The sequence below is a fragment of the Microcebus murinus genome, chromosome 4 (assembly GCF_040939455.1).
Source record: "Microcebus murinus isolate Inina chromosome 4, M.murinus_Inina_mat1.0, whole genome shotgun sequence".
Taxonomy (NCBI): Eukaryota; Metazoa; Chordata; class Mammalia; order Primates; family Cheirogaleidae; genus Microcebus; species Microcebus murinus.
The window spans coordinates 8904543-8971965 of NC_134107.1; the positions used below are offsets into that span (position 1 = coordinate 8904543).

Consider the following 67423-nt stretch of genomic DNA (forward strand, 5'->3'; position numbering starts at 1 on the left):
GCAAGGATTTTAGTGACCTTTATGGAATAGCATCATGACAGGTGTGCACGGCCAAATGGGTGAGCCACCTCGCTCATCAGAATCAAGCCTGGAAGCTTTGCATTAATACCTGCTGGATATTAGCTGTGTGTGGTCATTCAGGTCTCAGCTCAAACCCATTCTAAACCAGCCTCCCTCTCGCGCCAGCTACCACCCCCTTCCCAATGGTCCTCTGATTTGCCTTGGAACACCTAAGATCTTGCAATGGGTCAGCTTGGTTCTCTCCTTCCTCAAGCTCCCCGAGCCAGAACCCGGTGGGGTCACTGCTGTATTCCCAGTGCCTAGAACTAGGGCTTAAGAAATCAGCTGATCTCCCTGTCTTGTGTGGAAGAAAGTTAAAATGAAAAAAGAATTAGTAAATTTAATAAATTTATACAAAAAAAGCTGAAAAAATGGAATTTATACAATTATTTAACAGATGTTTGCTAAGTACCTACTATGTGTCAGGCACTGTTCTGGGCACTGGGGCTACTCAGCTTTTCTTGCCAGTCCAGTGCAGGGACCTCATGACACCCACTCTACTACCTGCCCCAAGGCCTTTTTTTTGCATCTCTCTCACTTTTGTCCCAAGTGCCCGAGCTTGGTTCCTGATGTATAATCCCCTTTATTAATGTAACAAAAGAGACAGAAGCAAATACTGTAGTAGACTGGGATTAATGTTTTATTAAATGATAACCTACATTCATACTGTGCGTTTCTAAGATTTACATCCAAAGAGCATATTGTATTTACATGCAATGGACAGTCCAAGATAACAAAGTCAAACCATGGCTGTGGTAAGACCATGGTTTGTTCCACATTAAATTAAATACATAATACTCTTACCTCCCCCTTTCAACATGTACAATAAAAACTCACTCTTCCTCCTTTTAAGGAATATAAAATTGCATTGATAACTGCACTGATTAGCAACAACTACACTTGAAACATTTAAAACCTGAGAGATAAACCCATACATGCTGAAGCGCTAACACGTCTACAGTGAATTCCTGCGTGAACACCACGCTAACACAGACTGCTCGCTGGTCGACAGCGCGTGGTCCCGGTGGCTCTGACAGAGACTGCCGCCGCTGTCGGCTTGTGACTGGAAGCTGCCCTTGCCTTGGGCAGAGGGGCTATTTCCCCCCAAACCCGTGTGGGTTGCATACCACAGATGATCGGGCGTTTTGTTACTATTGGGTTTTTTTTTTGCTTTTTTTTGTTTGTTTGTTTGTCTTTTGTTTTCATTTCTTCTTGCTTTTAAGAGAAAACAAAAATCTTTGGCCCATTGAAATGGAATCGTTTACGTTACAAAATATACACACAGAAAACACACACGTGCCCTTCAGCAAGCGTGTTCCATCTATCCAGCAGGTCAGCCCTCGACTTTGTAGATCGCAGCGGCGCAGGACTCTGGAGGAGGCAGGCCCAGGCATGGAACGAAGTGGTCGGAAAATAAACACATGATTCAAACAGCAGCTAAGCTCGCCGGGACGGCCGGAGGCAGTGGGAATCTCATTCGGTGACGCTCCACTCTCACATGAAATACTGACGGCGACTCAGCGCGGACTGCCTTGTGGTCAACCGGACGCTTTCGGCAAAGGCACTCCTATCTTCAGTATAGGTTGTCAACCGAGCGCCGTCACTGGCGACACTGGTCACCAGGGCGACCCGGCACACTGTTCCCATCTCCCTCCAGCTCCTCTGGAGACGGGGAGGGGGGTCTTCTCTCTCACCGCCGGTGTCGGTGTCGGGGAGCTGAGCCCTCCTGGCCGAGGCGGGGCTGCCCTTCCCCTCCCCAAGAACCGCTCCGCTTCCTGCCAGCTGGGCCGAGCAGTAACCCCGAGGCACGTATTGCGTGGTATTCTTGGGTGAATTCTCCAGACACGTGAACGTCGAACCATCCTACCCCTCGCTCCCCTCTTCGGAAACACGCTTGTTCTTTCTTTTGTTGCTTAACGATGACAAGAAGGCAGTGCAATGAGAAGAGTCCTGCACAGCTGCCCTCCAGGGGCCCTGCCTAGCCGGGGGAGGGAGGGGACGGTGGCCGGTGCTTGTTTAAGGGCCACCCATTCAGTAAGTTGAGAAGGGAACAGTACACCCACATTCCACCCAAAGACTCCACAGCATGAATCTTTCACTGGTCTCCCTTGCATTTATGTAGGGCCCGCCACGTTTAAGGCACTGGGTTCTGAAGACATGCAAGGTCAGTAAAACTAAAGACGTGGCATCCTGCTCGCTCTAGACAAGGAGAGGCAAGTCCAGACAGACTACCAGACCTGATGGTGACAGCGTTACCCACGGGGACAGAAACCTGTTTCCAAAAGCACAGCATTTTCAGTTAGTGCATTACAAGTGTGTTAGCTACAACTGCGGACACCGAAAACTTGAGCAACGCTTTCTTCTTTTAACAAAACAATGTGGATACTGCTCTGATGACACTGAATGCCCTTAAGTGCCAGGTATTTGGTCACCACTGAGGTGCCACTTCCATTTCCAATGTGTGTGAAGTCACAACCCTACTAATTCCTTAACTGGTTCATTATGTTAACCCCTTAATAAATACAAGCTGATGCAAAGACTTCAGAGGGACTTTAGCAAATGTCCCCGAAGTGAGGACAAGCCTGGAAGTGGTAGGGTTACGCTTCACATGATGGGACTATGCTGTTCGCTGACTGATCTTGGAGAACAAAGACACCACCTTCTTCTGGAATGAAAACTTCTGAGTTTTTTAAGAGCAATTTTTCATCCCGGAACCACTACCGGGATGAATACCTATTTTTCATTTGGTTTGCGTCAGAAGAGTTCAGTTTCCTTGCCAGCACCTCTAAGGGAATTATTTTTTCATGTTGGGCTTGAGCGTGAACAAAGTGACGATGTCATTCATCGCTTGTTTCACATGCTTCCCAAAACGGTGAGAATCCTTTAATTGAAAAACAAAAAACACATTAAAACGTGGCGATATCCCTGTTTCCAGCCTTCTCATTTGTAACCCAGCTCAAAGCTTATTTCAGACTTCTTTCTGCCAGTTCTCTAAGATTTGACCTCATGGCTTAACGATGAACGTACCCAATCTGGAGAAATGCTGAGAGGCCCTGAGATGACAGGTGATGTGTCCGTGTGGGCGTGTTTTTGACCTGAGGGTGTCCCTAAGGTCAATGGATTACATAAAACACAGTGAGCAAATGAATGCCAACTTTCTGTTAGCAGTGGGCTCGGCATTGCTTGTCCGGTTATGTACAACGTGGAAAGGAGAATATAAATCAGAAGGAGTAAACCACGCCAGCACGGAGGTCATGTGTTCCCGCCGAGAGGAGGGCATGGGGCCCCAGCTCCACCGTGAATGTTTATTTCTTAGCGTGTGCACACTATTCTTTGTCCATCTTCCAAGTGTTAAATAAAGTTATAGAAACACCTTTAACACTAAGCTTCAAAACCACTGCTGCCCACAAAGGCAAACGTGTTACACCAAATAAGATGTATTTCTTTAGGCCGGGCGGGGTGGCTCGCGCCTGTAATCCTGGCACTCTGGGAGGCCGAGGCGGGAAGACTGAGCTCAGGATTTTGAGACCAGCTTGAGCAAGGGGAGACCCCATCTCTACTAAAAATAGAAAGAAATTAATTGGCCAACTAAAAATATACAGAAAAAATTAGCCAGGCATGGTGGCGCATACCTGTAGTCCCAGCCACTCGGGAGGCTGAGGCAGGAGGATCACCTGAGCCCAGGAGTCTGAGGTTGCTGTGAGCTAGGCTGACGCCACGGCACTCTAGCCCAGGCAACACAGTGAGACTCTGTCTCAAAAAAAAAAAAAAAAATACCCCTCTCACCTAAGAAAAGGAACTTGTTTTCATACTTACTGTCTCGGGGCAAGAGAACTTGGAAGAGACATGGAAGTTGATGAGGTTGTCCCCTACGAGGATGTAGGACACACCGTAGCCATCATCGGCGACCTGGGGGACACAGCGGTCTCAGTGCATCGCCGGGAGGTTGACACCCGGTGTGCAAATGGGACTTTCCAACACTCCAGACCCGGCCCGCCACGCGCCTCCGCACACAGCACTCACCGGTCCGAAGCCCCCTCCGCTGGACACGTACTCCGGGTTCCGGTCCAGGTCAAACAGCTCCACCTGCTGCTGTGGGGTCTGGCTTGTCGATAATCTCCAAGGCTCAGATAAAACCTGTTGAGCGAAAGAAGAAAAAGTCCAAACACCGCTTTTCCTGATCCTATTTTTGTCCGTCCCTGGGGAAGAGAAGAAAGGGTTTGCTGCAGACACCAGCGGTCTACAGTGTCCTCGGTGTCCTACGGAGTCCTCGCCGGCTCGTACCTCTGCAGGGAGGACGCAGAGTGGGCGAGGGCTCCTAGACCGGGAGCCGATACCTGTGACAGCGGCGCAGATACTCGAGCAGGCACAGATACGCCAAGTGGCGCAGCACGGAGGCAGCGGTGCCCGACTTGCACCATGTCTCTGAGCCAACTGCTGAACTTGCAGGGTTTTTTTTCAAGCTGGCTGTTAAATGCAGCTGCTATTGAAACTTAAATTTTAGCCAGGCACAGTGGCATGCACCTGTAACCCCAGCGACTTGGGAGGACTGCTTGAGGCCAGGAGTTTGAGACCAGCCTGGACAACATAGTGAGACCCCCTCATCTCAGAAAGAGAAATTAAATTTTATAAACTTACAGTAAAATAAACTATATTCCAAACAAAGGTAATGAGCACTCAGAGCTCATCACTTCCTAATGACTTTAATCATCTAAGCTCTTGAGGTCACTTATGTCTATGAAGTCAGGAGGCTGAATCTGACAGCATTAAGGAAGAAACGTAGAACTAAAACCGCAGCTCAAACGTTCTGTCCCGGGACGCCCACAGACCCGTTTGCATGGCGCCCGTTCTGCTCTGCAAAGCGGACCTATGGACCTATCTCGGCGGGCTGAGCTGTGGTCCAGCCAGCGCGGCGGAGAGCGCCGCCAGGGAAGAGGTGGCTTACCTCCTTAAGGAAAGGGGAGTCCATACCGAGGTATTTGGAGACGACGTAGAGGCAGAAGAGGTGCCGGTCGATGCCCGCGCCAGTCATGGCGAGGCGGTACATGAGCTGGTGCTTCTCGGACGCGATCTTGAACAGCCTGAGCCGCTGCTCCGCCTGCACGGCAGAGGGTGGGAAGGACAAGCGTTGCCCGGCGGGCCGTGCGGTTCGGACCCCAGTTTCAGACTCAAAGGCAATGGGGAACTCCCCCACCCGGGGGTGCTACCAGAAGCACCAGCCACCGAATGCCTCCGCAGAGCCACGCCCCACAAGGGGAGCTCCAAGGCTGCAGCCACATCGGGAATCACTTTCGGGGTCCTCTGTGCAACCCGCCCGCCTGGCGTCACTGCACGTTTTGCACAATCGAGATCGCCAAGCAGGCAGGGAAGCTGAGGCTGCCAGCTCTGTCTGTCTGGAACTTAAGTTCTGTCCCCCTCCGTTCACCGCCACGTCACTGTGGGCCACAAACAACCCTCCAGCAGCTCTGCTAGAACAGCACTCGTGAGGCCTTTAAATCTGACCCCCAAAGGCTGCTTTGCTTCGGGCTCTTCTGGGCTCTGTCACCTACATCCCGGGGTCAGGGCACCCTGCCCGTATGGCACCTGGACTTCAAGGCTGTTTTGAAGGTATCGAATGACAGATTAGAGCCCATATAGCACCTAGACTTCCAGGCTCTTGGTTTTGAAGGCATCGAATGACAGATTAGAGCCACCTGTCATGACACCAACTGATTTCTTTCCATATACTTGAGCCTTCCCAGAAGAATGTAAGTTTTCTGCAGAAAAGAAAGCCCCGGTCCACGTCTCCTCCCCGGTCAGTGAGCAGCTCTGCGCTGGGCTCAGGTGCACCTGGGCAGAGACCTCGCCTCAGCCACTTCCTCGCCACACAGCCCGGCACTTGGCTGCGTCCATCTGGGCCTCTGTTTCTTTATCTATGGAAATGAGCCGGTAACACTGCATGGGGCTACTGCCAGTTTTAAAAGGCAGCATGCAGAGAACTGCTAGGCCCAGCATGGCAACGGCTTTGTTAACTCCAAGCGGGAGGTCCCCGTGTAACGGTCACAGCCTCTCACCCTGACACCAGCCACCTGCACTGTCCTGTGGCATCTACCTGCTATTCCTGCCCCCGTCTGTTCCCGTCTCCTGGACAGTCTCTCAGGAAGCAGAATCCGATCTGTAGAAGCACAGCGTGCAACGTGGATCTCTGTGCACGTCCCTACCGTCCCCTTTTAATACCGCCCGAGCCCTTGCGAGGAGCGGGAGGAAACAGCTGCACGTGGCGTCACTGGAGCGGAGATCAGAGAGGCTGGCGTGTCAGCCTCCAGACTCCCTCTGTGAGAGTGGGAAGGCGCTTGGCGTCCTCGACCCGATGGCACATTACCGTCTGGGCCGGGTCCACCATGGCCAGCACGAAGTCGCAGGACTCGGCAGTGCAGGAGCGCACGGTTTCCGTCCTCCCCTCTCGGAACAGCCGGGTCATGGAGGCCTCGTACGTGAGGCAGAATTTGCCCATGTCCTGGGAAGGGAGAAGTAGTTTAGTGCAAGGAGGAGCGCGGCGACGTCTAAAGCGTAAGGGGTACTGGGCGGGGCCAGCAAGGAGCGGCGGCTTCGCCAGCTGCCCCTTCCGCGCGTGGTTGGTTGCCCCGCGGCAGGCAGAGGCGCCTTTGCTTTGGGAAGGGCAGGGGTGGAGGTGAGGAGCTGGTTTGGCCTCTGGGCCACAGTCTGAACTCCTGGCCACAGGCGATCCTCCTGCCTGGGATTAGAGTGCCAGGATTACAGGCGTGAGCCACCACACCCAGCCCCCAAAACACCGTCTTTTAGAATTGCTTCAGATTTTTACAGTGTGCACACGTAAACACATTTTTTGTGTGCCGTCCCTTCTTATGGATACAATTCTCAGAGCGGAATCTGCCCCGTCGACGGTTACTCTTTCCTGCCGCGGGTTTCCGGCTGTCTGGCACTGAATTCCCAGCTGTGAGTCCACGCGTCCCCTTCTCAGCCACCCTTGCCAGCATGGAATAATAATAATAAAAAAAAAACGTTGCAAATCCCATAGGCAAAAATTGTCTTGTTTAAGTTGCACTTTTTACATTCCTGGTGAGATTAAGCTTATTGTGTACAGTCACTGACTTATCTGTATTTTTCTTCCCTAGTGAACCACAATTTCTGCTCTGATTCTGTTTTCCTTTTAAGCTGTTTACCCTTTTCCAAAGGGAACCACTTGGCCAGACTTCCCAACTCCACTTACTCACCAAATTCACCCTCACCCCACGTCCCCACCACATGCCCTTCACGGGCCTGCTTTGTGCCGGGACCACACCGTTTGGATCGCTGCAACCTTCTCACCTCGAGGCTCTGCGTTTCAGACTTTGAAAGAGCAAGTGTCCACCTCCCTCTGCTCCTGTCCCTGTCTCTACCCAATTCCTTTTATTTTCTGGAATGTTGCTGGTTATTCTCGGGTGTCAGCCTTTCCAGACAAGCTTCCAGATCCACTGCTCAAGCCCCTCTCCTAAAACCTCTGCGGGACCTTTGACCGTGTTCACTCTCATATAAATGTGTGAACTGGGAATGTTCACTCCTCCACGGTGCTGAATCTTTATCCAAAATCACGGCCTTTTCTCCCTTTCCTTGGGGGGGGGGCTTCTTGGCCTTTCTTCACAGAGTCCCGTCTGCTTTATAAACCTGTACCCAGGGGTCCTGGGTTTGTGTTGCTCGATTCCATTATATTTTCTGCTTGGCTGTCATCGTTACACCAGAAAGATATTGGTTGTTGTATGATTCCACACCGGGCCTCCTTACTGAGTGTAATTCTTCATCACGAAGGTTTTGGACTGGGGGCATGGTGGCTCACACCTATAATCCTAGCACTCTGGGAGGCTAAGGCGGGAGGATTCTTTGAGCTCAGGAGTTCCAGACCAGCCTGCGCAAGAGCAAGACCCCCATTTCTACTACAAACAAAGAAAAAGTGGCCAGGCATGGTGGCGCATGCCTGTAGTCCCAGCTACTGGGGAGGCTGAGGATCGCAGGAGGATCGCTTGAGCCCAGGAGTTCAAGGCTACCATGAGCTATGACAACGCCACAGCACGCATTCAATTTACTAACACTAAACCATCCTCCCGTCACTGGTATATGCTGTTCTTGGTGTGATTATTCTTTTCTTTTACTGGTAGATTCTACTCGCTGACATTTTACTTAGGGTCTCTACATTTGCATTCCTAGTCAAATCGGTCCATGCTCTCTTTTCTGTGCCTGCCAGGGTCGGCTGTAGCGCAGTGGTAACAGACGTGGGTTCCGGGGCCAGCCGACCTCGTCCCAATCTCAGCCTTTCCGCTGACGAGCTGCAGATCTCAGACAAGCGCTTTCCCTCGTTGGGTACAAAGCAGAGAAGAGGAAGTCCCCTTCCCAGCTCTTCCGTGAGGTTCACCTGGCTCCTGCCCAGCCCTGGCACGGTGGCTGGTGCTCCACCGCCATTCCGGGCGACGCTGGTTTGGGGACATCACCAGGGCAGGTTCCTTCCTTCCTCCAGTCTCTTCAAAGCCACAGAGTGGCTCTCCCACAACTTGTCACTTGCATCCATGGACACAGATCTTTTCAGGTTTTCTGCTTTGTCTTAAGTTAGTTTCACTACTTTGGCTGCCCCAGAAAACAATGTTACCGAATGTCAAATGAAAGGTGGTGTTCTCTTACTGAAATCCGCTCTGTGGCTGAGGGACACCCCCTCGTGCGGTCCTCACGCTGCATGTTTATGGGCAAGGATTGCTTATCAACTCTGAGAACCCAGCGTGTTGGGTCTAAGACCCGACACCCCCGCTCCTTGTATCTTGTAGTCACAGGGCACGGAGCTAAGTTACCGTCCCCCACGTCTCCTGTGCTCCACCCTGTGCAAGCCGCTCTGGTTCTCGCATCGCAGCATGCGTGTCATTTGGGAAAACAAAGCTTCGTGATTGTTGTGACCTTTATTAAGAACCGTATCATCACCAATATCATCAATTTTAAGTGCAATTTTAGCCCATTTGCTCTAGTTTATCGGATGTCAACACTGTCTCTTATTTTTCTGCATTTGTTTATTTTCTTAACTTCAGCTGGAGAGGACGTGGGGCCTGCAGGTGGGGACTCAGGAGCCGCTGGCCGCCTCCACCCCTGCCAGAGAGTCTAACGTCGCCTTGCCGAGCGGCCGCACCTCTCTGCACCTCAGTCTCCTCACCTGCAACCAGGGCTAACAAGGGCGCCTTCCCGGGGACAGACCAGGAGGCGCGATGAACGTGCAGCACCGAGACCACTGCCGGCCCCAAGCAACGCTCAACCGCAGCACAGCTGTCACCGCGGGGACGCCACGTGCTGCAAACGCGCACAGCATCCAAGTCGGAAAACAGCTTTCCCATTCAAAACAGCCAATGCCACGATGACTCCTGCTGCCCCGGAAACCAAGGCCCTCCCTGGGTGCAGGCTCCCTCCGACGGGCAGGAAGTCCCACTCGCAACCTCCCCCGGCGCAGGCTGCTCTCCCACAGGGCCGCCAAGTGCAAGCCAAGCGTGACTGGGTGCCCAGAGCGCGGACACGGAGGTACCCCGTCCTTCCGCACGTGTACAGGGGCTGCGTCCAGCCCCTGGCATCTCCAAGGAGCTGGTGGCTTCCCCTTTTACAGAAGGGGACGTCAATGGCCAGAGACAGTCAGTAATCTGCCGTGAGTACGTCCGCGTCACCCAATTCTAGGATTCGGGGCTTACTGTAAGGTTTAACTCTCCCCTCTGTAGAGCGATGCGACCCCACTCCGCGTCCATCTCCCAGGCGCTCCCCCTCCTGTGTAGACAGGAGCCTGCCCCTCCCCCCCCCAGGGGGACCATGCGAGCCGCACCCCTGCTGCACGGGGACGCAGTCCACACTGCCACGCCCACGGAGACCCGGGGGCCTGCGCTTCTGTCACCAGCAGCCGCGTCCCCTCCCCTCCCCTCTCCTCCCCACCGGGCGAGCGGTCTGGGCGTGCGCAGGACCGCAGAGCCGGGGCTGACCTTGTAGTGCGCCAGCTGGAGCGCGAGCTGCACGAACGCGTCGGGGCTCGTGCGGCACCTCTTGATCAGCGCCTTGCCGAAGCTGTCGAACGGGAAGGAGTGGAAGTCCACGTCGTTGGCCAGAAGGCTCGCGGTGTTCAGGGAGGTCTCTATGATCTCCTGGCACTTGAGAGAGAGGAGGAGGAGGATGCACTTAGCAGGGGGAGAGGTCCTGCCGCAGACCCCCAGGGAAGCGTCACCGGGGAAGACGGTTTCCAGTGCGGCCACCAAGGTGACGCCTGGAAATACACGGACCGCGTTTTCTTTCTGGTTCTTTCTGCAAAGGTGACCCGGAAGCCCCGGTAAGTTCAGCATGGCGTCGTCCCTGCTCCCAGGGGCGGTGGGAACGTGCTTGGGGACTGGGGGTCCTGGCGTCCAGGGAGTCCCAAAGGGCATTTCGAATAGTCATGGGTTTTGTTTTATGAAGCCCATTGCTGCTAAATTTTTAAAATAAAATTTAAAGAATAAATGGACAACTATACAATGAAATGTTATTATTTAGCCCTAAGAAAAAATGAGCTGTCAAGTAGGCAAAGACATGGAGGAAACTGAAATGCTTATCACCAAGTGAAAGCAGCCAACTGAAAAGGCCACATGCTGTGTGATCCAACCACACTGGTCCCTCCTTATCCGAGGGGTACATCCCAAGACCCCCAGAGGATGCCTGGACCCCCCGGGTGGTGCCAAACCCTACGCATGCTAGACTTCCTCAGTCTGATAACTGAGATGGCCACCAACAGACTAACCGGCGGGCAGCATCTATGGCGCGGACACGCTGGACAAAGGGATGACTCACGCCCCGGCAGGACGGTGCTGGGATCATCACGCTACTTACAATGGTGCATAGTTGAAAACGTATGAATTGCTTATTTCTAGAATTTTCCATTTAGTAATTTTGGACTGAGCGGTAACTGAAACTGCGGAAAGGGAAACTTTAGGTAACGGGGGACGACTGTATATGACATTCTGGAAAAGGTCACAAACTATGGACACAGGATTTTTAGGGCAGTGGAACTATTTTGTATGATACCGTCATGGTGGGTGCCTGTCACTGCCCATTTATTTGTCAAAACCCACGGAACGCACGCACGACACCAAGAGCGAACCCTCACGTAAGCCACAGACTTCGGGTGACAGTGACGAGTCAGTGCAGGTTTACCGGTCGTAACAGATGTGTTGCTCTGTGAGACGCTGACAGCGGGGAGGCTGTGCGTGGGGACGGGGTGGGTGGGGACTCTCCGCACTGTCCTCTCAACTCGGCTGTGAACATAAAACTGATCTAAAAAAATAAAGTCTGTTAAAAAGCTGTTTTAATAAATGGTAAGTGACTTGGTCAGCTACGAGGACTCTGAGCCCAAGCACTTTGCAGAGGTTACAGCTCCCCGCAGGACACACGGCAGCCCCGGGCGGCAGGACGTGTGGGTGCCATGGGGTAAGTCTACGGCACGGCACATGGTACTTCGTTACATGGAAATTATTTCTTGGACTGGGTATGGTGGCTCACACACCTGTAATCCTAGCACTCTGGGTGACCGAGGCGGGAGGACTGCTTGAGCTCAGGAGTTTGAGACTAGCCTGAGCAAGAGCGAGACCCCGTCTCTACTAAAATAGAAAAATTAGCCGGGCATGGTGGCATGTGTCTGTAGTCCCAGCTACTCGGGAGGCTGAGGCAGGAGGATCGCTTGAGCCCAGGAGTGTGAGGTTGCTGTGAGCTAGGCTGACACCATGGCACTCTAGCCCAGGCAACAGAGTAAGATTCTTGTTTTTCAGAAAAAAAGAAAGGAAAAGAAAAGAAAATTATTTCTTGGGCCCCAGAAATTCCTGCTTGGATTATATGAGTTAGGATTTGGTATTTTCAAGCCCCAAATTCCTTCCTGAACGTGCTCCTATTGAGTGGGCTGAATCTGAGGATATTTAAAAAGAACAAAAATGAAGTTTTTGAAAATTACAAATGAGCAATTTAGAGTATCTAAAATCTAAGCGATGCGATTTTGTTTTTTACTTTTTCACCGTGAGCATTTTATAGATTTCTAGCTAAGTTCGAGCCAGAAACCGCACTGTCGAGCTCAGCCAAGAGCTTTTTCCATGGAAGAAGAAATATTTGCTGAGGCTTCCGAGGCATCAGGAGCTATGACGGACAGCCCCACGGCCCGGGGTGAGTCCCCACCCACCCCGTCCCCGCACCCACAGCCTCCCCACTGTCAGTATCTCACAGAGCAGCACGTCTGTTACGACCGGTAAACCTGCACTGACTCGTCACTGTCACCCGAAGTCTGTGGCTTACATGAGGGTTCGCTCTTGGTGTCGTGCGTGCGTTCCGTGGGTTTTGACAAATGGGCAGTGACAGGCACCCACCATGACAGTATCAAGAGACACAACTTTCGGTCTTAGTGGTCTTCAACTGAGCTTGTGAACACTCAGGAATTACAGCTGGAAACTCGGCTGGAAGAGTTTAAATTTGTCTCCCTCCCTCGGTGACCAGACTCACTTCCTCGGGGATGTCCCACTGCAGCCTGGTGGGGTGCGGGATGCTCGGATTGGTGTCCCCTTTGCAGTGCCCGTCCTCCGCGTAGCCCAGCTGAAAGCTGTCCGTGGCCATGACGTACTGCCAAAACAGAAAGGGCACAAGCAAACTCAGACGCGATCATAACTGACGGAGTGACAGAACGCGTGTTTCATCTGCGGGTGGACAGACCCTTGCTCCTTACAGAGACGTGCAAAGATTTACCCATGCTGCTAACTTGTGCGCTTACAGTGTGCTCAGCCCCTCACGCTCTGCCCGGCCCCTAACCAGGTAGGCCTTATCCCCATTTTAGAGGGGCCATCAGCGTCTGCAGCGCCTGGGCTCCCATCCGGCGGTCCCTGGGGTCACAGGCCACTGTCAGCTGGGCAGGAACAGTGAAATGCCGCCACTTCTAGTCGGCCACCCTGGTCAAGAGTAAATCCCTGGCCGGGCGCAGTGGCTCACACCTGTAATCCTAGCACTCTGGGAGGCCGAGGTGGGCGGATTGCTGGAGGTCAGGAGTTCAAAACCAGCCTGAGCAAGAGTGAGACCCCGTCTCTACTAAAAATAGAAAGAAATTAATTGGCCAACTAAAAATACATGGAAAAAATTAGCTGGGCACGGTGGTGCATGCCTGTAGTCCCAGCTACTTGGGAGGCTGAGGCAGGAGGATTGTTTGAGCCCAGGAGTTTGAGGTTGCTGTGAGCTACCACGGCACTCTAGCTGGGGCAACAGAATAAGACTCTGTCTCAAAAAAAAAAATAAATAAATAAATTCCTTTACCCTCACCTTAACCAGAATACTTTAAAAAATAAGCCTGGGCGTAGTGCGGCAACTCACACTCATAATCTCAGCATTTTGGGAGACTGAGGCAGGAGGATTGCTTGAGGCCAGGAGTTCGAGACTAGCCTGGACAATAGCAAGACCCCGTCTCTACAAAAAATAAAAACAATTAGCCAGGTGTGGTGTGCACCTGTGGTCCCAGCTACTCGGGAGGCTGAGGCAGGAGGATCTCGTGAGCCCAGGAGTTTGAGGTGGCAGTGAGCTATGATGACGCCATTGCACTCCAAGCCAGGAAAATGGAGTGAGACTCTGTCTCAAAAAAAAAAGATGTTTCAGGTAAAAGGCACGCTGCATTTTCATAAATGAAGACTTTAACATGCTTGCTTCTATTTGGCCTAAAACGTGGTAGGTGAGAAAACCAGCAAATCCAGCAAAAAAGGGACAGTTTATCTCAGAATAAACCTGAACTTCACATCTGCCCCGAAGTCACTGCGTGAGAGCCAACTGCCATTTCATTACTTCGGTCCCCTAAGGAGACGGCATTAGATAGATGTGCCGCTACTGAAGGAGCCTGAGTTATAGGAATGAAGACAAGAATGCCTTTAGCTTAGTGATTTCACCCTCCACGCAGTGCCAGGACGCGCTGAGAATTCAGATCACACGATCAGACATGTCACAAAACTAAATGCCGTCTAGGGCCTGGATTTTCCGAAGCAGCTTCCACGTCCTCCGAGTCCAAGCTGCAGAAACCCACCTCCCAGAGATGGCCGATGATGGGCGCGTCCGCCCAGGAGTGCTCCGCGTTCATGCCCATCTTCCCGTTCTTAAAGACGATGAACGTGAACGACTTGTCGAACCACCTACGCGAAACAAATGTGTTGATGGAACTTCAATTTTCAAAAGAAATCTCGCCTGTAATCCTAGCGCTCTGGGAGGTCGAGGCGGGCAGATCGCTCAAGGTCAGGAGTTTGAAACCAGCCTGAGCAAGAGCAAGACCCCATCTCTACTAAAAATAGAAATTAATTGGCCAATTAATATATATATAGAAAAAATTAGCCAGGCGTGGTGGCGCATGCCTGTAGTCCCAGCTACTCGAGAGGCTGAGGCAGGAGGATCACTTGAGCCCAGGAGTCTGAGGTTGCTGTGAGCTAGGCAGACGCCACAGCACTCACTCTAGCCTGGGCAACAAAGCGAGACTCTCGCAAAAAAAAAAAAAATTTTTTTTCAAAAGAAAATAAAAATTACCAAAAACTGCAAAACTGTTTCCTCCCAGATGGGCGAGTTTACTCTGCACCTGCCTCTAACAGTGAAGCAGGTGCTCCCAGGTCTCCCCAGAGAGAAGAAGGTACGAACAGGGCATGCTGCTACAAGGCCACAGGAGAGGGGCCGAGCCTCTCCCTGCGGGCACACGGACCCCTCCTCAGCCCACCTGTGCCCCTAACCCACGGGCAGGCAGGCTCCCACTTTGCAGATAAAGAACGGGGGTCCCAGAGGGGCTCGGCTTCCTAATAGTCACCAGCCGACACCCAGGTCTAACCCCACGCCCAGCCCCGGCCACTGCCGTCTCCCCCAGCCCACGTCTCTGAGAATCTCCATGGCTGCTCACACTGCGTGTGCGACGGCCCTGGCCAAGGGGCGAACGTTAGAGGCGGTGCTTTTATACCAGCACGTTCCCTAGCAGGATCTACCTGAGGCTGGGCGCCAGCCACACGGGGTATCTCCTCCAAGCTCACGGGCCAGCTACCTTCTCTCAGGAAGCAGGGCCGTACCTGTCAAAGCACCTGCCGTGCAGCAGGGACTTGGCGTAGCTGTCCATCGACGTGTCTGGGTCTTCCTTCTGGTACCCCTGTTCGCTCTCATCTAGCGTCACGAAGAACGCGGCCTTTTCCACGGCGTCGAGAGACTGCTTATTCTTCCCACGCCCGAAATAGGCCTGGCGGCACCTGGCCCAGGGAACTCTGCAAAGATGAGAGCCATTTAAGTACAGTGGAACCTGCAGTCACCTCGCCTGGTGACAGCTCCTGGCACGTGACACAATGACAGCTCTGCAGTTTCAAAGGATTTTCTTAAAGGAAAACTACACGTTTACGGTTTTCTCCGCCTGAGGCTGCCTGCCTGCCGTCCCGTGTCCCTGCGCCGTGTGCGGGAAGGGACCCCATCTTCTCACGGCTCCAGACCAGAGCACAGACCGTGGTGTGTGATTTTTTGTTTTAAATTCTTTAATTCTTATTTATTTACTTATGAGACAGGGTCTCATTCTGTCGCTCAGGCTGGAGTGCAGTGGCCCAGTCAAAGCTCACAGAGCTCACTGCAGACTCCTGGGTTCAAGCGATGGTTCCACCTCAGCTATGAGCTATGACTACAGGTGTGCACCACCGCACCTGACTCATTTTATAATTTTCTGTAGAGACGGGGTCTCAAGACCGGGCCGGTCTTGAATTCCCGAAGTCCTGTGATCCTCCCACCTGGGCCTCCCAAAGTGCTGGGATTACAGGCAGGAGCCACCATACCTGGCCGGTGTGTGATTTTTGTTCAGTAAATGTTGAATGAACAGGCAAGCAGAACGCAGACCAGGTGTGTGAGGGAAGGTACCAGGAGCGGCGGGCTACCAGTGATGTACTCACCTACACACCATCCCGGGAACCACCCTAAATCACAGTGAGGCTGTATGAGCCTTTCCCTCACGCCACCTCACTGATCTCAGCACTACGTGCCCATCTTTCAGATGAGGAAACTGAGGAACACAGAGATTAGGTCACAGCTGTTTTGAGAAAAGGATTTAAATAAACCCAGGCTGTCAGCCCCCAAGTCCATGCCACGAATGACCTGTGATGAGGTCCCGGTGCCCACTCTGTTTGGGACAAGCAGAGCTGACATGACGCCCACTGGCTTCTTGAAAGACACGCTGGCTGGGGCTTCCTCTAACCCTCTGGGTCCCTCTCACTCCCTCCCCTGGGCTCCCGCCCACCCTTCCAGACCCAGGTCGTCTGGGCTTCTTCCCTTCCTGCCCTCTCCTGCCCAGTGCTTGGCTGTGACAACCCCTGGTCCCAAAGAGCCCAATGCGTGCCCCAGCCAGCCGGTGACAGCGATGAAGGCTGTTGCGTACTCAGCCCCTCGAGTGAGGGGCTCACAGGGTAAGATGCTGGCACGGTCCCCAACCAGGGAAGGGCTGGGGCCATGGGCACTCACAGAGGGGGGTGAGCCTGGTCCCCGGCTGGCTCCCGGCTCCCCGGCTCCCCGGGTCCCCGGCTCCCCTGCTGGGTGAGTCCAGACAGGCAGGGGCACCCGGCAGGGAGCCCACCCTCGCCTGAGACACTCTCCCCCGAGGCAGCTCCTTCCAGCCTCACCACCCCACGGCGCATGCTGCCCAACGCCGGCTCCCTCCGACAGCCGTCCTCAGTCCCGCTCACGCACCCCTTTCAGGGCCTCGCTGCTTGGCCACCGAAAGCCGGCTGCCTCCTGGGGTTCCCTCCTCCACGTCCCACCAGAGCAATCTCTCTCGTCGTCCACCTACTCGTGTGGCTCTCAGCCTGAATCGGTCCCCGGTCACAGAGTCAGGGCCCTCCCAGCCTGGCACGTGGCCCAGCTGCCTGGCCCACTCCGGGGCTCCTCCTGCTCCGCTGCCTTGGGGCTCCTGGACGCCCCCACCCTCTGCAAGACACGGCCAGCCCGCGGGTGGTTGCTCCACCCGGTGCGAGCCCTTCCCGGCCTTCGCAGAGGGCGCCCGTCACTGCCCTCCCGCCCTGCTCCCAGCGCAAGCGCGGCAGCCACACCCTGGGACGCGGCGGCGCTCAGCCAGGGGCACCGGGCGGTGTCTGAAGGCGCTTTTGGTGGTCACAACTAGGCTGTTGCCGGCACCCAGCGGGTAGAGGCCAGGGGGCTGCTCCCCATCCCACACCACGCAGGACAAAAACCAACCAGCCCCGATTACCCCGGCTCCACACCCCAGCGTGCACAGAGCCAAGGGCGAGGAGCCCTGCGACCTCCGTGCCAGTCCTGAGAAAGCGAGCCTTGGCTGGTTCTCTTTCAGCGAGGCAAGGAAATTCAATGCCAACGCAGGGGCCTTGGCTTAAATTTGCTCTGTGTCCTAAGTCCATCAATGCGCCCACACCCCGTGAAAAGGCCTCACCCCTCACTTCTCTGTCGTGGGCCCTGCTGTCTCTCCGCACACACAGCTGCCAGCCACACGCACATGGCCCAGGGACCCCACCGCAACCTACCTGCTCTTTGACCCCCTGGACCGGGAGCGGGGCCTGTCCCAGAACGCGCCAGGGCCCCTGCAGGGTCGCCGCAGGCCAGGCAGGGCCGGCCCCCAGGTAGGAAAGAGCACGGCACCATAGGTGCCACCACCACCTCTAGAGAGGGGACGGGGCGGGGGCTGCTCACCTGTCCCCCGCGGTGAGGGCCGCCAGCTTCGCCTCCCCAGGCTGAGGCTCCGACCGGTCGTCCAGAATCCTCTGAACCTGCTGCTCGATCTCCCGGGGCTTCAGCAGCCTCCCGTCGTGGTAGAGCCAGACCTTGAAGTAGCGTCCCTGGTGGTACACGACGATGTGCTTGCTGTCCTTGAGGTGCTGGATGGTGTCTGGGCCGGCGCGGGCGTGGGAGACAAAAGATCCAGAGTCACGGGTCAGGGCAACCCTGAGCTGCTTGCATCTCACTTTTTATGTATTTATTTACTTAATTTTTTTAGATTCGGGGTCTCACTCTGTGTCCCAGGCTGGAGTGCAGTGGCGTCGTCACAGCTCACTGCAGCCTCAAACCCCTCGGCTCAAATGATCCTCCTGCCTCAGGCTCCAAAGTAGCTGGGACTACAGACATGAGCCACCATGCCTAATTTTTTCTATTATTATTATTATTATTTTTGTAGAGATGGGATCTCGCTATGTTGCACAGGATGATCTCAAACTCCTGGCCTCACGAGATCCTCCCATTTCGGCCTCCCAAAGTGCTGGGATGACAGGTATGAGCCACGCTGCCCAGCAACCCTGACCTATTAAACGGCACTCCACCCACGCCTTACTTTGTGTTCCTCGTTGAGTTTAATGAGCCTGTCTCAAAGAGCTGTCAAACAAGTAAGTGCAGAATAGAGTTGAGAGTCTGGGCATCAGACAGGCCTCACTTCTAAGCTCACCTCCGCCACTCGTGGGATATGTGTTCTTGAGCAAATTACTCAACCCTCCCAAGCCTCGGTTTCCTCGTCTATAAGACGGAGATAATACTCACGCCCCTCCCACGGTTGTAGGAGCATTAAGAGACAATATCCATAACACTCACACACAGTAGGCATTCAAATAGCGTAGTCATTTTACTAATGACAACAGGGCAACTCAGAAAATGTTCTGAGAGACCGGGCGCAGTGGCTCACGCCTATTATCCTAGCACTCCGCGAGGCTGAGGCAGCTGGATTGTTTGAGCTCAGGAGTTCGAGACCAGCTTGAGCTAGAGCTAAACCCCATCTCTGCTAAAAATAGAAAGAAATTAGCTGGACAACTAAAAATATACATAGCAAAAATTAGCAGGGCATGGTGGTACATGCCTGTGGTCCCAGATACCCAGGAGGCTGAGGTGGGAGGATCATTGGAGCTCTCGGAGTTGGAGGCTGCAGTGAGCTATGATTGTGCCATTGCATTCTAGCTTGGACCATAGATCAAGAGACCGTCTTTTAAAATAACAACAGTAATAATAATAATAAGAGTATTTAAGCAGACCTAGCTGGAAAAAATACACTACGATATAGCCTTCAGCGAAAAAGAAATTAAAATCTGGAAATAAGTCAACTGTCCAGGCCTAATAAAGGCAAAGTGAAGTCAACAGAAGGAGTGCTCTGACAGTGCTTTGACACTTCCCTGACATCCCTAACTCCGAGCAGAAGACGGAAGGTGCTCATTTCCAAAGGGAGCCCTGAGGAAGCCGCACTCACCTGTCTCCTCTCCTGGGATCCGAGAAGTGTTGAACATGCGTTCCCACTGAGCAGAGCAGAGTGGAATTGTGGATCCCAAAAGACGGATCTGTAACAAAATGTATTATTTCAAACAAACTCAAATTCCACAGGGGAAATGAAAGGAGCAATTTAAGACCACACATTTAAATTCTAGATTTCTCTGCAATTGTTGCCTGGTTTGACTTAAATCTTTTCCAGTTGTTCCCGGGATGGTTCATAGGGGGACTTACTGAACCACCCACCCAGCCTACAAATTCCTGCACCGCTAAATCCCAAATGACACGTGCAAACCGATTATTTATAACTAGCACTTAAACCAAAGGGATAGTTAAGGAAGAAATATCTTCTGTCTCATGAGAAGCTCACCAGCAGTATTAATTTCCTTCAAAAACAAGGGTTTCTTTTCAAAGGGTAAATTAGAGAACTAAAGTACAACATATATATTATCTATTTAGGATACACAAGAGAATTAATCTCATAATAATCATGTTGGATGGAAGAAACTAGACCCCAAAAAAAAAAAAGTGCATCATGTATTATTCTACTTAAAGTTTTGGAAATTGCAAACTAACCTGGGGTGACAGAGCAGATGGGGGGAGGGGAGTGAGAGAGAGAGGTCACATGGGGCAGAGGGAACTTTCGGGGTGGCGGATGCATTCTTGCCCGACAGTGGTGATGATGGTTTCACAGGTGGATTGCTAGAGATTCGTCAGAGGTTAGCAAACTGCGCTCTTCTGGATCAATTACACCTCAACGAAGCTGTTTCAGAATTTGCTTAAAAAGCAATCTGGGCCAGGTGCGGTGGCTCACGCCTGTAATCCTAGCACTCTGGGAGGCCGAAGCGGGCGGATTCCTCAAGGTCAGGAGTTCAAAACCAGCCTGAGCAAGAGCAAGACCCCGTCTCTACTATAAATAGAAAGAAATTAATTGGCCAACTAATATATATACAAAAAATTAGCCGGGCATGGTGGCGCATGCCTGTAGTCTCAGCTACTCGGGAGGCTGAGGCAGGAGGATTGCTTGAGCCCAGGAGTTAGAGGCTGCTGTGAGCTAGGCTGATGCCACGGCACTCACTCTAGCCTGGGCAAGAGTAAGACTCTGTCTTAAAAAAAAAAAGCAATCTGACGCGTACTGGTTTGAGCTCCTCCCGGTCCAGCTGGCGCCTGTAGAGCAGGATGGCGTGGATGGCGTTGCCCGCCCTGGCCGCCTGAATCCGCGTCGGCAGAACGTACAGCAGATCCTGGAAAAGGAAAAGAGTGACAGTGCAGGGAATGCTCCCAGGAAGAGGTGAGCTCATTTAAACACATCCGAGAGCATCCCCACACTGCGCACCGATTCGAGGCGTGTTCACTTACGTCTGCTGTGCTACGAAATACACTGCCGCTTAACGCGCCCACTCTTGCCAGTTTTACTTTGTTCGTGCTTTATAAGAATGCAAGTCCCCAAGTATTCTGGGGCTGTTAAAGATCTTGCCCCAAACATCCTCATACAAGACACGGAAAGGAAAGCAGAAATAAAAGTCAGCAGCAGTTAGAGAATGAAGAAGATTTCTGAATGAGAAGTAAACAAAGGCTAAAACAATCACGTACGTAGCACTGTGCCGGCACTTCTCTGAATTCTGAGACACAGTTCTGAGTGTTGCCATTTTCTACAACTTGAAGAAAAAAAGGCCAAGGAACACAGGTCTAAACCACATTTTTTAAAGAGTCTATGTTCAAAGTGTGTCCGTGATTATAAAGGAAAGTGCCCCTGTTTGCAGGAAGCGGACACACGAGTGCCCAGCAGGGGACAGGCACCAGTGGCCGGCTTACTCCGAAGCAGTGAGGGAAAGTAAAGGCTGTCTGTGCTACACGGACAATCCTTCTCTCAGTCGGACACTGTTTCAGATAAGATTAAAAACATTAAGAGCTGGCCGGGCGCGGTGGCTCATGCCTGTAATCCTAGCACTCTGGGAGGTCGAGGCAGGTGGATCAATCAAGGTTAGGAGTTCACAACCAGCCTGAGCAAGACCCTGTCTCTACTAAAATAATAAAGAAATTAATTGGCCAACTAAAAATATATAGAAAAAATTAGGGGAGAGAGGAGGCATGGGCAATATACATAACCTTAACATTTGTACCCCTATAATACGCTAAAATAAAATTAAAATTAAAAATATATAGGAAAAATTAGCCGGGCATGGTGGCGCATGCCTGTAGTCCCTGCTACTTGGGAGGCTGAGGCAGGAGGATGGCTTGAGCCCAGGAGTTTGAGGTTGCTGTGAGCTAGGTTGATGCCATGGCACTCTAGCCCGGGCAACAGGGTGAGACTCTGACTCAAAAAAAAAAAAAAAACATAAAGAGCTGGGACTGCAAACTAGTATAACCTCTGCAGAAAGTAGTATGGAGATACCTCAAAGAGATACAAGTAGAACTACCATTTGATCCAGCAATCTCATTACTGGGCATCTACCCAAAGGAAAAAAAGACACTTTATAAAAAAGACATCTGCACTAGAATGTTTATAACAACACAATTCACAAGTCAAAGATGTGGAAACAACCCAAGTGCCCATCAATACATCAGTGGATTAATAAAACGTGGTGTATGAATACCATGGAGTACTACTCAGCTACAAAAAACAATGGTGATCTAGCACCTCTTGTATTATCTTGGATAGAACTGGAACCCATTCTACTAAGTGAACATATCACAAGAATGGAAAAACAAGCACCACATGTGCTCACCATCAAATTGGTATTAACTGATCAACACTTACGCGCACATATAGTAATAACATTCATCGGTTGTCGGGCAGATGGGAAGGGGCAGGGGATGGGTATATTCACACCTAATGGGTGCGGTGCACACCGTCTGGGGGATGGACACACTTGAGGCTCTGACTCGGGTGGGGAAAAGGCAATACATGTAACCTAAACATCTGTCCCCCCGTAATATGCTGAATTTGAAAAAAGAAAAATTAAAGAAAAGCAGAATGAAAAAGCAAATGGTAAAGAGAAATAAGGAAGAGGCCGGGCGCGGTGGCTCACGCCTGTAATCCTAGCACTCTGGGAGGCCGAGGCAGGCAGATTCCTCAAGGTCAGGAGTTCAAAATCAGCCTGAGCAAGAGCAAGACCCTGTCTCTACTATAAATAGAAAGAAATTAATTGGCCAACTAATATATATAGAAAAAATTAGCCAGGCATGGTGGCACATGCCTGTAGTCACAGCTACTCCGGAGGCTGAGGCAGGAGGATCACTTGAGCCCAGGAGATTGAGGTTGCTGTGAGCTAGGCTGACGCCACGGCACTCACTCTAGCCTGGGCAACAAAGTGAGACTCTGTCTCAAAAAAAAAAAAAAGAGAGAAATAAGGAAGAGAGGAAAAATACAAGTGAAGACCAGAAAGACGCAGAAAGAAGGAGAATGCTATTTGCCGGCTACTAAACAGTGGCCGAGAACCCAGATCGAGGGGTCTTCTAACAACCCTGTTTTGAAAGACAAAGAAAGACCAAGACACACGGAGCTACCCTCAATGCACGACCCTCTGGCGGCTCAGCACACAGGAGGCTGCAGCGCCGCATGTCGGGGCGAACCGTCTCTGAGCTCTGGGGGGTGTCGCAGACGCGAACCCTCTAGGCTACCGTGACAGGTTCCGGTGCCAACTCGAGTCAGGAAAACAGCAGTGCAGGTACACGGACGGCTAGGAATTCCTGTGTGCCATGAACATACTTTTGCAATCCAAACTTCTCCGCAGCAGCTCAGTGCCCTTGGGGCGCCCTTGAGCACAAAGACAGAAGGGCGTTCACAGGGTTCCCTAGCCCGGAAGCGAACAAGTTGAGCCCCCCGAGCTTCCCCAGGCAGCCAGAGGGCTGGTGCAGATGCCACTCCTGCAGGACAGACACGCCGCCCCCTGCACCCATCAGACGTGGGGCGGGCTGGAGGACTCACCATGGCGTAGTAGTTGCTGTTCACCATCAGCGGCCCGCGTCCTCGGAGGTAGACGTACTCCTCCCACCAGTCGCTCACCTGGCGGGGCAAACACGAGACAACCCGGCAAGCTCAGCAGGAGCAAAGCCCCGAGCACGGCGGCCACCCAGAGCCTGGGGAAGCGCGTTTCCTGCTCCCTGGGGCACACGTCTCAGGGTCTAATGGGGCCTTTCCAGAAAATGGAACGCCTCCTAACTAGACAGAACTCGACAGGTGGGTCAAGACCACCAGAAGGTAGACACCTTCATTTCATGGGTGGTGAAAAGAAAAACAAAGATCACGTGAAAAGCTAGAGATAAATATTTGACGGCTAACACTGTAATAACCGATACTACTCACTACTACTCAAAACTGCTCCACACTCTGCTTCCCTCTGCCTACTTCCCTGGTCTCCCTAAGAAGCCCCGTCCCGATCCGGCTCTGTGGTTCGTGTCAGGAAACTGCCTCGAGGTCAGCGTGTGCTGTCCCGGTTCCCGGGCACCCACGTCCCGACAGCACCCAGCCGTCAGCGGGCTCCTCTCCGCCCCACGTGGACTGCTGCCCACGCACAACCTTCTGGGCCTGGGGCCGCTGTCTTTAAAACTTTGTGTTGAAGCACGCATACATACAGAACTGTGCACATGCAGGTCTCGGGGCACGGCAAGTTCACGTTCACAAACCCAGTGCACCTGTGCAACCCATCCCTGAGGCTCCCCGGAGAGCCTCCTCCAGGCACTGCCCACCCAGCCACAGTGCCACTTCTAGCACCTTCTGTCGGTTCTGTGTGGGTCACTGTTCCCTTCTCTTCCATATTCGTTGTTCCCCAAACCTAGATAGACTTTCTCCCTTGCTTCACCTGCCAGGTGGCTCTGGTGCCCTGCCAACCCGGGAAGCTCGGCTGGCTCCCACCACACGCTGCGAGTCTTTGCTGGAGCTGATGCTGACGAGAGCCCATGGAGCCGAACTTGACCCCAGGAAGGCCATCAGCACTGGCCTGGCCATCGGGCTCAGAAAGGAGGTCCTTGGCATCCAAAGGACCAAAGAGGAGGACAGGAGCAGGTCACGGGGACAGCACGTCACTGCCGTGGGGGAGTCGGCACACAACAGGGTCCCCGGGAGGACTAAGAGGACTCCCGCGGGCAAAAAATGGCATTGTGCCCAGTGCGGGGTGCAAATTCTCCCACCAGAGTATCCACCTGCACTCAGGGGAAAACTGTCACTGCAACTGCACGTCAGTCCCAAGATCGCCCCTCTGCACGCGGTAAAACCACCGCCGTAACTTCTCCTCGGTCCTCAGGTGTGACTCTGGCCATCTAAGCTGTCTTTCCAGCTCTGTGTTCCCTGCACCCCCCAAATCAGCTTTACATACAGAAAAATTCCATCAGGAAGAACAGCGTGCAGGCAGACTCACATAATTTGTAGCCCACCAGGACTTCAGCTTCAGATACCACTGTAATTTTGGTCCAAGGCTGACAGCAAAATCCTGCGCCAGCACCGTCATCCGTTTGAAGTCGTCTTCCTTCATGAGAGGCCTCACGGACTCCAGATACTGGGGTCGCGGAGAAAAACACCAACCAAGTCAGAACACAGCGCCCAAAGCCCATGGGTCCCCCATCTGTGCCTGAGGAAAGCTCGTAACACTGGAAAGATTTCAAAACCTTCCCCAAGCCGGTCTCCCCAGTGATCAGACAAGGTAACGCCAATGCAAAACGGTGCTGCAGGTTAATGATAACGAAACAACTAAACTCATTGGCTTTACAAACACCCCGAATCCTGCATCACCACAAATCCACCAAAATAAATTCTAAAGTTGAAAAGTTAACGATGAAATCTCAAGATGCTGGGCACGGTGGCTCACCCCTGTAATCCTAATACTCTGGGAGGCCAAGGCGGGAAGATCCTTTGAGCTCAAGAGTTCGAGACCAACCTGAGCAGGAGCGAGACCCGGTCTCTACTAAAAATAGAAGGAAATTAGCTGGACAAATAAAAATATATAGAAAAAATTAGCCGGGCATGGTGGTACATGCCTGTGGTCCCAGCTACTTTGGAGGCTGAGGCAGGAGGATCTCCTGAGCCCAGGAGTTTGAGGTTGCTGTGAGCTAGGCTGACGCCACAGCACTCTAGCCAGGCAACAGAGTGAGACTCTGTCTCAAAAAACAAAAACAAAAAACAATGAAATTTCAAGAGTGTCTCTTTTGGGGGCTGGGTGTGGTAGCTAACACTCATAATCCTAGCACTTTGGGAGGCCAAGGGAGAGAGGATCTCTTTTTTGTTTTATTTTATTATTTATTTTATTTTATTTTATTTTTTTTGAGACAGAGTCTCGCTTTTGTTGCCCTGGCTAGAGTGAGTGCCGTGGCGTCAGCCTAGCTCACAGCAACCTCCAACTCCTGGGCTCAAGCGATCCTCCTGCCTCAGCCTCCCAAGTAGCTGGGACTACAGGCATGCACCACCATGCCCGGCTAATTTTTTCTATATATATTAGTTGGCCAATTAATTTCTTTCTATTTATAGTAGAGACGGGGTCTCAGTCTTGTTCAGGTTGGCTTCGAACTCCTGACCTCGAGCAATCCGCCCGCCTCGGCCTCCCAGAGTGCTAGGATTACAGGCGTGAGCCACCGCGCCCGGCCAAGGATCTCTTGAGGCTAGAAGTTCAAGACTAGCCTGCATAACATAGCCACACCCCATCTCTACAAAAAATAGAAAAATTAGCCAGGTGTGGGGGTGCACACCTGTAGTCCCAGCTACTAGGGAGGCTGAAGCAGGAGGATCACTTGAGCCCAGGAGTTTGAGGCTACTGTGAGCTATGAAGATCCAATGGCACTCTAGCCCAGGGCAACAGAACAAGACCCTGTCTTAGGGGTAAAAAAAAAAAAATCTAAGATATAGTGATATATTTTAGGAAAAAAAAAGACGACTTCCTGTAACAACCCTACAACATAACCAAATCTTAGTAAACTAATTCACAGTCATAAATAAGACAGAAGCCTTAACGACAAGACGGTTGCCCGGCATTGCAGCGTGAGACGGAAGCCGCACCCACCCGGCTCACGGTGTCTTTCACGGCTGGGACTGGCAGTCGAGGCAGCGAGGTCTGGAAGCTGTACAGCATGGGTTTCCGGCCTGAAAAGACCTTGACCATACCCTGAAAGAAAAGAATAACATTTTCAAAGATGAGACCATGTTAAAAAAGCGCCTAAAACAATTCTCAAAATGCACAACTGGCAACTGTTGACGGATTTTCCATGGCGACTTACCATTCCTCTGGTCCACTTTCTGCCCCCACGCTTGCAGGCTCTAGCAAATAAGCACCAAGCCCCCAATAAAAACCAGACTGAATAAAAGCCAAGTTTCAAAGAGGCTTTGAGATGCCGCCGCCCCGGTGTCACTCCCCGGCCAGGGCCCTCCCTGGGCCCGTGATGCCACAGCCTGAACCACGCTTCTGCACGTGGGGGCTCAAGGCTCCAGGAGCAGCGAGCAGGGTCTGTCTGGGCGGAGGGCCTGGCCCTGAGCCAACCCCAGCGGAAGCAACACCGCCCCTTCTGCCATCATCTCCCCTCCTGGCAAGCACACCTGTGGACCCCTGCTTTAGGCCACACGACCTGCGTGACAACTGGTCACCGCATGAGACCAAAACAAAGGAATTCCCAGGGCGAAGGTGTGGGGAGGCAGCGAGCCCTTGGTGCTGAAGAGGGACTCGGCTGGACCGCAGCCGTGACTGCCACCCGAGGGGCGCCACTTAACCTGCCCTGGGAAGCGTGGGAAACCATCCCCGACTCTCTCCTAGGCGCTGAATTCTGCTTCTCCAGAAATCAGAAATCTTTCTATTTATTGATTGATTGATTGATTGAGACAGAGTCTCGCTTTGTTGTCCAGGCTAGAGTGAGTGCCGTGGCGTCAGCCTAGCTCACAGCAACCTCAAACTCCTGGGCTCAAGCGATCCTCCTGCCTCAGCCTCCCAAGTAGCTGGGACTACAGGCATGCACCACCATGCCCGGCTAATTTTTTCTATATATATTAGTTGGCCAATTAATTTCTTTCTATTTATAGTCCAGACGGGGTCTTGTTCTTGCTCAGGCTGCTTTCGAACTCCTGACCTCAAGCAATCCTCCCGCCTCGGCCTCCCGGAGTGCTGGGATTACAGGCGTGAGCCACCGCGCCCGGCCGAGCCATTTTACCTTAAATAAAGGATGCGGGGGCTACCAGCCCCAGTGATTTGGGGGAACACTCGCGTCTGGCCAGACAGGCCAGCTAAGGTAACCACTCAGTGCCCGACTGTGAAGTAGTCGGAAAAGCTCCAGAGAACTGGCTGGATGGCCTTTATCTGATGAGTGACCTGAACTACAAACCTAGGAGACCTTAACATAAGAACGCTGCAGAACTGTCTAAGAACGTCACCCAAGCAAACACTCTCTGGCTCACGCTTCCATGTCACGGTGACCCAAGCCTCCGGGGCCGGGAGAGGTCGAGACCCAGGTCACAAGCACGGGGAGGAGGCCCCTTCCCGCACAGGCACCCAGGCGGGCCGCACGCCGAGGCGTGGGGGTGGGGGCGCTTACCATCCAGATCCTGGTGGCGCGGCTCATCCTGCCGTGCTCGGCGAACATCCAGCCGTGGTAGGAGAGCAGCACCTTCAGGGAGTAGCGCATGGTGGCGATGAGAGCCACCCAGAGGCCCGTGCTGAACAGGACGCCGCTGACGACGTTCTTCGTCTGGCTGGACATGTAGCCACTGCGGAGACAGACCGGGGCGGGTTGCACAGGCGCCAGCGCGGCAGGCAGCCCCCGCTAACGGCGCCACCTGCGAGAACACGCGACTTCCTCCGGCGTCCCAGGACAAGGGGCAGAGGGGACGCAGAGGCCGGTGCGCGCAGAGGTCCTGCGCTGCCGTCTTCGCCTCTTTACCATTCTTTTCCCATCAGACGTACTCTGGGGTTGTGCCAGTGGTCACAGTATCACAAATAAAGAAACAACTCATACTAAATGATCACATCAACGGTGAGCTTTAAATGCAGAAACTGTTTTCACCTGGGAAGGAAAGTGGTCTATTTTATGGCAAAGATGGGATTTCAAAAATGAGACAGGGCTGGGTGCGGTTGCTCACGCCTGTAACCCCAGCTACTCAGGAGGCCGAGAAGGGAGGATCATTTGAGCCCAGGAGTTTGAGGCTGCAGTGAGCTGTGATGATGCCACTGCACTCCAGCCCGGGCAACAGGGCAAGACTGTCTCAAATATGTGTGTGTGTGTGTGTGTGTACACAGACATATACATAGACATATACACACACATAGAGTGCAAAGCCCGCTTGGGGAGAACGTGCTCCTCACCAGGTGGCGGGAGTGGACAGGTGCGGAAGCAAACCCCGCACGCGCCGTGCGACCTCACTTTGGAAGCAGCGGCCTGGGGACACAGAGGCCCCGTACAGAACAAGAGCCCCGGCCCTTAACCTGGAACCTGGTCTTTCTAAACTCAGACTGGGGATGGCCCAGTTTACAAAAATAGGTTTAAGAGGGACAAAGAGACAAATCCTATAAAGACCCAGATTACGAAGGGCTTTAAAAGCCAACTTCTAAATATAAGCCAGGCTCGGGAGACGCCCTACCCCGGACGGTCCACTAAGAGCCTTCGCTGACCCGCAGCAGAGCCAGTGCTCGGGGAGAGCCACGCACACGCCACGCAGGGCAGCTGTCTCCCGCCGGCCGCGGACCTGAGACAGGCCCGGCGGGAGCACCCAGGTCTGCCAGCTGCTTGCTGAGTGACAGGAGTGACAGGAGTCCCCGCCGTGGCTTCCCCTCCCCCAGGCGGAGGAGGAACCTGGCAGGCATCCAGGCCTCCCACGCTTCCACTGAAGTGACGGGGACTTTTATGCTGTCTCTCGAAGACGCTTGTAAAGGCATGAGCTAGTGTTCTCATGCCAGCTCGGCCCGTGAGCAAGCCGGCTGGCCTCTCGGTGACTCCCGAGTGTCCAGGGGTCACTGAATAAGGAACCAGGGGCTGGGGGTCTCCCCTGCAGGCCGCTCGCAAAAGCAAGTGCAGGGGTCAAGCCGGCCCAAGAATATTCAGACCACTAAATTGCACCTGCTCAATCCTTGATTTCCAGTCATCGGAAATCCAGCTGTTAGCTGTGAGTGACCGCTGATGCATGCCACGTTTTTAGTGCATTTTCTTGCTCCTTTCCGAGGGGACAGCGTTTCCATGCAAACAGCAGAGAGGCACGACGGTGAATTCAAGAACGTCCCTGTTTAGCGCAGCCCTGACCTCGCATCGTACCTTCCACCGGCAACTCCTGGCCCGAGAGACGGAGCCCAGGGACAGGAGCAGGACTTGGTGGTCACTACCCCTCCAGGCCCACGGTGCTCACCAGTGTAAACAAACAACACAGAAATCAGAAATCGAATCGAATGTCTGGCACGGAACAGCAGGGACACCTCCGCGACACTGTGGCACTTTCACACTAGAAGTAAAAACGTGTTCAAGTGCAAGGGTCGCGGCCACACGAGGTGACCGTGGTTGCCCGCGTTCCATCGCCCGCCTTCACCTCATTTAGGTTCGGGGTGGGGGCCGGGGGGCCTCGGCGGGGAGCCCCAGCTTCCCCACTCCTCTTTCTGTGACCGGGGCAGGCACATCTGAGCGCTTCCTGCACAGGGGAGACCAGTGGGGGGCCACTGCAGCGCGGGGCCACTGCAGTGCGGGGCCGCACCCGTAGATCCTAGGTGGGAATGAGGACCATCCCTGGACAAGCAGCCGTGTGCTGAATGTCACAAAAGGCACCCCTGCCCCTGGGCCATCTCTTGGTAGAAAGAAAGCCCACTTTCACGCTCCTAGAAACATCTGGAACTCCAAGAGGAGGGAGTGATGGGGGTTCCCTTGGGGGTGTAAGCCACTCTGACAGGGAGCTGGGGGCTGAGGTTCCCCCCTGCACCCTATAGCAGGAAGTCCAGGGGTTGCAGAAGCCTGTGACGACAGACTCCACGTGCAAAGGAATGCCCACCATGGCAATCAGCCCTCGGAGCAGAAATTCCTTTTGAGGAACCCGATGACCAAGCCAAGTGCACTGCCACTACTGGCCACCACCTCAGGCCCTGACACCCTCCAGGGGGGTGCCCCAGGGCCACTATCTGGCCTTCGTCTTCAGAGGAAGCACAAGGTACCACAAACTCCCAGGGGGGGCCCTAACACCAGTCCAGGAAATGGGAAGAAAGGTGGCACGAAAACAGCAGCAGCCGGGCGCAGTGGCTCACGCCTGTAATCCTAGCTCTCCGGGAGGCCGAGGCGGGCGGATTGCTCAAGGTCAGGAGTTCAAAACCAGCCTGAGCTAGAGCAAGACCCCTGTCTCTACTATAAATAGAAAGAAATTAATTGGCCAACTAATATATATACAAAAAATTAGCCGGGCATGGTGGCGAATGCCCGTAGTCCCAGCTACTTGGGAGGCTGAGGCAGGAGGATTGCTTGAGCCAGGAGTTTGAGGTTGCTGTGAGCCAGGCTGACGCCACGGCACTCACTCGAGCCTGGGCAACAAAGCGAGACTCTGTCTCAAAAAAAAAAAAAAAAACAGCAGCAAAAGCCTCAGATCGGGTGCAGAACAGTAACAGTCCTCACATTTAAGGAGACATACAAGCAGCAATAAAACTCTGGAGGCCAAGCCAGGAGGATGGCTTGAGCCCAGGGCTTGAGGCTGCGGTGATCTGTGACCACGCATTGCAGGGCGACAGGTAGAGGCCCTGTCTCAAGAACAAAAAAAAAAAAAAACAAAAGACAAAAGACAACCACAAAACTGTCAACTTTCCAGACAACTGAAGCACTCACAGGATGACTTACGTCGTGTCGAGGGTCCGGTTGATTTTCGCAATGATTCCTAGGGAGGGGTCGATCTTGGCGTACATGGTGGACATCACGCCCACCACCACGATGAGCCAACTGGAGGGACTGGCCGGGTACACGCCGGTGATGATGCCGTTCTAAACACAGACATGCAGAGCCGTGAGCAGACCACGCCGTGACCGCATCATGCGGGCCCTGCCACGGGCCATGAGACATCAGGTAGTGGGGGGAGGTGTCTGCAGCCGTGGGCAACTCTCGCTCCCACGAGCTGGAAATCGTCCCCGGTTACAGCCAGCTTGAGCAAGAGCGAGACCCCGTCTCTACCAAAAATAGGGCCCCTGAGCCTCAATTGCCCGCCCGTTTCCCAGCGTGCCATTCACTCCACTGCCTTGTGGGACTGCTCCAAGAGTTCTGTGGCCAAAATGTTACGTGCAGGTGCCTCATAAATTATGTGCCGATTAGCAGCCTAACACACCTATACCTCATAATAGCACCAAGAGACCCATTCTTAGATCTTAAAGTCAATACTGTATAGACTGAAACAAATGTCAGGAAACCTTGAATCTGATGAACTTCTTCTTCCAGGAGTGCAGTCCGGAGAGGTAGATCTGCTTCAGGGCTTCATGGCTCAGCTGCAGGTCGATCCCTTCCGGAGTGACTGTGAACTGAAAGGCCACGGCTTGGTGAGCCTCTGCCATCTTCGGCGATGACCTGGAAGGTGAAGGGCGTGTTACTAGATATGAGGACGACCCCTCATCAAGCAGCATCGTTCACTCTGGATTTAAGTTTCGAGTTTTCATAAACAGAGCTGACGCCGTCACCGCGCCCGCCTGCCCAGCGCCTGCCTGCCCACCTGCCCAGCGCGGCACAGACAGCTGCTGCCTCTGCTTGGGAGCCCCCAGCCCCTGGCCGTGCCCCCAAACCAAACCTCCCAGCCAGCACCCAAGGCCACACCCGTGGGTGCAAGGTTGGCGACCTGCACAGCAGAGACAAGTCCCCTTCCTGCCGCCAGCCCCCTGGAGGCCGGCACCGAAGAAACCCTGAGCCCCGGCCGGTGAGTCCACAACGCCCTGACCCTGGTCTTCAGATGGTGACGCCAGACCTGCACCACACGCCTTGGCACCTGGCGGAACCCTCTAGAGCGGGCGTCCAGGGGACACGGAGCTTCCTCCTCAGAGGCTGTGGATGAGATCAGTTTCCCGTAGCATTCCACCCACCCCCAGCACAGCCCGCCCAGGCCAGCTTCCCTGCCCAGCAGACCAAGCTGCTTTGGCGAACCTGCGACATATTCCTGTCTCTGCTCCATCCCAGTCCTGTCAGCTCCGGTTGTCTCCCTTTGCAGACTCTGCCGCACCTGCTCAGCACACCCAGGAGCACCAAGCCTGGGGCGTCCCTGCCTCCCGGGAGCAGGTCCCTCCTGCCCATCCCATGGCGTGCAGCCTCCATCCCTTCCCACGCTGTACTCAAAAAAACCATCAAGAACCGTAATAGGCCGGCGCAGTGGCTCACGCCTGTAATCCTAGCTCTCTGGGAGGCCGAGGTGGGAGGATCGCTCAAGGTCAGGAGTTCGAAACCAGCCTGAGCAAGAGCGAGACCCCATCTCTATTAAATATAGAAAGAAATTAATTGGACAACTAAAAATATATAGAAAAAATTAGCCGGGCATGGTGGCCCATGCCTGTAGTCCCAGCTACTCGGGAGGCTGAGGCAGGAGGATCGCTGGAGCCCAGGAGTTTGAGGTTGCTGTGAGCTAGGCTGACTCCACGGCACTCACTCTAGCCCGGGCAACAGAGTGAGACTCTGTCTCAAAACAAAAAAAAAAAAAATTAAAAAATAAATAAAATACATGCAAGACAGCATGTGTTGGTGAGGATGTGGGGAAATCAGAATTCTGACACAAGGCTTATGGGAATGTAAAATGGTGCAGGGACGTTGGCAAATGTCTGGCAGTTTCTCAGACGGTTAAACACAGAGTTGGCACACGACCCAGCAATTCCACTCCCGGGTATCTACCCAGGAGAACTGGAAACATGTATCCACACAAAAACTTGCACCCAGCTGTCCACAGCAGTATTACTCACAATAGCCAAAAGGTGGCACTACGCCCTTCCACTGACGAATGGCTACACAAAACGTGGTCTGTCCACACAGCAGAATGTGATTCAGCCATAAAAACACCTGCCACCAGGTGGATGCACCTTGAAGACGAGCCGCCGAGTGACAGGAGCCAGACCCCAAAGGCCACATGACGCCATTTACTCGAAATGCCCTGAACTGACGCGTCCACAGAGATGAACGGCGGACTGGCGGCTGCCGGGGCTGGGGCAGATGGGAAGATTGGGGGGTGACAGCAAAGCAGCCGGGAGTTTCCTCTTAGGGTTTTGGGAATGTTCCAAAAGGCATGGTGGGGACAGTTGTGACGGGCTAAGAACCACTGCAGTGCGCACTTCAGACGGGCGAGCCGTGCGGGGCGTGAGTTGCACCCCGTGCAAGCCGTCGCCCAAAACAAGCTGTCTCACAAAACTCAGGTGCTGTCTATTAACCAATGCACGCTCGGAGGGGGCCGGCTACGTCCGCCCCCTTCCTTCCCGCCCTGCCCACCACAGTCACACCTCATGACATGAGGCAATTTCTGCTGAACACTTTTCAAGTATTATATGATATTGTGGTTATTTTTTAAAAGACGCATCTTTTAGGGACACATACTAAAATGTTAATAAATGCAATTTTTGTCCCTTATCCCTTTGGGATCTGCTTCTCTGTCGCCTGGTGTTGGGGTGGCTGAATCAGCCAGGTGTGGCAATGGCCACGCCAAGTCCGCCGGGCCGTCCCTCTTCCGCGTGTGTCTGGGATCTCCCGATCTCTTTCTTTCCGTTTTTTGAGAGAGAGTCTCGCTGTGTTGCCCAGGCTAGAGTGAGTGCCGTGGCGTCAGCCTAGCTCACAGCAACCTCAATCTCCTGGGCTCAGGCGATCCTCCAGCCTCAGCCTCCGAGTAGCTGGGACGACAGGCATGCGCCACTATTGCCCAGATAGTTTTTTTCTATATATTTTTAGTTGTCCAGCTAATTTTTTTCTGTAATTTTTTTTAGTAGAGACGGGGTCTCGCTCTTGCTCAGGCTGGTCTCGAGCTGAGCTCAAACAATCCGCCCGCCTCGGCCTCCCCGAGTGCTAGGATTACAGGCGTGAGCCACCTTGCCCGGCCAATCTCCCAATTTCTTACACTGCATTTAATGGAGTGGGACATTTGTCCACTGCCATCCGAGCCAGACCTGTCACGTGTGCAGAGCTCCCCAGACGCACTCCCTGTGCTTCCGGAAGCACACTTCGCGGCTCTCGGCTCCGCGCTGAGAAACAGCTGCACCACTGATCCCGAGCCAGGAAGGACAACCAGGAAAGCCACAGGCGTCTGGGGACACAGAGCTTGGAGAGGCGAGGCGAGGTGAGAGGTGAGGTGAGGTGAGGTGAGGTAAGCCGCCTTGGCCCTGGCGTAGGCACTGACGACAGGGGCGGATCCGGGCGAGCACGGACTGCTGTGAGCAACGTGCAGAGAGCAGCCCGGGACGCGGGGAACAGGCCGCCCTGCGCTGCCAGGGATGCCTCAAAGCCGAACCCTGAGCCTTGCTGCCTCTCGGGTTTCAGGTGGGGAGGGAGGCGGGGGAGGGCGAGAGGCCGGTCCCAGCTCACCTGGCCTGGTCCACACTGGCCACAACCTGGAAACACCTGAACAGGCAGCATCCTTGGCCCACCCAACAGGGTTTTTATGCCCCCGGTGTGAAAGCAACAAAAAATGAAAAGCAAGTACTGCAAGCGGCCCTGCCTCCCACCACAGGTGGCCTCCTGGGCAGGGGCCACCCCCTTGCCCGCGTGTCCTGCCTTTCACCCAGGTGGGTGTGGATGCAGCTTGGCGACCTCTCTCACCTCCCGGCACCACAAACAGCAGCCGGAGTGACAAAGACACAGCCCCCCTGGCTTCGGAACGCTGCCCCTGGCTGGCGGGCACCCCTGGCTGGTAGGTGCTGGCCAGCTCCAGGGCGGGGCCCCCACTCGTTCCAGACACCGGGCAGAGGGTCCCCAATGTCTCTAAAACGGAGGGACTCCACCCTCAGACGGAAACATACAGGAACCCTGACCACATTAAGCCATTCTCGCCCTCCCTCCTCCTTCCCGGCCCCCACCAGAGTCTGAAAACCTCTGAGACGAGGCTCATTTCCTGCTCTGACCATCCCTGACAACAGAAAGCCACAGGTTCCTCGGCCGCCTCCGTACAAAGCTTACAGCAAAGAGAATCTGCCCCCGAGATCAGGGACCTCCCCCCGGACCTGCGGCCCCAGGGCCCTGGCTTAACCACCTGGACAGGGGCCGCAGGCAGCTCCCCTCACCCACCTGCAAACAGCCGGTGCCAGGGGGGCAGGTGAGCAGCTGAGACGGGGGCGGGGACAAGCCCAGGCAAGAGCACACAGAGCTGGCAGACCACTCATGCCTGGGGGGCGGGGGGCCAGGTGTCCAGCGGAAGGAGGCATGCCACTGACAGATCCCAGGACCTCAGATGAGCCCAGACGGCCCAGTGCACTTCGCCGAACGCCTGCGCCCCCTCCTGGAATGAACAGACTAGAGACGCCCCACTTCTAAAGAACGCACCAGCTACGGCCTTCCCTCCCTCCGTCCCCCCAGGACGTGGGGCGTATCTCCCCCACACGCGTGTGAGCTCCCACAGCCACACGGCACCGCCACGCTCCGTCTTCTGCGACCCGCTCCTGTCCACGCCGAGCCCGGAGATGGCCGCGCTCCCGCCCGCGCTCGGCCCTGCCGTCCAGCACCCACTGCTGGAAGAGACCGTCCCTGCCAGGGCTCGGGGCTTCTGCTTTCGCTTCTTCTCTCTCGCAAACGGGGGCAGCGAGTGACCCTGTCCACGTCAGAGCAGCGAGTTTCGATGGGGAGACCCTCGGAGGAAGAGCTCTGGGTGGCGGCAGACTCCCCCTGGTCCCCTGGGGGAGCGCCCCCCATCTCCACCTGGCCCGCCTGCTCCGCCCAAGTCCAGCCCCTCAGCACGCGGTCGTCACCGTGTCCCCGTCCTCATTGAAGCCCTGCCTGCCGTCAGTGCCTTGTCTCCCTGTCTGCCATGTCAGCCTCCCGGGGGTCTGGGTGTCGCGCCCACCTCGCCACGGCCCTGGCCAGGGCTTCCCCGAGAGGGTGGCACGCCGGCCCCTGTGTCTTGTGCTCCTTCCGCTCCTGTGTGTCCAGGAGGTGCCACTGCCTTGCTATAGTAGGGGTGACCTGCCGGTGAGCCCTGCCCCGGCTCACTGCCTCCTCTCCCTCCGTCCTTTCGGTAAGGGTAAGAGGCCAGGGATGCCCACGTGCTCCGTCTCCAGCTCTCCTTCCTGGGATGCCGCCCTGGAGTCCCAGGCACTCCCTGCCAGGCTGGGCACCCGGGCCGGGAGCCCCAGCATGCCGGGAAAGGGCCCTGGGGCCAGCTGGCCAGGCCGCGCAGCGGGAGGCTGAGGCTGTATCTGGATCCAGGCCACCTACACCGGGCAGCCTCCTTCCTTCATCCCTTCGGGGGCAGCAAGGGACACAGGAGGGCCAAGATGAGGCAAGCGGGCAGGTGTCCAGGTGGAAGGAGGCAAGTCGGGCTGGTGGCAGCCCCCCCAGGCCCCATACACGGTGCACAACTAAATCGTGGGTCTCTGTGGAGTAGCCCTCCTTCCCGTTCCTTCTTCCTCCCGGGTGAGGCCACAACTGTGGCTTCCTGGTTCACCTGCTGCTGGCCTCTGGCTTCTGAGCGGCTGGTGGGCCCCCTGCACCCCCGATTCAGACAGCCCCCAGGCCCTGCCCAGGATTTTGACTTCAACCTGTGCCTGCTCCATGTCTCAAGCACGTTTCACTAATCCAAAACTGCATGGATGAAAAACGAATCTCACCACCTTCCCACATGCCTGCACCCTCCCTCCACCGGCGCCTGCCTCGCCCGGGCAGGACCGGACGGGACTGGCGCTGCTCACACTCCACTCCCCACCTGGGGCTGATTCAGTCCCCAGCACCTGCTGACAGGAAGGCACGCCTGCTCCCCGGCCGGCCGGCCCCACCTGGATGGCGGCGACAGCTTTGCCCTCACTGCCTCTCCCGGCTCTCCTTCCTCCAACGCCACCCCTCCACAGAGACCCCCAAGAGCCCTGCTCAACTGCTCTTTAATCCACGTCCCCCCCAGGGCTGGCCTAGTTGCAGGCCTCCCCTGTGCCCAGAGCCCCGAGACTCATCACAGCCCGAGGTGGAGAGAGGTGGTGTGCCCAGGGACAAAGTTTACACGGAGTGACTGCCGGGGTCCGAATGGCATGGCATGGCGCCCACCTGCATTCTCCAAGTTCAAGGCCGGCTAGAGGAGCAAAAGCATATATTGGAAAGAAAAGCAGAAAAGAGAAGGGGGAAGAAAAGTTGCAAAAACAAAGTGAGAACATACAGATGGATGAAGAGAGAACGCGACACCCCACCCATGGTCATCCAGTCACCGCCTGGAATTGTGAACACACGGGACAGAGCAGCAGAGGAGGCGGCCGCTGCCTAAGCGGGCCGGCCCCTCGGTGACCGTTCCTGACACAAGGCCGCGTCTTGCTGTACCCCAGGCCAGCACAGGGGCGAACCCCAGGTCCCTGCTGCGGCAGCAACCCCATCTACCTCCGACACGCCAAAGACAAACACCCTCTGTCCACGTGGCCCGGCACCGTGGGGCTGCGGCCCTGTTTACTTATTTGCACTGAAGGTACCGAGATCATTTCTGAGAAGCTGAGCCTGGGGCCGGGCTCACGCCTCCGCCCGGAGTGGACACGAGCCCTCAAAGGTCGCCCCCGGGAGCCCCACCTGACGGGAGCTCGCGCACACCCCCCTGCCTGGAGTGCGCCGGGTGCCTGCCAAGTCCCGAGCGGGCAGGGGAGCCATGCCATGGCCATTCCGGAAGGCATCAGGGCCACTAACGCAGAGACTCCTCGCCGAGGTCTACGCCAGGCACTTAAGCACCTTATGCTAATCGGCTCCCGGAGGAGCAGGTGCACAGCGACATGCTCAGGATGGAAACCACGACCTATTTATCACAGTTTTTAAAAATTCGCAGCTCCGGTCTCAAGTTCATCTATGCTGTGGCTGTTCCCGTCACCTCCCCCCAAGCTCAACTCTCCCTGCCACCAGTCCCTCATCCAGGCCCACCGGCCGCGCATGACTCGCGGCTGCTAACTCTGACCCACAGGTGCCCCTGGCCCTTCCCCGACTTCCGCTGTCTCCTTTCTTCACATGTAGCGTGCGGCTCCCCCCTCCTAGGGACCTGCTCTGATGGCCACGAATCCACGTTCCCAAAGCACGGGAATGCCACAGGATGGGCTCAGCAATGTCACCTGCGCTTGCTTGCACGTGACTGTCACTTGTAAGCTATGTGTCCAATCTTCCAAAATAAGGTGCAAGCTTCAAGGACACGAACCCAGGTGTGACTCTCTGAATCAAATCGTGAGGACCACAGATAGTTCTCCAACACTGAATGGTAAATGGACAACGTGAGGGGAAGATGTTGACATATCCCATTCCATTTTGGAAAGAGTATCTTCATTTTCATAACCGTGCACAACACCTCCCCCGAATCCTTGGCCAATAAACTGCTCTGACGCTTTGCTTTCCCAACGTGGTCGCTTTGTTCCCTTTCTCCATAATCAATTCCTCTTACCTAAAACCTTTCACTTCTGAGGTCAGCAGCCTGCGAATCCTAATCAAGAAGCCGTCCCGAGACAGGTCCCTCCCACTCCCCCGCCCACAGGCGGTGCCTTGGAAAGTAGGTAAAAGGTCAGCAGGATGCCAGATTCCAAAACAGGCCTGCCTGCTGCAGCCCTGGGGAAAACAAAAGACATGTCGAAATCTCCCCCCTGGCATGAAACAAACAATAAAACTTGATGTGACAAAGGACTTCCAAAACTGTCTTTACAGCAAACAAAACGTAAATAAATTCTGGGCGGCAGACGACTTTCAACACAACCTTGCAAGGCACAGGTCCGGGACAGGAGGACGGGTGAGTGGGTAGGTAGATTCACAGACAGGTAGACAGATTCCTTTTTGTGCTTTTTACAATGAAAATACAGAACACTCCTTCTGCCAAACTCTTTGGCACATTCTAGACAATGTGACCCATATATACATATTTTTATTAATGTATTTGAGCAGCTCATTTAATTCCCACCAGAACCCTAGGAAATGGGTACTGCTACTGTCCCCATTTTCTAATGAGAAAACCAAGATGTCAAGAAACTTGCCCAAGGTCACAGCTGGCAAACAGGGGAGCTGGAAATCAAACCCAGGTCCAACTCCAAAACTCGCGTTCTTACCTACCAAGGTGGAGTGGTAGGGAATACACAGAGAGTTCCACTTAAGATTCCTGAAGTTACAACACAAATATAAAATTAGGTCACTGTTACCGAAATGATGTGATTGCAGCCAGCAATAAACTACAGTAACTACACGCATGATCTGTGCCAACTCTAAAATTATTCACATGCTCTAGTCCTCCCGCTAGAATTGCTCAATCCACAAGCACACGGCAGCAGGCTCTGCCTTCTATTAAAACCTAGCTAACAACTGCCCAGCTTGGCTAGCGGTAAACAACTGTGTTGGAAATCCTCTGAGAAAAGGCTACCCGCAGGAAACAGCTTGGCTCAGATGAATACCAGGCAGGGTCTCCAGGAACACAGCCTGCACCCCTCACCTGGGACAAAGTGGCTGGGTGCCACCAACCCCTGGCCCTGGAAAAGCTCGAAAGATCCTGTAGGCAGAGTCAATAGCAGCAGCTCTGGTGAAGAGCAGGGCAGTTATCTTGTCATCTACAACCATCTGGATCCCCAAGTGACCAACGCCCGGGGAAGCTTCTTGCTTGGCAAGACAAAGCTAGTGCCAGCCTCCAGGACTGGCTCCAACTTGGGGAAACCACATTTGTGCCATGAATGACTTCCCAGGTGGCAACTCAGGCTGGCCTCGTCACTGCTATCCAAAGAACTTCAGGGAATGTACCAGGAAGGGTATCAGTAGCCCAGGGGTTCCCCTAAAACCAGCATGCATGTGCTGAGTCTTCTACAGTTAGATGCAGACAAAAACTAGCTCCTGTCCAATGGGCGAGTGTGAGCACACACCCTCTGCACTCCATAAGCCAGGTCATTATTCACCTGAAGATGTGCTTCTCTGTGCTCTTGTGGTTTTTCAGTAAATGTGTGTACATGCAAATAAGAATATTATTCCCAAACCTGATGAAAATAATGGAAGCAAGGATTCACTGAAAACTTGCTTATTTGGGTTTTTTTTAAGATGAGGTCTCACTCTGTTGCCCAGGCTAGAGTGCAGGGGTGTCATCATAGCTCACTGCAGCCTCAAACTCCTCGGCTCGAGGGATCTTCCTGCGCCTCAGCCTCCCCAGCAGCTGGGACTACAGGTGTGTGCCACCATGCCCAGCAAATTTTTCTATCTTTTGTAGAGATAGGGTCTTGCTATGTTGCTCAGGCTGGTCTCAAACTCCTGAATTCAACTGATTCTCCCACCTTGGCCTCCCAAAGTGCTGGGATCACAGGTGTGAGCCACTGCACCTGACCAGTTTGGGTTTTATTTTTAGAGATGGAGTCTTGTTGTGTTGCTCAGGCTGGCCTTCAACTCCTACACTCAAGCAATCCTCCCACCACAGATGCCCCAGGAGTCAGAACTACAGGTGCATGCCACTATACCTGGCCTGGAACTTTCATCATGGAAACTTGGGTCTTGAATTCATGACAGAGCATTCAAGAGTCACATTAGTGAAATTGACCGCACAGTGAATTTCCTGCAGTGAAGTACATTATAGCGCACCACTCACATTTGCAAAGTAAATACCATGCATCAAATCAGGTTGTAAAATAAATTTTCAATCACACTTTTTTCTACAGTTCTTTTATTATTTTTTTTTTCTGGACAAGGTTCTGGGGCCCCAAGAGAGGGGGGGGCCCAGAAGTCGCCCTTTTCTACAGTTCTTGACAACAAGAACAGCTTCCATCTACCAAGGTACCATAAAAACAAAACAAATCCAAGTGTAGACCTTGTATTGCACAGCATCAATAAGTAACAGTTAATCAGATAAATACAGAGAAATGTGATCTTAGAAAAATAAGAATTAGGAAAAAACTACTGGGGATCACAATTTTATAAACACCCAACGTATCGACAGGCCCAACTACCTGGCCTCTCTACTCAGAGGCTTACTTGGAAGGTGAAGAGTCTGTGCTCCGCTGGCTTGTGCCTGACCTGGCTCCATACCGCTGGGGACAGGCATGGGGACAGGCATGACCTGTCCACATGGTATGTCCAGACCGGGCTCCATACCGCTGGGGACAGTGCTGGGGACAGGCATGACCTGTCCACATGGTATGTCCAGACCGGGCTCCATACCGCTGGGGACAGGCATGGGGACAGGCATGACCTGTCCACATGGTATGTCCAGACCGGGCTCCATACCGCTGGGGACAGTGCTGGGGACAGGCATGCATCCACCTGGGGAGGTCCCAAACCCCTCTCGGTACCAGTATTCTGTTCCCACAAATGTTCCTACGACCATGGAGGTTGTGCGCCCTGTATTTCCCTTGCGTCTTCCTCCTCTTTGCACGCAGAGTAAACTGAATTTACCAAACCACAAGTTCCCATTTGAGGACTGCAAAATGCAAGTGGTGCCCATAAAACCCGCCTGCAGCCAGGACACGGATTGCTAGAACCAATATTTATTTCACACACTCAAAATTCTTTCCACATCTGACTTCTTATTGGATTGTCATTAAAACTCATGTGACACAGAAGGACAGGTTTCAGGGCCACCATACTACAGATGAGTTAAAGGAAACCCAGAAACATTCGAGGCTGACTCAGCATCACACCCACCCCAGGTTGGGTGGGGACCTCTTAACCCAGGCCCTCTGGCCGCCCACTGCTCTGGGAAGCAGCCTGGGAAAGAGAGAACACACAGGTCTGGGTTCAAATCCTAGCTCTAACACATACTCAGATGTGGGACCTTGAGCAAATGTCACTGCCTCTCACACAATGTCCCCTGGCACATAAAGTATGCATAACACCCACACCCCACACAAACTGAAGGTGACCGGCCCCAACGCACTTAGGTCTTTAATGCAGCAACACGGTCTTGCTACCTTTGCCCGCGGCCAGGTGCGCTAACACAGGTGTGCCTAGAGGGCGGCTCTCCTGTCCTTCCTCTTTGCACCCCCCATGCCAAATCTCAACGCCAGCACTTGATACCTTGACCTCCCTTCTAACTTTGACATTTAACTTTTAGCAATTTGCTGATGCATTTTGAGCATACAGAATTGGACCTCACATTGCACCATGGGGTGTGTTTGAGAAAAGTATAAAGAAACCAAACCTCCATGTATCAGATCTCTTCTAGGGCACTACAGGAGCAGACTTGGAAACGCACAGATAAATGCTTTAAAAAATAAACAATCAGCCGGGCGCGGTGGCTCACGCCTGTAATCCTAGCTCTCTGGGAGGCCGAGGCGGGCGGATTGCTCAAGGTCAGGAGTTCAAAACCAGCCTGAGCAAGAGCGAGACCCCGTCTCTACCATAAATAGAAAGAAACTAATTGGCCAACTAATATATATAGAAAAAAAGTAGCCGGGCATGGTGGTGCATGCCTGTAGTCCCAGCTACTTGGGAGGCTGAGACAGAAGGATCGCTTGAGCCCAGGAGTTTGAGGTTGCTGTGAGCTAGGCTGACACCACGGCACTCACTTTAGCCTAGGCAACAAAGCGAGACTCTGTCTCAAAAAAAAAATAAAATAAAAAATAAACAATCATTACATGGATACTTTGTAAAAAAAAATTTTTTTTAATAAAAAATCATTACGTAAAAGCCAAATTTGAGTTATAGTATATGACAATTTCTTAAAAGTAACGTTATTTTATATTTGCTTTTAATACAAACATGTATTACTTTTTTTATTTGGGGGGAGGATTCTAAAGAGGGAATTAACTCGATGTTCCTGCCCTCACCGAGCTCACCCCTCCAGGGCATCTGGACACAGATGGGCTGAATGCCCTGCGGGAGCAAGCCAAGACCCGTGGGACCAGGGCTCAGGAACGGAGTGGTGTCAGGTCCTGAAGTTCCCGGCCATAACATAGAACACGAAGGACATCAACTTCCCGTCACACAAACAGCACTAAGGGTGGGGCTCCAAAGGGCCCGGCCAAGACAGGAGGCTGCAGCAACCCAGGGGAGAAAGGGCGCCTCCTCCCTCCTGCTGTCACTCCTTCAGCTTGTATCTGAATGCCCGCTCCAGGCCAGGGGCGCAAAAGGAAGGCAAGTTGAAGAGCAATTTAGAAAGATAAATAGCTCCGAGCAGCGCCCATGTGGGGGCTCAGGGAATGGGAAGAAAACAGGACGACACCCAGGTTCCTGGGATGGACCGCAAACCACCAGCATCATCAACAGTGTGGAATACTCCTTTCCCCTTACCTGAAGCACTCCCAGTGACTAGCCGGTGACCCTCAGGAAGCAGAGGGGTGGCCACCCTACTTCCCCAGCCTCCAAGGTGACGGTGACCTTACTGTGCACTCGGGCAGGGAGGCACACCGCACTCCGCAGCAGCCTCTTTCGTCGCTAGCTTCCACCCAGAGGAGGGAAAGGCAAAGGCATGCGTTCCTCCAGACTGAGGCTGGTCAGGTCACCCCAACAGGGCGAGCTGCCCGCAGCCCAGGGCCTGCTGGGGACCCAAGGTTCACCTAATATTTGCATGGGGTAAAAGTTGAAGTGTACAAAAGGCAACACGTACTTGAAATCAACAAGCAGGAAATATTTACTTGTGTTAACTAATAGACTTTTTAAAAAACATGCCCCGTTACAGCCCAGACTAGTTCCAAAGTCAAAGAAACCGACAGCGGTGGCGTCTGGAGAGGGTGCGAGCGAGCGAGGAGGCCGCCTGCTCCGCATTCCCAAGCGTCCCTCTCTAACTTCGCACCGTGTGCTAGTAGTGCTTATTTTTTAAACAAACCAAAAAAATGCCCTCGCAAAGAAAGCCGGACCCTGGCAAGAGCCGTTCCAAGACAGCTGAGGACTCGCTGAAGCGTGACAGGGACTCTCTCAAACACGCCTGAAACACACAACCTTGAACTCTCGAAGCACCAAATTCTTCCGCAATTCTCAAGCCCAGGCTTCCCCCGCAGTACCGCAGTGGCCTGCCAATAGCAACCCTGCGCAGTGACTAAACATTTTTTTTCCAACAAAGGGAAAAATGCAAACGATCAAAGCGCAGAAGCAGCCCCGGGCCTGAGCGGGCTGCGCGTTTCCGCCTCCCAGCGCCCCCACCTTCCCCGGCCCCCGGCCTGCGAGCGGCATTTTTAATTGCCAGCTTGGATCGCGTCCTGCGCCGCGGCTCCGCGCCCCGCCCCGCCCCTCCCCCGCCCCTGGGCGGGCGTCACGTGACGGCGCAGAAAAGTAGGGGAAAGGTCGGCGGGGCCCCGCCCCCGCGCGCCCGGGGCGCGCAGATCCTGTTCCGCCGGCCGTGCCCGCCGAGGCTTTCCGGAGCTCGCCGGCGCGCGCCGCCGCGGCCACCCGGCCGACAGCGGGCGCAACGCGGCCACGGGAAGGCCGGGCCCTGCGGTGCTCTGCCTTGGGGACGGCTAGGCGCTCCGTGCGTCGGCTGACAGATGCCACGTCCAGTAAACCAGAAGCGCGGGCACTGCGCCCAACAGCCCGGGCGCGCCTGGAAAGGGGTTCTCTGCGAGGCCCGCATAAAAACCAACGGCGTTTTTATGAATGGGCACGCGGGGCCAAGGTTGGGTAAGCGCAGGTCCTTGCCCAGGACTCCCCAGAGCCCGAGCCTGACCGCTCGGTGACCGCTGGGCCGGGGCGGGGGCCAAGAGCCGCCGCCGCCGCCGCAGCAGCAGCGGAAGGGACCCAGTGTACTCCCTCCCCTCCAGGCTAGGCGGTTTGCGTTTAGCACAAACTCGGAAGATTATTTTGGCCTGTGCGCGATGCCAGTTTCTGCCACTTTGATACAAAGTATGTGCAGCCTTAAAGCTGGCCCTTTTTCTTGTTTGATTCCAAAGGCCGTATAAAGATGGAGTTCAAGTGCAAGGTCTAGTCTAAAGCAACGCTTCCTAGGAAGGAAACCAGTAATTTATGCAAGCGAAAAGGAGCCCGTGAGTTGAATGCTGATGCTCCCCAAGGCAGCCCATCTCACCTGCACCGAGGTCCTCGCACCTGCGGCTGCGCTCTGGCTGCCAGGTGGCCTTAAGTAATTTGGAAAGGGGGAGGATGTTGCTGGCTTCAATGAAAGACCAGCGCTGTTCAGCCATTTTTTTTTTATTCATTTGGTTTATGGCTTAAAAGGAAACAAACATGCTTGAATATCTGGAATGACCAGAAACCCGACGCCTGTGGAATGAGGTGTAACAAAATACACATTTCAAAGAGGTGAAACTGATTTTCATTTTACTCGCTAACTTACAAAGTTACCAGCTTCCTACTAAAATCTTGTTAATGTTTCAGTACGTGGAGCGGAGGGAAACCGAAAGCCGGCCCGTCGTTGGGAACCTTGAGTCTGCCCTGGGTGTTTAACCTAGCCGTTACTTGGGATTTTTAACTCTCAAGTTGGGGGGAAAAGTAAGATCAGCCCCCGTCTCGGTCGTCCTTCGGCCTTAAGGAAAGCCAAGCTCGATTTACATGATAAAGGCGCGGGTCCTCCGCCTTTCCCAACGAAACCACGAAGCCGGCAGTGGCTGCCACACCGGTGGTTCCCAGCTGGGGGCTGCCCGGAGTGCCCCGACCCCGCCGACCGGCCCGGAGGCCAAGTTCACCCCGGCACGGTCACGTGGTACGGCCCACGCACCGCGGCCCCGCGCGACCTTGGGCGGACTCTCCGCGCCCACCTGCCCGGACTCGGCGCCGTCGGGGGCGGGGAGGGCGCACAAGCCCGGCCGGGCCCGGTACCCCCGTCCCGCCCGCCGCGGCGCGCGCACCGCACAGGAGTCCCCGCGCCAAGGGCGTGTCCCCGGGGCTGCACTGCGGGGGCGGGCGCGAGTAGGGGTCGACCTCGCCCTGCCCAGTCCCGAGCATCCCTCCCGCCGCCGCGCGCGACACGACCGCCGGCAGGCCGACCCCCGGGCGGGCCCCCAGACCCAGTGCACTCCGGGGGTGGGGATGGGATGGCCCCGGGAAGGAGTGGGCGGCCCTACCCGCCCCGAGCTGCGGACCTCTCGCGCGCCGCCGCAGGGGACTCGCCCGCGGCCAGACAGACCTGGGGCAGACCCCAGACCCGGACCGGTCCGGGCGGACTGAGGGGTGGGGAAGGAAGCGGGCGGCCCCACTGGCCCCGGGCCAGAGGCGCCCTGCGAGGCCAGAGCGCAGAGCATCCCTCCCGCTGCCGCGGGGACACGACCGCAGGCAGACCGACCCCCGGGAGGACCCCAGACCCAATTCACGGGGGGCTGGAGACCCCCAGGTCCCCCCCCAGTTTTGAGGTTTCCACCAACTCCCGGTCCAAGGGCAATGCTGGGGTCCTCCCCGGCGCCCCACAACCCGGCCCGGGTCCCGGCAGCACCCGCGCGCCCCCCGCCCCGGCCCGCCGCAACCCGCAGGGCGGTGCCCGGCAGCCCTCCCCACAGCGCGCGGCCCGGCCCGGCCGCCTTACCGAGTGGGCGACGGAGACGCGGCGGCGGGGCAGCGGGCGGCGGCGGCAGAGTGAGCGAGGCGAGCGGGCGCCGGGGACGGGAGGGCTGCAGGCGAGGCCGAGCGCACCCGACGCCGGCAGCAGCCGATTGGTTCAGGCGGGCGGGGCTGCGGCGCCAGAGGGCGGGCCACTCCCGGCGCGCCGAGGCCCGGAGGCGGGCCCTGGACGGGGCGGGGCGTCTGGGCGGGGCATCAGCGGGGCGCCTCGGGAGGGGAAACTGAGGCTCGCACCCGTGAGCACAACCTTGGTCTCTGCTTGGATGGGGCGTAGGACGAGATTCTTCACCCTCCGAGCCTCAGTTTCCCTGCCTGTAAAATGAGTCACTCATTAAGACGGTGCCCACGAGAGCGCCTAGCGCCGTGCCTGGCTCCTGCCGGCGGTTTATGGCATGGCCCCACGGAGTCCTCCTGGCACTCCTCCCTGGCTGGTGCTATTCGTCTCCCACCCCTTTTTACAGACGCGGAGCCCTGACCCAGTGAGTAAAGGATGATTAACTTGCCCACGATTACGCAGCTCACAAGTGGTGGATCCGACACTGACCTAAGTCTGACTGCAGAACACATGCCCCAAATCGGACTTTATCCCCAGCGTGACTCCTCATCTAGCAGGGGTGAAAATGCCTCCCTTGCGGGGCTTTGGTGAAGTTTAGTAAAATAATTCCAGCGTCGAGAACAAAATAGGTGCCAGGAGAGCGGCTGGAGCCCAGGGCAGGGTGACCGAGAGACGCCGTGCAGGTGCCCGGGAGCGGGCCCGAGTGGGAACTGCACGACGGCCGACGGCAGGGGTGTAGCCCCCGGCAGCTGCGGGGGAAGGGGGCGCCCCAACTTCGCCCTCCCCGCGGAGCGAGGCGCTCCTCCCCCGTCTCTGCCCGCAATGCTCCCAGGCTCGAGCAGGCGGCTCTGCATACAGCAGGTGCTCCATCAAGGCGCCGATTTCATAAGCAAAGGCTCGGCTCTCCTAAGGGTCAGTTACTCCCTCCGGTCATGAAAAATACGTATTTGCCACTCTCTTTCTCTCTGCACTATTGGCCGCTACCGCAGAGGGATTTAGAAGAGAAAATGAAAGTTCTCCCTGGATCCCGCCCCCGCCGCCCGCTCCCCGCATTAACCGTTGCCGCGCATTCCCCAGGCTCCGGGTTCACACCGGGGTGGCCTGCGTGCCGTCCGCAGCACTTGTGTTTTTGCGTGGTCTAGGTGGGGCACGTATTACTAGTTCTGTGGGCGTCGGAGAAGGCCCCCGAGGGGCTGTGATCCATTTGCACGCCACCCAGTAAACACTGCCCCCCCTTTTCACCTTTGCAGGAATAAACAAAAGCTGCATCGACCGTCGACGTACCTCTTTGAGCTCCTGATTCTTCTGTAGCATTGACCTCTAGGAGTGAAATAGCAAGGCGCACGCAACGTTTTGGTGCCACTTGCCAAGTTACCGTCCGTAAAAGCTCACTAACGTCTACTGCCACCAGCGCATGGAGTGGGGCCTTGTCTCCTTTTATGGATTATTTTAATCTTTGCTAATCCTAAAAGGAGGAGCGGGAAGGGAGAGTGTCTCACTTTAATTTGTATTTCTTTGACGTTAGAAGTCAGGCGTTTCTCACATCTGTAATCTCTGCAGTTTGGGAGGCCCAGGCAGGAGGATCGCTTGAGGCCAAAGAGTCCGAGGTTACAGTGAGCAGCGAGCTAAAATCAGGCCCCTGCACTCCAGCCTGGCTGGGTGAGGGAGCGAGACCCTGTCTCCAAAAAGAAAAAAAAGAAAGGGAAAAAGGAAAAGGGGTTAGGGGCTTCATGCCCCCGCTGGCTCTTTCCTAGCGGGGAGCGATCCCAGGCTCCAGACCCCCGCAGACTTCATGGCCCGAAAAGGATGGCGAGCTGGGCCAGCGCACCCCTCCGGGCCAGACACGCGGCTGCACCGCACCTGCCCCGCGGCTCCCGGGGAACCTGCGTGCCTCTCGCACGTGGGCCTCTGCGGCTTACGCCACGCAAGCTGGGCTGTGCCGCTCTCCCCCAACGCCCTTCCCTCCTCTCCCAGGAACCCCAGCCGCCCGCAGGTCCCCGCCCCAAGGTCACTTCCTCCCCCACTGGGTGCCCCGTCGTGCGCCCCGCTGGGATTGGCCCCGCGCCCTGTCGGTTCCCAGGGCTCCGCGGCCTTGACCGCGCGCTCCTCCCTGCGCGCCGCCTCGCTGCCACCTGCAGGCCAGGCGGGGCAGGGACGGAACCCTGGTCGGTGGGAGCCTGCTTGTGCCCGGGGTGGCCGGGCTCTTGGACGGCCACGATGAGCCCACGCCCGCGCGTGACTCCAACGGCGCTAAGGAGGCCTCAGTCCCCTCCCACGGGCCGCGCCGCGGCTCTGCTCGCCGGGAATGCAGCTGCCTGGGGCGGCTTGGCCATGGCTATTAATAAAGAGCCAGAGAGCCAGGCCCCAGGGGAGCTCCAGGCCAGATCCTGAGTTCCCTGGGGCCAAAAACATCCCAGTGTCTGCCTCAGAAACCAGAATAATCTTTCTTAAACTCTGTTTTTTCCAAATTCTTCCCCGGCTTGAATCAAATATACTGTAGCAGGTGCCTGTGTGGCTATAAGAAAACTTTAAAAAAAAATGCATGTAATGCTTTTACTTATTGCTAAGAGAGTTCTCTTTTTTTACTCTAAAAATACCTTTTTATGAAAGAGTTAAACCCTTAAAAAATAATGAGAGGCCGGGCGTGGTGGTTCACGCCTGTAATCCTAGCACTTTGGGATGCCGGGGCCGGCGGATTGCTCAAGGTCAGGAGTTCCAAACCAGCCTGAGCGAGACCCTGTCTCTACCAAAAATAGAAATAAATTAATTGACCAACTAAAAATATATATACAAAAAAAAAATTAGCCGGGCATGGTGGCGCATGCCTGTAGTCCCAGCTACTCGGGAGGCTGAGGCAGGAGGATCTCTTGAGCCCAGGAGTTTGAGGTTGCTGTGAGCGAGGCTGACACCACGGCACTCACTGTAGCCTGGGCAACAAAGTGAGACTCTGTCTCAAAAAAAAAAAAAAATGAGAATAGTACAATAAAGGCCTATACAATAAAAATTCAGATTCAACAATTATGGAGCTAGGGCCAAACTGTACGTCTGTACACACCTCCCCCATTCCTGGAGATTACTTTAAAACAAATCCAGAAATACTATCATTCTGTCCACAAATTCTTGGGTACAAAACTCTAAAAGGCCAGGCACAGTGGCTCACGCCTGTAATCCCAGCACTCTGGGAGGCCGAGGCAGGCGGATTGCTCGAGGTCAGGAATTCGAAACCAGCCTGAGCAGAGTGAGACCCTGTCTCTACTATAAATAGAAAGAAATTAATTGGCCAACTAAAAATATATAGAAAAAATGAGCCGGGCATGGTGGCGCATGCCTGTAGTCCCAGCTACTCGGGAGGCTGAGGCAGGAGGATCGCTTAAGCCCAGGAGTTGGAGGTTGCTGTGAGCCAGGCTGACGCCACGGCACTCTACTCAGGACAATGGAGTAAGTCTCTGTCTCAAAACAAAAAACAAAAAAACTCTTAAAAATAAGTATTCTTTTTAAGAAAACATACACAGATTATTATCACCTCACCAAAACAGATGAGCAGTTGTGATATAAAACCTGTAAAGGCGGTCGCCTGCCAAGAGCTCGCTGCCTCCGCTGGACCTTGCCAGCCTGCTTTCTTCCTGGCAGCTCCCGCAGGTTCTGATCCAGAAGTGTGTAAGATTTTTTGGAACTCGGCTCCCATTTCCCATAGGAAACAATGTTGTAATCTCAGCGTGCTGCACGTTCCTCTCCTCTCCAAAGGCGGAGTTCCTCTGAACTTGAACCTTGAGCCCCTGTGGGCCTTGAGTAGACGGCAGCGGTTCCACTCCATGGCCCACTGTTTACTCAGCCAGCGTCACAGCGGTGTGACGAGGACAAAATGAGGTGCTGCTCGTGAAAGCAAATTGATGCGATGGGAGCATGTAAGAGCTCAGAGTGACAATACTCGGTCCAGCTGCGCCTCTGGTCCCCTTCAGCCCAGGACTCTGTTCTTCTGCACCTCGCAGTACCTGGTGCCCTGACCTGCCAGTTGAAGGCAGGAGGAAGGTTGGGGGGGGGGGGCTGCCCTCCTGGGGAGGCCGGGAATGGGCCTGCCAGGCTGTCAGGCACAGACCTGCTTCTGGCAGGCTGTGCAGACACTCCACTGCCCATCTGTGCCTCAGTTTCCTCACTTAAGAAAAAACAAACAGGATGTTGGGCTAGGGCACTAATGAGCAACCTTTCCAACACCGTTTTAAAAATCTTATTTTCATTAGCATATTTATTTGGAGGAGTAGTCATTCCAGTGCTTGAGAGTGTGAACTCTAGAACCACTGGGCCTGGGTTCGAAACCTGACTCTGCCACTTACTAGCTGAGTGATCTGAAACCTCTCTGCTACCCAGCTTCCTCTTCGGTAAAATGGGAAAGTAACAGAAGCCGCCCTGGAGAGTCTTAATGAAGACGACAGGAGTCACTGATGGGAGCGCTCAGAGCATTCCTTGGTACACAGCAGGCGCCACATAAGCATCAGCTCTGATTGTTATTTTTCGTCCACGAACCCGTGTTTTAAAAACTTTTGCCTGTCCATAGGAACATGTAAGGGAAATAAAAAAAAACAAACAAAAAACTTTTGCCTGTAAATGTTACATTTAATGGGGAGTAAGGCAGTATCCAGCAGAAATACAGGCAGGACTGCCAGGGGGAGCGGTGATCAGCAGGAGGTTCATTCATTCCTTTAACAGATGCTTATCAGTAAGTACAACAGCTACCCAGACTTGATGTATTGCCCAAGAGCAAAAAAGATGGACAAGGGCTGGGCGTGGTGGCTCCGCCTGCAATCCTAGCACCCTGGAGGTAGAGGCAGAAGGATTGCTTGAGCTCTGTAGTTCAAGACCAGCCGGACCAAGAGTGAGGCCCCATCTCTGCTAAAAATAGAAAAATTAGCCAGGTGTGGTGGCACACCCCTGTAGTCCCAGTTACTCGGGAGGCTGAGGCAGGAGGATTGCTTGAGCCCAGGAGTTGGAGGTTGCAGTGAGCTATCCTCATGCCATTGCTCTCCACCTGGGATGACAGAGAAAGACTATCTCAAAAAAAACACAAAAAAAATGTTGGGCATTTTGATCCCTACAGGTTAATGTCAGAGAGACCTGAGGCCTCTTGAAGGGTTGTTGAAATGGTGAGAAGAGTTCAAAGGTCACTGCTACCTCCTCAAACCCCAAATCATCCCCCACCAGCCCAGCCCACATGGAGAGTGTGCACTGAGGCCCGGCCCTGAGCTTCCCCGTGGGACCAGAGCAACGCGGTGCGCACGAGTGAGCAGTGACACCAGTGACACACCTGCCCATCGCCACGGCCAGGCCAGTCTTGCTCCTGCATGCAGCGCCAGCAGCCTGCACACCGGGGTGTCAGGGACAGGGAGGAGGTGACCCTCCTGTAGCTCATTCTAGCAAACGCCTGAGTATTCAAATGACAAAGTTGGCAGGGCCGGGCGTGGTGGCTCACGCCTGTAATCCTAGCACTCTGGGGGCTGAGGCGGGCAGATTGCTCGAGGTCAGGAGTTTGGAACCAGCCTGAGCAAGAGCGAGACCCCGTCTCTACTATATAAATAGAAAGAAATTAATTGGCCAACTAATATATACAGAAAAAACATTAGCCGGGCATGGTGGCGCATGCCTGTAGTCCCAGCTACTCGGGAGGCCGAGGCAGGAGGATCGCTTGAGCCCAGGAGTTTGAGGTTGCTGTGAGCTAGGCTGACGCCACGGCACTCACTCTAGCCTGGGCAACAAAGTGAGACTCTGTCTCAAAAAAAAAAAAAGAGAGAAAAGAAAAAGTTGGCAGAAGGTGTGTGTTAAATGTGCATCCGCTCCCTTTGCAGGTAGAGATGGGGGGAGGGGGAACAGGCAGATAATACCTTTGAGTGGTCATAGTTTTTATGTATTTATTTGAGACAGAGTCTCGCTTTGTTGCCCATGCTAGAGTGAGTGTCGTGGCGTCAGCCTAGCTCACAGCAACCTCAAACTCCTGGGCTCAAGCGATCCTCCTGCCTCAGCCTCCCGAGTAGCTGGGACTACAGGCATGTGTTACCATGCCTGGCTAATTTTTTCTATATATATATTAGCTGGCCAATTAATTTCTTTCTATTTATAGTAGAGACGGGGTCTCGCTCTTGCTCAGGCTGGTGTCGAACTCCTGACCTCGGGCAATCCGCCCACCTCAGCCTCCCAGAGTGCTAGGATTACAGGCGTGAGCCACCGCGCCCGTGGCTATAGTTTTTAAACTTGGAGGAGGGGAGCGTCACTGACCCTTTGAAAACCTGATGACACTACGTATCCATTCCCCAGAAAAATACACACACACACATAAATAGTAAATGATTTCCGTTGCGGCCCTTCCAAGGCCCACTTATAAACTCCTGCCCTACGCAGGTTAAGAAAAATGACCCAAAACTTGGAAGTAAGGGAAAAGGATATCTGAATGTGCTTCCAGTGTCATGCTGGCTCATTCTCTAACAGGCCCACCCAAGGATTAGCCATTTCCTAGGGAACTGTGTCTCGGACTAGGCCCCTGCGTCCATGAAGTTAACATGTGAACAGGTAGACTTCCGTCCAACAGGGAGTCGAAGGATTACCCAAGGCTGTGGTTTTCTTGCCTGTATTTACTGCTTTTATAAGCTGGACATGGACCAGCTTCACCGACATCACATCCCAGCTTTCTTTTCTTCCAGAGCTTCTAGACTCGGGACTGCTTTGCCGTCCTGCCGGGCCCCTCGTTGATAAGCGAAAGTCTTTGACGTGCACTCCTTTTGTATTTGAGAGTCATGTTTTTAACTCATTGAAATCACATCTGACACAGTATCATGCAAGAGAGCAAGAAATTTCTTTTTTTTTCTCTTTGAGACAGAGTCTCACTTTGTTGCCCAGGCTAGAGTGAGTGCCGTGGCGTCAGCCTAGCTCACAGCAACCTCAATCTCCTGGGCTCAAGCGATCCTCCTGCCTCAGCCTCCCGAGTAGCTGGGACTACAGGTGCACGCCACCATGCCCGGCTACGTTTTTTATTAAGAATGGTGGGTCCAGACATTGTAGATAAGGGAACATCGGAGAACAACTTCAGCTCATTCTTTGGGAGAGACAGATGATTGAGAGATGAAGAGCAGGGAGAAGGTCAGAGAGAACGTGAGGTGGCTTCTTCCGTCCAGCATGTCGCAGCTGTGTCTGGGGCACGGGTTTCTGAGCCCCAGCACAGGCAAGCTAACGAGGGAGTGACAGCAGAGCGCGAGGTGCTCAGCGGCCCTGTCGGGAGGAACCCTGTCCGGGAGGCAATCGCAGCCCTGGGAGCCTCTTCCATCCAGCGTCCCCTCCTCCAGCGTCCTCCCCACTGGTCCTAAAGCCCTGTGGTGCACCAGCACCTGCCCAGACCCCTGCTGCATCTCACTATTGCCTCGTGCTCCTGGGAGCCGTCTCCCCACTAACCGAGGCACCTACTCCTGGGTCTCCCCTCCCAGAACCTGCCCCCAGCTGCTTCTCTGGCTCCCTTTCCTCTCCCCCCACCCCCAATCTAGACAGGCCTCGAGCCTCTGGCCTTGGCCCTGCCCCTGTCTCCAGCTTGGCTCTCCCCATCCAGGTCCCACCCTGCCAAGCTGTCCTCTCCTTCCCGCCCTCCCAAATGCTCACCAGCGCCCGCTCCCACCCCCACTGGCATGACTTCATGCAACTGCCGCCCAGGCCGAGTTACTCACTGGGAGGAGAGGTCAAGCAGCAGTTGCCAGCAAAGCAGGGTCACAAAGAAAAGAAAACCCAGTGTGAGTGTGTGTGTGTGTGTGTGTGTGTGTGTGTGTTATGTATGTGTGTGTGTGTTTTCTGTGTCCAAAAAAAGCAGCAAATAGCCATCAAAGGAAAATTAGAACTCTTTCTTACACTTACTTTACAGTTTAGCACATACCTTTCCTGCTAGGTGTGAGGAAGTTGCTGTCATCCTTTTAGCTCTTAGGGCCTGGAAAGATCTGAGTCCAGCCCTGGTCTTACCCATCTTCATTTGTTCGATCATTTATTCGCTCATTCTGCAAATATGAATTGAGCCCCTACAATTATGCCAGTGCTGCCCTGGACACTGGGACTCCTGGGGAGCAGGAAGAGCATTTAAACCAAGCCCCAGCTGGGCACCGTGGTGGCTCACGCCTGCAATCCTAGCACTCTGGGAGGCCGAGGTGGGCGGATTGCTCAAGGTCAGGAGTTCAAAACCAGCCTGAGCAAGAGTGAGACCCCTGTCTCTACTATAAATAGAAAGAAATTAATTGGCTAACTAATATATATAGAAAAAATTAGCCGGGCATGGTGGCTCATGCCTGTAGTCCCAGCTACTCGGGAGGCTGAGGCAGGAGGATCGCTTGAGCCCAGGAGTTTGAGGTTGCTGTGAGCTGGGCTGACGCCACAGCACTCACTCTAGCCTGGACAACAAAGCGAGACTCTGTCTTAAATAAATAAATAAAATAAACCAAGCCCCATCCTCAGAAGAACACATTCTAGTGGGACAGGCAGGTGAGGAACAGAGACTCAGTGCAAAGGGTGCAGGAGAAAAACAAATCATGGAGTGGCGCAGAGTGGCGTGGGCACGGGGGGCGTGGGCACTAGTTTACATATTCAAGGAACCGTAAGCTCCTAGGAGTGGAAGCCCTGGAAACCAGAGACTTCTGCATCACAGGGTCTCAGAAGTGTTAGTTGAATGACTGACTGATGGTTGAGCGGATAGATGGGTGGAGGGCCAAGGCCCTGCAGGCTTAGCTGCATGGTGTGCCTCTGCCTGTCCTTTCCTTCCCAGGCCTTCACCCGGTCCCCAGTGTCCTGCAGGAACCTCTGAGCCGTGTGCCTGCGTGCTCTTCTTCACAGTGTGTCTCGCCATTCTGTGGCCTCCAGGCAGACAGGCTTCATAATTTGCCTGTGGGAAAGGAAGTGGAGTGCCGAGCCCCTTGTTCAAACGTTAAGAATCTGGGGTTAGGCCGGGTGTGGTGGCTCACACCTGTAATCCTAGCACTCCGGGAGGCCAAGGTCAGCGGATCACTCAAAGTCAGGAGTCTGAAACCAGCCTGAGCAAGAGCCAGACCTGTCTCTACTATAAATAGAAAGAAATTAATTGGCCAACTAAACATATATAGAAAAAATCAGCCGGGCATGGCGGCGCATGCCTGTAGTCCCAACTACTCGGGAGGCTGCTCCCTCTCCACGGCGCCTTCCCGCTCACCTCCTGTCTTCGTGCATAGCCATGGAGCAGGTGCCAGGAGGGGAGACGGAGACCAGCCACGGTGGGATCTCCAGAGAAGATACTGTCGGAGGGCGGCTGGGTTCTGGCCCGGCTGCAGCCTCGCCCAACTATGAGGCCCAAGAACGAGTTTCCTGGGCTGCAAAATGGGGCAGCAATAAGAACGAGGGTGCAGGCTGGGCGCGGTGGCTCACACCTGTACTCCTAGCACTCAAAAAGAAAAATAAATAAACACAAAGACAGTGCAGGGTCCACGTACAGTTCTGCTAAGCTCTCTTTTTTTAATCTACTAAGGTATGACTCATGTACTATAAAGCTCACTATTTTAAAGCAGACAATTCAATAGGTTTTACTATATAATGTTTAGGGAATTATTAATAGATCGTGGCAGCCATCGGCACAATCTAACGCCCTGAACATTCTCCCCTAAACCGAGCATCAAACCCATAAGCAGTTGGGCTCACGAAGCTCCCAGCCCCTGGCAACCACTAGCCAGTCTACTTTGTGTCAGAGCCACATGCGGACTTGCCTACTGGGGCAGTTCATGTAAAGGGAACCCTACAGCATGTGGTCCTTTCTGTGGCTCCTCGCACTGGGCATAACGTTTTCAAGGTCCAGCCGTGTCCTGGCAGCCGCAGCGTCACTCCTTTACATGGCTGAATACTACTCCACTCGTGCCGCTAAGCCGCATGCCGCTACCCACTCACCACCAATGGACGCCACCGCCCTCCTGTGCGCCAGCGCCCAGTCTGGGTGGGTGTGCACGATGACTACCCTTTCCTGTCTGGAAAATTCCCACTCAGCCTTCAAGGTCCAACTCAGAGGTCGTTTGCCCCAAGAAGCCTCCCCGGATTACCCCAAATAGACAGATAATCTCTCCTTTTTCCTCCTTCTACAGGGAGGCCCCAGGACGCTCTACCTGTTCTAAGATCCACCGTGTCTACGCAGCCAGGCTCCAGACCCGGCGCTGCGGGCAGAGCCGGTTCCTGAGGCCGTGGGTAGCTCCAACCCTCCACAACTTTCGTGCGGTGGAAAAATGGGGACTTTGCAGGGCGCCAATGGGCTAATGGTCTCCTTGGGGCCACTGACTTCTGACGGGAGGAGAGGAGAGCTGGGGAACGTCGGGGGTGGGGGTGGGGGGGAGGAAGTCAGAGGCGACCCTCTCGCCCTTGTGCGTGCGTGTGGGGCGCGGGAGAGCGGCGGCCTGGCCGCAGCTAGAGCAGAAAACCTTTGAATGTGTGTTTTTCTCTCGGGAAACTCGAGGGGCAGTCCAGACGCTCAGCCCCCTCCCCCGCGGGCCAGCGTGCGCCCCGCAGCCGGGCAGGGCCGGGCCAGGCCTAGGGCGCTGTTAAGGTCCCCGCACCCCGCGCAGCTGCGGTCCTTCCTCCTGAGAGCGAGTTGGTGGCACGTGGGGAGGGGCGCCGGGATGCCACCGGCCACCTCCGCTCCTCTCGGAGCCCACTGATAGCTGCAGCTGCAGGGTCCCCCGGGGCCCCTCTTTTGCAGTGGGGCAGAGGGGGCGGGGGCGGGAAGGGCAGGGCGTCCTGGGCAGGTGCGCAATCCCCGCCCCGCCCCCGCCCGTCAGCCCGAGTCAGCCCGGCGGGCTGGAGAAGACGCCCCGCCGCGACGCGGTGGGTCAAGGTCGGCGCGCGGGGCGGTTAGACTGCGGGAGGGACCGGCTGTGCCAGGGCTGTAACCCCGCAGTCGCCCTGCGGGCGTGTGAAATCGCCCCTGTGCCCGGCGCGGGCTTGGCGCGGGGACGGCACCCGCTCCCCCAGCTGCGGGGCGCAGCCGGGCCGGAGCGCGCAGACCCCGGGGAGGCCGAGCGCCCCGCGCGCCCTCGCCGGCCCGGCCGCCAGCAGCTCCTCCTCGGGCCGCAGCCCGCCCGTCACCCCGCAGCCCGCCCGGTCACCCCGCAGCCCGCCCGGTCACCCCGCAGCCCGGCCGGTCACTCCGCAGCCCGCCCCGTCACCCCGCAGCCCGCCCGTCACCCCGCAGCCCGCCCGTCACCCCGCAGCCCGGCCGGTCACTCCGCAGCCCGCCCCGTCACCCCGCAGCCCGCCCGTCACCCCGCAGCCCGCCCGTCACCCCGCAGCCCGCCCGGTCACCCCGCAGCCCGCCCGGTCACCCCGCAGCCCGGCCGGTCACTCCGCAGCCCGCCCGTCACCCCGCAGCCCGGCCGGTCACCCCGCAGCCCGCCCGTCACCCCGCAGCCCGGCCGGTCACCCCGCAGCCCGCCCGTCACCCCGCAGCCCGCCCGTCACCCCGCAGCCCGCCCGTCACTCCGCAGCCCGGCCGGTCACCCCGCAGCCCGCCCGTCACCCCGCAGCCCGCCCGTCACTCCGCAGCCCGCCCCGTCGGGCTGGAGCTCGCTCGCTCCCGGGGCCGCCGCTCAGGCCCCGCTTTGTTAAGTTTCTAAATCACGAAATGAATATGTAGTCATTGTGGGAAAAAGGGAAACCCTGAACTGCAAAGCAAAAAGCTTATTACGGCTGCCCGGGATCTCACGACTTCATTAACGTCCTGCCCTATTTCCTCGTGGTCTTTCTTCTGTGCTACTTGCTATATATTTTTTCACTCACTTTTTGTGAGCGTTTATAAAACGGAAGTCATTTGGTATATAAGCTATTCTGTTCTTTCTGCTCTGACGCCATTCTTTTCGCCCAGTAATAAATGCAATCTCTTGGAAATACATAAACCACCCTCCCCCTTCCCCAACTCCTGTCTCTGGAAATAACCATGAATGTGAGTGGCCTGTACATTCTTCCAGTCTTTTTCTCATTTTACATACCTTTTCACAAGTAGAAATGCATAGTTTTGGGTCAGGCACGGTGATTCACGCCTGTAACCTCAGCAGTCTGGGAGGCCCAGGTGGGAGGATCGCTCAAGGTCAGGAGTTCAAGACCAGTCTGAGCAAGAGTGAGACCCCCAACTCTACTAAAAATAGAAAAATTAGCCGGGCATGGTGGCACCTGCTTGTAGTCCCAGCTACTCGGGAGGCTGAGGCAGTAGGATAGCTTGAGCCCAGGAGTTTGGAGGTTGCTGTGAGCTAGGCTGATGCCACGGCACTCACTCTAGCCCGGGCAACAGAGTGAGACTCTGTCTCCAAAAAATAAAAACCAAAACCATAGTTTTATTTTAGGGGTCTTTTTTTTTTCTTTTTCTTGAGACAGTCTCACTGTGTTGCCTGGCTAGAGTGCCATGGTGTCAGCCTAACTCACAGTAACCTCAAACTCCTGGGCTCAAGCGATCCTCCTGCCTCAGCCTCCCAAGTAGCTGGGACTACAGGCATGTGCCACCATGCCCGGCTAATTTTTTCTATATATATTTTTAGTTGGCCAATTAATTTCTTTCTATTTTTAGTAGAGATGGGAGTCTTGCTCTTGCTCAGGCTGGTTTTGAACTCCTGACCTTGAGCAACTCTCCCGCCTTGGCCTCCCAGAGTGCTAGGATTACAGGCGTGAGCCACCGCACCCGGCCAATTTTAGGGGTCATTTTAACATAAATAAGATTGGGTTGTACTTAGAGTTCTAGAACTTGCCTTTCCCCCACTTACCACTCTGTTTTGGAAATCACTTGGTCTGGACCTACCTGCTTCTCAACTGCTTTATAACATTCCTCAGTTTGAATGCCCCTTCATTTATTTCAAGCGTTCTCCGTTGCTCTTAGCTTGCTTCCAGTTTTTGCGTAGTCAGCCCCTCGTCCCCAGTTTACTGAGCACCTGCCATGTGCCAGAGCTCTCCTGGGTGTGGGCAGTACAATAATGAACAAAACAGACAAACGCCGCTTTGCAGAGTTCACGTTCTAAAAGGGCAGTGGACAAGTACCCTGGAGGTGGTGAGGGGGTATTTTGTTTTTTGGGTAGAGAATATGTTTGAGTCACTAATATAATTTGAATATCAAATCAAAATTTAAAAGTATCTAAAGTCGTACCCCCACCCCTGCCCCTTGTGTATCTTTCTAGAATTATGAAAATATATGCAAAAATGAGTATGTGTTAAAAGGAAGCGTGTTACAGCCCTCTGCTCTGTGCTTGCCTTTTAAAATTTACTTACATGTCTTGGTGCTATTTCCCATTAAGTAAGTAGAGAACTTCCTTGTTCTCTAAGTTTATTAATATGTTGCTTAAGGGGGCCTGGTGTTCCATCATATGGTTTTATCTTACCACAATTGTTTGTCCCCTGTGACGTTTAAGTACTTACAGTCTCTTGCTCTTATAAACATTGTTGCAATAAATAACTGTGTACAAAGGTCAGTTTCTCTACCTGCCCACGGGTAGGGTGGATTCTGAGGACTGTGACTGCTGGGTCAAGGCCACGTGCACACAGTGGTGATGTCTGTCACCAAGTTGTCCTCTGTATTAGGGCGTCCCGAGAAACAGCACAGAGAGAGATTTGTTGTAAGGAACTTTCTCACACAGTTCTGCAGGCTGACAAGTCCCAAGGCCTGCAGGGTGCTGCAGGTCCAGTTTCACGGCCAGCGGCTTGAGGCCCGGGGAGGGCCGGCCTTCCAGTCCGAGTCTGCAGGCTGCAGGCGGGAAGGGGGGAAGGTCGGCCTCTTTGTTCCATTCCCCCTCCGGCTGGTGGGAGGAAGGCATCAGAGTCAGGGGCACTCCGCTCAGTCTGTGGATGTGACAGCCTCACCCAGAGCACCTCCCCGACATGCCCACCGTGATGGTTGACCAGACGGCTGTGGCCAGCCAGGCTAGCAGGAGAGTGAACCAGCCCACCCGCCCAGGCGGGGCCCCGCCAGCCAGGTGTGCGAGCCTATGCCAAAGTGTTGGATAGCCTCAGTCTGAAAACTGAAAATGGCTTCTTAAGGGCAGTTTTCATTTGTATATTTTCTTTATTTTTATTTTTTTTTCTTGAGACAGAGTTTCACTATGTTGCCCAGGCTACAGTAACCCGATCATAGCTCACTGCAACCTCAAGCTCCTGGGTTCAAGTGATCCTCCCACCTCAGCCTCCCAAGTAGCTGGGAATACAGGCATCCACCACCATGCCTGGCAATTTTTCAAAAATTGTTTTCTGTAAACCTGAGTTTTCACCATGTTGTCCAGGCTGGTCTTGAACTCTTGGGCTCAAGCAATCCTCACATCTCAGCCTCCCAAAGTGCTGGGATTACTTACAAGTGTGAGCCACCACGCCTGGCTACTGTTGTTCTTTCTGTGGGTTGAGCTGAAAAAAATTAGCAGTGCATCTTTTTATTTTTTTGAGACAGAATCTTTCTCTATATATTTTTAGTTGCCACCAGTTAATTTCTTTCTATTTCTTTTATTTTATTTTTTGAGACAGAGTCTCACTCTGTTGCCTGGGCTAGAGTTCTGTGGCATCAGCCTAGCTCACAGCAACCTCAGACTCCTGGGCTCAAGCAATCCTGCTGCCTCAGCCTCCCGAGTAGCTGGGACTACAGGCATGCGCCACCATGCCCGGCTAATTTTTTCTATATGTTTTTAGTTGGCCAATTAATTTCTTTCTATTTATAGTAGAGACGGGGTCTCGCTCTTGCTCAGGCTGGTTTCAAACTCCTGACCTTGAGCAATCCGCCTGCCTCGGCCTCCCAGAGTACTGGGATTATAGGCGTGAGCCACTGTGCCCGGCCTCTTTCTATTTTTAGTAGAGACCAGGTCTCACTCTTGCTCAGGGTGGTCTTGAACTCCTCTCCTTGAGACATCCTCTCTCCTTGGCCTCCCAGAGTGCTAGGATTACAGGTGTGAGCCACCTACCGGCTATAATTTTACTGTAAAACAATCCCTCCATGAAGTGACCTTTGTCCCTCAGAGATCATTTCCAGAGACAATCTGATAAATTGCTGCCAGCCCTAAACTTTTATTGCCAGCCTGGGGAGAGGGCAAGCCCCTCACACCTGTGTTCCACACTTCAGCTTTGGCCTGGTTCCCGAGGGGGGACCCGTGTCTCCTGGTGGCTCTCAACAGGCGGAAAGAGGGAAACCAGACAGTGTCTTAGGGAACAGCAGGCAGTGGGGGTTCCCGCACCGACTGTGGTCTCTGCCCGGGAGCCAGGGCCTTGGCTCTGCAGAGCCCCGTGTCGGGAAGAGGCGCCTGCACGTCTGTGCAGGAAGTGGGTCACAGGTGTGCCTGGCCTTCCAGTTGTGCCTCTCTTATCTCTGTCAGCCACTGCAGGTTTGTGGCCTGCCCTGGCAGAAGTGGCATGTGGCCCCAGGAGTCTGAGGCCCCGGGGCGGGGAGGCGCTGGGAGGAAACACCATCAGCAGCGGCTGGGCCCTCCCTCAGGAGCCACAGGCAAAGGGAGAGGCCAGGCAGGTCCCCTGCTGATCTGAGACAGCACCGAGCAGCATCGGGGTACAACTGCATGTTTAATGCTTCCGGAGCTGTGTCTGGCTGTGGCTCCTATAGGTACCTAGGATGCGATCTTTTCCACAAAACTCCTGGGCCATCAGCCATGCCTGACACTCACCTCCCCAAGCTGGCTCAGGACCCCCTAGACATCTGCACCTCACAGGAGGGGTGCACACCTGTAGTGCCAGCTACTCGGGAGGCTCAGGCCAGAGGATTGCTTGAGCCCAGGAGTTTGAGGCTGCTGTGAACTATTGTAACAGGAAGAAATGGCCTTTAAAAACCAATAAAAATATTTTCTGTCTCTTCAAAACATCCCCCACTCCTTTTTGAGAACTGAAACTTGCATCCCGTGGCTGGATGGAGAGGAATGTCCTTTGTTCTCTTTGGCAGGAGATGGCTCAAGGGGATTGTCTGGGGGGAGGTCCTGGGTGGAGGTCACGGGATTGTCTTTGGTGGAGACTGGACAGACATGGGATAATAATCATCAGTAGTTGAACAGCAATTGCCTAAAGCTGAATGACCTTCCTTTAAAAGCTACGTCTTTGTGTTTAGGATTAGGAAAATTGGTACTTTTAGACAGGAGTCTGCCATTTTCCTCATTGGCCAGCAAATTAATAAATCTCTTTCCTTTTCTCCAACCTGGTGTCCTTGTTCTTCTGATGAGGGCCTTGAGGACAAGTAGCCAGCTCTTGGTAACACCATGGGGATGCCACTGCACTCTGCCCGGGTGGGCTGGCTCGAGTGGCAGGGAGGCACACAGGAGAACTGTGGAAACACGAATACACAGCTACTGACACCCGGAGGGGGCAGACAGGGAGCAGTGACCCAGGAGGGACCTGCAGATATGGGAGGTCGCAGCCCATGGATGCTGGTGAGGATGATCCAGGGCAGCCAAACACTTATTTCATATCTTTTTTTTAATTTAAATTTTATTGCATTTGATTTTATTATTATTATTATTTTTTTTTTTTGAGGCAGAGTCTCACTTTGTTGCTCAGGCTAGAATGAGTGCCGTGGCGTCAGCCTAGCTCACAGCAACCTCAAACTCCTGGGCTCAAGCGATCCTCCTGCCTCAGCCTCCCGAGTAGCTGGGACTACAGGCATGTGCCACCATGCCCGGCTAATTTTTTGTATGTATATTAGTTGGCCAATTAATTTCTTTCTATTTTTGGTAGAGACGGGGTCTCGCTCAGGCTGGTTTTGAACTCCTGACCTTGAGCAATCCGCCCGCCTCGGCCTCCCAAAGTGCTAGGATTACAGGCGTGAGCCACCGCGCCCGGCTGATTTTATTATTATTTTTTAAGAGACAGAGTCTTGCTACGTTGCCAAGGCTGGACTGAATCCCACCTCAGCCTCTGAGTAGCCGGGACTATAGGTCATGTCTCATTTCACCACGACCTGCTGTGAGCCGGGTGTGGTGGTGAGCCCTGTAGTCCCAGCTGCTCGGGAGGCCGAGGCGGGAGGATCTCTAGAGCCCGGGCATTGGAGGCTGCAGTGAGCTGCCATCCTTTCATGGCACTACAGCCTGAGGGAGTGAAGTGAGATCCTGTCTCTGAAAAAAAAAAAAAAAAAAGACTTGCTATGTTAATTGCAGATTAATGGGAGAAAAGGCACACCACTCACCGACATTCCAGGGGAGAATCCCAGGGGCTCACCCGACCCCCAGTGGGGTAGAGAGGCTCACAGCTGGAGGGAGGAGATGGGGGTGCGAAGCCAACAGTCCTTTTGAGGGGCAGTAAATGACTGTCGGGAGAGTGATGGAGTTAACTTGTAAATGATTCTTTCTGAAGTCTGATGAGCCCGAGCCACAGGCAGTATTTTAGTGGCCACGTCCCTCCAGGTGTGGCTGTTCCTCCTGTTTCTGCAGCGGACAGCGGGTAACAGGGAGGGTGCAGACGGGTCCTGTCTGGAATGCCCAAAAGCTCATCTGAGGTCAGAAAGACTGACTCTGGAATTTGAAATTTGATTTGGGGAAGGCAGTCAAATATCAAAGACTTAAAGCACTTGATATTGAAGGAAAATTAGAGATATTTTTACCCCAAAATATGGCATGTTGGCCTGCGGGACTGACTGAAGAAGCCTGAAGTTCTCTCTGACCTTCCCTCCCCCCACAGCCCCAAATCATGCAGGCTTCTTTCTCTGTCTGAGACCTGGACCCACCTTGGAGAACAATTGTTCTTTTCTTCCCCTCCCTGTAAGACCAGGGGTATGACCTCCGCTGGACAGACTCTTTGAGAAGACAGTGTCCCAGCTCAGACTCATTTAAATTCTAACAGAAACTGTTTGCCAGTTAATCTTCATTCCCAGGCGGTCATCCTCTCCAAGGTCCCTTGCTGCCCCTGGGCAGAATGCATCTTTCCTTCCCAAAGCCCACCTTAGAGCAAGGAATAGGAGCTTCTGAAACTGCTAGGGAGGTTTTTGTTTTGTTTTTGTTTGAGACAGCATCTGGCTAGAGTGCCTGGCATCAGCCCAGCTCACAGCAACCTCACACTCCTGAGCTCAAGGGATCCTCCCGCCTCGGCCTCCCAGAGTGCTGGGACTACAGGTGTGAGCCACCGCGCCCGGCCCCTGCTGGGGAGTTGAGTCCTCATTTTCTGAGGCCTCTCTTTTATACACATTAAAATAAACAAGCTTTATAGCAACCTTTTGGAGGATGAAGAGGGAGTTTTCACTTCGCCCCCACAGTGTCAAAATAAGGAAGGTTTAATACACTTGGCCCAAAAAAATCAGGGGTCAGTATAAAATGATAGTCATTCATTTAGCTGAGATGATAATTAAAAGATTTCAAAAAGCAAAAACTGGCCGGGCGTGGTGGCTCACGCCTGTAATCCTAGCACTCTGGGAGGCCGAGGCAAGTGGATTGTTTGAGCTCAGGAGTTCCAGACCAGCCTGAGCAAGAGCGAGACCCCGTCTCTACTAAAAAAAAACTGAAAGAAATTAGTTGGACAACTATCTATCTATCTATCTATCTATCTATCTATCTATCTATCTATCTATCTAATTAGTGTGGCATGGTGGCACATGCCTTTAGTCCCAGGGAGGCCGAGACAGAAGGATCGCTTGAGCCCAGGAGTTTGAGGTTGCTGTGAGCTAGGCTGACGTCACGGCGCTCACTCTAGCCCAGGCAACAGAGACTCTGTCTCAAAAAAAAAAAAAAAAAAGCAAAAGCTGAAACTGTCCTTTAATAACAGGGTGCAAGGCAAGAACTATGGTAAAGGTCTAGCTAAAAATAATGACAGTAACTAATCACTGTCCCCTGTTTGCTTCTCTATAATTGCCACTCAGCTGCTGGTCATAAAGAGTTTTGTAGATAACATCACCTTTTTGAAACCTAGGGGTACTTTCTGAGGTATTTCCCAGGTCCAGCATTGCAGTGCAGCGGTTGATCCACCCGGACCAGCGGCCCATACCGAGGACCTGACTCAACTGGTCTTGTGACCCCCACCTAAGAACCTGGTCAGCTAAGAAGACAATTTGTACAACCCTATAGTTCTGCCCCCAAACCCGCCAATTAGCAGATTCAATTGCCTCCAAACTCTTTAAAAATCCTGTCTCCCAAATGCTCAGGGAGGCAGATTTGAGAAATTTCTCCCATCCTACCTCCTCCTGTTATGCAGAGTAAAGACTCTTTTGCTGCCATGAAGCGCACAAAGCTGCCGACTCAGCATACTGGCTGAATCTTGGGCAGTGGGCAAGTGAACCTGGTTGGGGGCAACAAAACCTTTACTTTTCTTTTTTAGGGAAGGTCTTACTCTGTTGCCCTGGCTAGAGTGGCGTGGCATCAGCCTAGCTCACAGCAACCTCAAACTCTTGGGCTCAGGCGATTCTCCTGCCTCAGCCTCCCGAGTAGCTGGGACTACAGGCATGCACCACCATGCTTGGCTAGTTTTTTTTTTTTTATATATATATTTTTAGTTGGACAATTAATTTCTTTCTATTTTTAGTAGAGACGGGGTCTTGCTCTTGCTCAGTTTGAGGTTGCTGTGAGCTAGGCTGACGTCACGACACTCTAGCCCAAGCAACAGAGACTCTGTCTCCAAAAAAAAAAATAGCAAAAACTGAAACTGTCCTTTAATAACAGGGTGCTCCTGACCTCAAACAATCCTCCTGACCTCAAACAATCCTCCCGCCTCGGCCTCCCAGAGTGCTAGGATTACAGGCGTGAGCCACCGCGCCCGGCCAAACCTTTACTGTTGTTATGGAAACCCCAACGGGGTTTTAGTCCAGTTGCCCATGGACAAAGATCCAATTATTGAGACAAGGAGGATTGAAAACCATAAACCTTTCATAACCTCTTACAAAATTTTTTTTCATTTTCTTTCTTTCCCCAACTTTCTAGATCCATTCAGTTTTATCTATCATTCTTTTTATTCCAATTTAAAACAATATTTAGGGCTGGGCGCGGTGGCTCACGCCTGTAATCCTAGCTCTCTGGGAGGCCGAGGCGGGCGGATTGCTCAAGGTCAGAAGTTCAAAACCAGCCTGAGCAAGAGCGAGACACCGTCTCTACTATAAATAGAAAGAAATTAATTGGCTAACTGATATATATAAAAAAAATTAGCCGGGCATGGTGGCACATGCCTGTAGTCCCAGCTACTCGGGAGGCTGAGGCAGGAGGATCGCTTGAGCCCAGGAGTTTGAGGTTGCTGTGAGCTAGGCTGAGGCCACGGCACTCACTCTAGCCTGGACAACAAAGCGAGACTCTGTCTCAAAAAAAAAAAAAAAAAAATAATATTTAGGCCAGGCGTGGCGGCTCATGCCAGTAATCCTAGCACTCTGGGAGGCCAAGGTGGACGGATCGCTCGAGGTCAGGAGTCCAAAGCCAGCCTGAGCAACAGTGAGACCCCCATCTCTACTAAAAATAGAGAGAAATTAATTGGCCAACTAAAAATATATAGAAAAAATTAGCCGGGCATGGTGGCACATGCCTGTAGTCCCAGCTACTCGGGAGGCTGAGGCAGGAGGATTACTTGAGCCCAGGAGTCGGAGGTTGCTGTGAGCGAGGCTGACGCCACGGCACTCTAGCCCGGGCAACAGAGTGA

At 54.1% G+C, this 67423-nt stretch overlaps 1 protein-coding gene across 4 annotated transcripts; it reads right to left on the reverse strand.

Moving 5' to 3' along the window:
- Positions 1 to 677: 677 nt before the first annotated feature.
- CPT1A (carnitine palmitoyltransferase 1A) lies at positions 678 to 48285 on the reverse strand. Of its 4 annotated transcripts, none has more exons than XM_076001713.1 (19): positions 48134 to 48285; positions 31641 to 31794; positions 31081 to 31220; positions 27820 to 27991; positions 26304 to 26405; positions 24672 to 24809; positions 23243 to 23320; positions 20448 to 20555; positions 19295 to 19382; positions 17761 to 17956; positions 15144 to 15332; positions 14129 to 14234; positions 12577 to 12693; positions 10050 to 10214; positions 6422 to 6556; positions 5006 to 5158; positions 4084 to 4197; positions 3877 to 3969; positions 678 to 2941 (listed from the first exon to the last, which is right to left on the reverse strand). In XM_076001713.1, exons 2-19 carry the CDS (start codon positions 31779 to 31781, stop codon positions 2855 to 2857), a joined length of 2322 nt encoding a protein of 773 aa, XP_075857828.1. In that variant the 5' UTR covers positions 31782 to 31794; positions 48134 to 48285; the 3' UTR covers positions 678 to 2854. The 4 variants fall into 4 exon arrangements, with proteins under 4 accessions (XP_075857828.1, XP_012613012.1, XP_012613013.1 ...); XM_012757558.2 differs by lacking the exon at positions 48134 to 48285 and adding an exon at positions 46760 to 46891; XM_012757559.3 differs by lacking the exon at positions 48134 to 48285 and adding an exon at positions 43585 to 43823.
- Positions 48286 to 67423: the final 19138 nt, after the last annotated feature.

Bases quoted from the DNA above. Each gene is read 5' to 3' on its own strand.
- CPT1A (XM_076001712.1), bottom strand. From the start codon at position 38,036: ATGCCTTCCGGAATGGCCATGGCATGGCTCCCCTGCCCGCTCGGGACT. The intron at 17,957-19,294 runs GTGAGTGCGGCT...GCGCCGGCCCAG, and splicing joins GATCCCAGGAGAGGAGACAG to ACACCATCCAGCACCTCAAG. The intron at 12,694-14,128 runs GTGGGTTTCTGC...CTGTTTTGGCAG, and splicing joins TCATCGGCCATCTCTGGGAG to TACGTCATGGCCACGGACAG.